Source organism: Lampris incognitus, chromosome 8 (genome assembly GCF_029633865.1).
Source record: "Lampris incognitus isolate fLamInc1 chromosome 8, fLamInc1.hap2, whole genome shotgun sequence".
In the NCBI taxonomy this organism is placed as follows: domain Eukaryota; kingdom Metazoa; phylum Chordata; class Actinopteri; order Lampriformes; family Lampridae; genus Lampris; species Lampris incognitus.
This window is the reverse complement of record NC_079218.1, coordinates 9,263,311-9,328,310: the sequence shown is the minus strand read 5'-3', so window position 1 is coordinate 9,328,310 and position 65,000 is coordinate 9,263,311. Positions and strand designations below refer to the sequence as shown.

Genomic DNA, 65,000 nt, shown 5'->3' with positions numbered 1-65,000 from the left:
GCTATTTCCTTTCTCAGTCATCCGCCAAAGTGTCGGCGCATCACACCCTGCCGCTCACATCGTCCAAATGGGCTCCATCGCCGTGTCAAATATGATTCCCTCCGCTTTACCTCCGTCCTCTCCGGCCTTCTGTCGGGGGGCCCGCCTGGCCCCAGCTGCAGCTGGCACACTCCTCCCAAGTCTGCTCCCACAGACCCATCTCTATCAGTTCCCCAGCAGCAGCGTGCACCACCTGCACCTACACAAACACGTGTCTGTTCACGGAGGTACAAGCATGCTGATATCTCGTAAACGGGACGGGACACGAATATAAAGTGGACGTTCTCAAACACTCAGGAACGGCCTCCCGGGCCTTGACGGACGGCAGTGTGGATACGAAGGGAACATGGGGATTGGAGCCACCATATCGGATAGAAACCGGGAACGATCGTGCAAGAAAGGGGCATGAAGTGACCAGCAGCCCCCGTTTGGGAGGAGTCTGAACGGAGGGCGGAGATGAGTTCTTTGGAGGGGCTGCGGCCCGAGACCATACGCACACATTTTGGGACCGTCCAAATCTATCGGGGAATATTGCCCTTACAGCCACCTTGCTATTTATCAGGCACGTCACCAGAAGACGCAGAAGACAACAAGCAGACCTCGCTTTCGGGAGTCCTCCTCCTTCTGACCGCCAAGAAGAGGATCCCAGTCTCCTGGCTGAGGCCACGGCCTCCACGCTGGCACAACGGAGGGAGGAGGTTCAGGAGGGGTTATTACACGGAAAACACAGCCGCGAGGGCACAATGAAAAACAGACATGGTTTTGACTAAGTGGTCCCCAATGATCTCCCAGTCCCTCAGCTGATGTGAAATAAGAGGTAGTGACCAAGTTCCTCTGGATCTCTGTCCTCCTCATTTAATGTGAACACTATGTCCTTTCTTTCTTATGTACTGTGTATTTATTTACCTGTTGCTCATGTTGCTCATGGACAAATCCCACCACTCCTCCCTGTTTCCTTTTTTCTTTTTTTTTTTTGGAGAATGGGAACCACGTGTGGACGTTGAGAGGATGCTGAAATCCATGGACTGCCTCGTAGGACCTCTACGGGTGTGTGCTGCGTATTGGAGCGCGCGACTGTACCGCATAATTGCACCGGATGAACATCAATTGATAAAAAAAAAGTTTAAAAAAAAAGAAAGAAGAAAGAAACCGCTTCCCTTTTTGGGGCCTCGCTTTTGCCCATTGGCCACTTTATGCTGGCTCACGCGCCACATCTGTTGTGTTTATACCGCCATGTATGCTCCTATGCGTCCTCCCGGCGCGCGCGTTGTGTTGCACTACAATGCAGAACACGCGACGGACGGAGTCTGCATGATTGATGGGGGAGGGGGAGGGGGGGTAAGATGTAAACACCGACACGCGCTGTGTTAAAAGCGCGTGTCGGTGTCGACACGTTCATGCGCCGGCTTTGGAGCGACGGCTATTTCCGTGGCTTGTCAGCGCAACACGTGGGTTCCGTGGCGGCACTTTTATGGCGGCGCGTTGAAAAGTCGAGGGGGGGGGGGCGTCCTAAAACCCGCACGCTGTGCTGAAAGCCACGCAACCTTGACGGGAGCGCGCAGGAGACCGGATGAGAAATACAAGTTTATTAATAAACGGGGCCGCATCCGCTTGCTCTCGCGACCGTGGAAGTGTCTGGTGAAGGCGGACGCGAGTCTGAGATGGATGCTACGCGATACATTGTTGCGGTCGTGCAGGCATCACGCGAGACCGCCAATGATCTCACTACGCTGGCGTAGGTCACCTGGGTAGGGGGGGTATCATGAACGCAACAAAGTAACATTTTTCGAGGCGCTCTATTACTCTACAGCAGTGTTTCTCAACCGGGGGTCCGCGGACCCCTAGTGGTCCGTGGTGTAATTGCAAGGGGTCCGTGAAAATAAAATATCTTTAAAAAAAAGATCCTATGACATTTATAGAAATAGGATTATTTTACTCAAATGTGACTGAGACCTTTATCTACCTAAACTATAAAGGGGAACAGGACTTTTTTCTCTAATTACATCTGTTTCACAAGTGTAATTTATTGTATTTTAATAAGAGATCTCGCTCCCGTTTGCATTGTTAAAAGTTACTGCATAACAATTCTGTTGTTACATATATCTGAAAGTTACTGCATACATATTCTGTTTTGTTACATATATCTGAAAGTTACTGAATACATATTCTGTTTTGTTACATATATCTGAAAGTTACTGAATACATATTCTGTTTTGTCACATATATCTGAAAGTTACTGAATACATATTCTGTTTTGTTACATATATCTGAAAGTTACTGAATACATATTCTGTGTTGTTACATATATCTGAAAGTTACTGAATACATATTCTGTTTTGTTACATATATCTGAAAGTTACTGAATACATATTCTGTTTTGTTACATATATCTGAAAGTTACTGAATACATATTCTGTTTTGTTACATATATCTGAAAGTTACTGAATACATATTCTGTGTTGTTACATATATCTGAAAGTTACTGAATACATATTCTGTTTTGTTACATATATCTGAAAGTTACTGCATAAGAATTCTGTTTTGTTAACTATATCAAAGTTACAACTGAAAGCTCTTATTTTTGCCCCAAAGAGTGAATAAATGCTATAATGCAATTTAAAATGCAGTTTCTACTGTTTCTATCAAATTGCAACCCCCCTCCCCCAAGATCAGGTGGAGGGGTCCTCAGGGTAGATCAAAAATACGCAGGGGGTCCAGGACCCCAAAAAGGTTGAGAACCACTGCTCTACAGAATAGTAGAGGAAGGCATGTCGAGAGGCTGCCATCCAGGAGCTGGTTAATCCCCGTTAAGAGCGTGCTCGCATAGGCGGAAATCTCAGGAAAAATATGACATACCCCCCCTCCCCAATATTTCATTCCCTGCTTACAGCCCTACTTTTGGTGCCCCCCTCAGGAATTGCGCTTGAGAAAATGTTACGTAATTGTCTCCTCCAAAGTTGATATCAGATTTTCGGCCCCTGCGTACTCGTATAACATGCCGAGGCCTCGGTAGCATTTATTACCCTTCTGCCACACACATAACCTTCAGAGGGGCTGACTTTTATAGCGACAGTTTTATAGTACAGGCGGCACGGTGGCCCGGCGGTTTAGCGCTGCTGCCTCACAGCGAGAAGGTCCTGGGTTCGAACCCCCGGGCCGTCCCCTGGTCCTTTCTGTGTGGGAGTTTGCATGCTCTCCCCCGTGTCTGCGGTGGGTTTCCTCTGGTTTCCCCCCCACCATTGAAAAGACGTGTTAGGGTTAATACTCCTGCCTGTGCCCCTGAGCAAGGCAACGGAAATAAGAACCGGAGTTGCTCCCCCGGGCGCTGCACTGCGGCTGCACACTGCTCCCAGCGTAGGACGGGTTAGATGCAGAGAATGAATGTCGTTGTATGTGTGTACAGTGACAAATAATAAAAGTGTGTCTTTTCCAACAACAAGCCACAAGCCTTGGTGATCTCACCAAGCCACAAGCCTTGGTGATCACAAGCCTTGCTGATCTTAAGACCTGAACCTCCTAATTTAATGATGATGAACGAGTCTGATCTTTTGCTTAAGACATATTTCCTGTTTTTCTAATCCCAAACCAGATCCCAGACAGCAAAATTGCTGTGGCCCGGACCCGTCCCACAGCCGACACTTTCATCCGGCCCACATACCACGTGGAATGATGGCTCTTGGGCAGTCCGCTCCTGTTTGCCAGATCTGGGCCAGAACCAAGCCACAGCAATGCCGCATGTGCCACATATTTGCCAAAGGTGGCCCATATTTGTTTTGTGATATTTGGGCCATATTCACCATTTACCACACGGGGCCACTTCAGGGTCACATCCAGATCACATGTTGCCCAGAGCACCGCATCTTTGCCAAAAAAGGCCCACATGTGATTTGGCGTATTTGGGCCATATTTGCTATGATACATGTGGGCCACTTCAGGCTCACATCCGTTCTGTCAGGACCAGAAGAAGGCCAGCAGTGCCGCATCATTGCCTGAAGTGGCCCACATCCAGATGCTGTCTGGGAATGATTAAACTCACGTCTAAATAAATACAATCATTCTAACAAAATAGATTTCCTGCTGAGTCCAAGCCTGAGGTCAGCGGCAGAGTGAAAAGGCAGAGCGTAACTCCCGGTGATGGATTACGGCACCGGGTCCGTCAAGACAGGCTTCCGTGACTCAGTCTTGGCGTGTATGAAGTATGAAATGATGAAATGAAAAAAATGACCCCCCCCCCAAGACCCCAAGATAAATCTGTCAGTTCAGAATGCACCCCTCCCCTCTCCCCACCACCACTGGCACCCCCCCCAACACACACACACACACAAACAGCAATCGGCAAATTTCTTCTGTAATATTAGAAGTGAGTTTTATTAATCACAAACAGAATGGTTCAAGAATTAACAAAAAACACCAGGCCCCACCAGATAGACATTCTACCGAAAGTGGGTTTGGTTCAGAACATCGTGTTCTCAAGACTGCGCACCTCTTACATGACTTCACACCAATCTCCCCCGCCAAAGAAAGCAGACTGTCGACGCTAGAGCCACTGAAATTTTGCCATCTTGGAGTTAAGAGGACATCGGTGTGTTTGGCAGTTGGTATTTGGCATAGCTGCCCCCTCCTCCCCCCCCCCCCCCCAGCGTAGAATACATACTGCAACCTGTCTCTCATTGTTTATTTATGTTTACACTGCAAGGGCAGAACAGTGGAAATGTCAATATAATCTCTCCCACCTCCGCCTTGCTGCCCCTGGCAGGGGGGTAACAGGCGGTATTCGTGGGGGCCAAACGCAGGCAACGCAACTGTGCACGAATTCCCGCTCGTCAGTTCACTTAGATTTGTTAGCCAGCCTCGTTGGTAATGAACACACCCAATAACACCCGAGCAATAACTTAATGGTGCAGCTACTTGACTAGCAAGGGATCAACGCCGACCAATCAGGCAGTCGGTTTCCCTTACATACGGGTCATTCCCAACCACGTGACTTTCTCCGCCGACAGCGAGCAGCGCCGCCATGTTGGACAGCCAGGACCTTAGCGACCGCTGGTTACGCTGGAGCTCTCGCTGTCGATCTGCGTTTACAAGAACCAGATTTTAAGCGAAAAACGTACGGAAATATGTCCTATGCTAGACTTTATCACATTAGCATCGCTGTAAAATAATAACGAGGCAAGAGACGAGCGCCGTACGTTTTCAACTCCTTTCTTTTTAATCTCACTTCTTCGTCGCCCTCAGCCACCGTGCTACACTCAGCAACAATCTACTACTGCGCCCTCTGGTGGCGTGGTGGTATTGCAATGCATGAACAATGAATGAACCGACTACGCAACAAAATACAACCCGGCAGTTGTGATCCACTCTTCGAAAAACAGTTTGCAAAAGAAATGGTTACCAAGTTCTGGCCTGAGCTACGGAAACGGCGCAGAAAATCACCGTTGTAAAATATGGACCCACGATAGCCCCTCTGTGCGCGAATCAGACCTTGACACACCCTGTGTCCACTCTGGACTGTTTAGGACACGTTTCTCGAACAGGGACGGCAACACAGCATCCGGTGGGCCGGAGCCGTTGTCCTCCAACATGGCGGATGGGTTGCCGTCACGTGACACGTGACGTAATACGGGAATAACCCCACGCCATGTCAGTATTTCTAATGGGTTATTCAGCGTAAGCAGTGGTTGCTAAGGTCTGTCTGTCCTCCGACATGGCGGAGCTGTTCGTCGTCAATGAAAAAGTCACGTGATTGAGAATAACCTCCCCCCCACCCCAAGCAGATTTTCAAAATAAAAGTCTCCTCGGCATTTTGCGTCGAAAACAAAAAGCTTTGGGATCCGCGAAGGAAACGTGTGCCTGCAAATGTGTTTACGAGCCAGACTTCATGTGAAGTGGTGTCACGTGGTGTCTTTTGCCTACCAGCGCTATGACAGATTACCAAAAATAATTTTGCACTATATTTAGGCACTAATATATATTTCTATTTTTTTATTACTTTAATGGAAATAAAAACATAACTACACCTTCAAATCTATAACAAAATCTATTTACAAATTTTCAGATATGTACCTAGGGGAAGTGTTGCAATACTCTTTGCTCAACTATTTGTGGTGTCATCATTCCTCTCAAACGCCATAGTCGCAGTTTGGCGAACGCAAAAATATGCAAGCCAGCAATTTGGTGCATTCTCCCCGAAGAGTTACACGGAGATGTATGTACGTTTGAAAATGTTATAGTTGTTGAAAAGCAGATTTTAAAGGCAGAAGGCACTTAAGAGGAATGACATTTGTACACGTGGAAACCATCAGCATCTCTGAACTGGGAAGTAATTTCAAAAGTGTTTTGCAGTTTCTTCTCATTCAATGTATTACTATGTGAGCTTTGTGTTGATAATACACTCATGTGTTATAACACACATGCATTATGGAATATCTCTCATGGCTCCCTTAATGCAATGTGGTACCTTGGGTAAAGGACAGAGCAGTGTTGATAACTTCCTATGCATAAAAAACACTGGGCAGATCGTCTCTACCATGGCTGATCGCTGCAACATTTTACATTACAATGCAAATACACCGGTACATTCACAACACCTGAACACGAGCACGGCACGCTCACTTACTGAATATCGGCTATGTCGCCTGAATCTCACCGACTTAAAAGATTAAGCAACCACTTGTTTTTCGCCCATCTTTTGCCTACTCACATTTAGGAAAAGGATCGAAAAGGGAGCGTAGATGTAGTGTAACCGGTTATTTTCTTGCCCGTTGCGGGATTCGATACGGGGCGTACTGCACCACAAGGTGACGTCACTAACCGCTCGGCTAAAGGGTCAGACCCGTTAGCTGTGTATTCCCGCGCTCCGAAGAGACTTCTGAGGATCTGCACACTTCCGGATCCCACCGCTGCCACCAATGTAAGCGGTTATTTTCTTGCCCGGTGCGGGATTCGATACGGGGTGTGCTGCGCCACAAGCTAGGGACTAATGTGTCTTATTAGTAGTTTACAATAGTGATGGTGGTGTGGGTCAGACTGAAGGTGGCAGTGTTGTAATGGAACACCTCGCCCCTGCTCCTCACAAGTCTACCCAGGGAGCTTAGTTGGCTAACCTTTCTAGTCCGCTCATATCGCATTGATCTAACATGCTGGGGCCCAACGCGTGTCGCCTACGTCACGTGGGTCTCCGTTTCTTTGTTGCCCCCATATTACGTAAGCAATTAGTCCACACGTACAGGGGTATTTTTGAAAACGGGGATTTCCCTCCTCCGTTCTTAAAAAAAAAATCTCGTCCACGTGAGCACTGTTTAAAAACGAAAATCTGTTCAAATGAGACGCTAAAACATGCTACACAACACATGCGCTGGCAAGAGCATGCCAGACCAACAGGGGGCGATATTACCCTAAAGCCACGCTGACCAATCGGAAGCCTAAACAAGAAAAGAAAAACTAACAGCGAGTCAAAAACTCCCGTTTTCGCCGTCTACGCTGAAAATAGGAGTTTCTGCAAAAATCTACACCCTGGAAGGAGTTTTCCAAACAGTCCGTTTTCAGGGACCTAAAACGCAGTTTGTGTGTGGACGAAATGCCAAAACGCGTAGAAAAAGCTACGTTTTCAAAAATACCCGCGTACGTGTAGACGAGGCGTTTTGTCTGGGTGTGTTTCTAAAAGCGATACACTCAACACCTATCGTGAGGGCATCCAGTTCTGCCGTGCTGGGTCCACGACAGCATGTTTTCAGCCCAAATATAAAGGTTCACTTCATCCCTTTAAGCGTTCATTTGCTATTCGTGTCGCTGGTAATTACGCGTGACATAGTCTGCAATCCCATAGAATCGGAGACCCGCGCCTACCAACGTCTGGGGGACTTTTGCCCCTTTTCCACTACATGGTACCGGCTCAACTCGACTGGACTCGACTCGGCTCGTTTTCTATTACCGTACCTCCTCGACGGACCACGGCGTGGATTTTCTTTTTTTTTCCAATTTCAAAAATGTACTGCAGCGAATTCGGGGGACCACGCAACCACAGGAGCTGGGCCGCGGCCGGGAAGCGAACTCGCATCGCCCGCACCGCAGGAGACATCGCTAACCGCTCGACTAAAGGGTCAGATCCGCCAGCCAGCGGCCAGCGTGTCGTCTTATCCAGGCACGTTACAGTACTTTTGCGGTAACTCCGCTTCTGTGTTTAAAAATGCCGGGCGGTATCTTTTTTTCCCCCTTTTTTCCAATTTTCCCCCCACTTTGTATTCGGCCAATTACCCAGCTCCTCTTGAGCCGGCCCGTTCGCTGCTCCACCTCCTCTCCGCCGATCCGGGGGCGCCCCGACCGACCAGCGGAGGCGCCAGTGCAGCGACCAGGACACATACCCACATCCGACTTCCCACCCCGCAGACACGGCCAATTGTGTTTGTAGGGACGCCCGACCAAGCCGGAGGTAACACAGGGATTCGACCCGGCGATCCCGCGTTGGTAGGCGACGGAATAGACCGCTACGCTACCCGGGCGCCATGCCGGGCGGTCTCCAATGCCCGCATTGACGACGCAGTGACGCAAAAAGAAGCCGTGACGCGTTTCTCTGGCCAATCAGAGGCCTGCATTGGTTTTGGTACCCGCTCCGGTTTTTTTGGAAGCTCGACAAAGGCGGTACCGGAAAAGTGGGAAGTTACCAAAAATGCCGGTGTTTTCCACTGATGGAAAACGAAACAAGGGCGAGTCGAGCCGGGCCGGTACCGTGTAGTGGAAAAAGGGGCATAGCGGCTCCAACGGCTACAAGAACGGTCGCTAACAAACGAGGCCGGAAATGACGCCTCCTCCTCCCTCCCTCCATCCTTATCCGTAGTGAAACGAACTGGCGCTATAGCCAATCACGTTGCACCACGGAGGGCGCTTTTTAAAGCGCCGTAAACGGATGCCCATATACGAGGTCCGGCCGGACGGGTGAATCGTGTCCTCATGAAAGACCGAGCTGGTTTTTAACCGATGGAGACGGGAGTTTTCTTTGGCGACCGCGGCTCAGCCGTTCCTATAACGGCACGCGTTGCTGGTACGACGGCGTTTACGAGCGCACCGCTCCTGACGTCATCGGCCCAACCGGAAGGGCCGCCCTGAAGACTCCGGGTCGTTTCCGCGACGGAGGGGGGGCGGGGAGGTTTAACTCTCTTAATTGCCTCCGCCGAGTTTTAGCACCGAGAACCGGGAGGTTATCCTCAGCCGAGCGACGCGTTTGGAAACGGGACTTGTGGGTCCGCGTTGTGACGTTTCAGAGTAAAAAAAAAAAAAGACACGTCGTGGAGTCCAGGGGGGGGGGCCGGAACCCCCGAATCAGGGTTCCGGGCTCGTGCCACCGGGCTGTTGTGGAGCTCGTGTTCAGGCATTTTGAATGGAATTCCTGGAAAATGACGCCTGATCTTTTAAGCCTTGCAAATGGAAAGAGTTTCATATTGCCTCGAACAGGAAGTTTCACATTGTCAACACCTTGCGTATTTCCGAGAGGAAGGAAAAAAACAAAAAAACAAGAATCTGTACCACAAATCTATATACAATCAGTACACTTGTTCACCGCTTTAGACCCCATAGCAGCCAGGAATTGCCGTATTGTATATCACTTAACACTCGTAGGCTTCCGCAAATGGCAAGTTCCTGCAAAACGGAACGTGCATTTTTGGAGCACGACACAAGCAGTCCTCAAAAAAATGTGAGATTCCCGATGCAGAGACGGTTATGGCGTCAAAACGTGTCGCCGCCCCTCGATTTTTTTGGGGCTGAGCTTGACTGAAACATAGTTGCGCAAAAATAACCTGCAGAGATCCAGGCAACATTCCAGTATGCTGTGGGTGTGTTTGTACATGTCTGTTGGGGTCTAGAGGGTTAACTAACAAACCCTGTATTATTATAATGTAATACTGAACGTACTTAGGACAGCAAAAAAAAAAAGAAAGAAAAAAAACCCAAACTCGACAGTATATTCAATATATACAAGATTAACAGCAAGCATAGAAGGACACTTAAAATCAAGAAAACGCAGCACTGATTGTGTACAGTGTTTCACAGCATTTGACTGGCACTCTTCAAATTCTTTCACTAAGACTATCTACAAACATTGACACGGATCTCTCTTGCGACATAAAGTGGATAATCCCAGCAGAGAAATAAAATACGTAAGACGGCTGATCAAGAACCGGACCTTGATGCGCTGACGCGTGCCATTTTTAGAATTTGTCTAGCCTTTCCGTTGTCGTTTGCGAGGTTGCAAATGCTCACGGCTTGATGCGAAGTTGTTAATGTGTTAAATATTCTTATCCACAAACCAAATAAAAAACATGTTAGTATTTTACAAATATTTAAAAAAGTAAACCTTTTATCTATAGGCATTTTTAAAATATATTCCATCAAAAATAGTCTGACAAATTTCAACAGTAGAAAAGAAATGTTTTACAAATGACAAAGGGTTTGAAGCGAAACGTTTACAGTAGAAATCTGTCAGGACAGACTGACTCCAGATTGAGTTGAAAACAGTGAGACATCCTTTTTTTCACCTGGTGGAACGTGTCACGTAAATGTAGTGTTTTAACTTTCGAATACATGCAATTACTGTAAAGTAAGAACGCCATAATTTAACGAAGAAAGTCAGTTAGTGGTGATAAGGTCAACAAATGTATTTCTGTACCCATCTATGAAATAGCTATACATACTGCTGTTCTGTGAAAACTTTCAACCTTTGGCAAACTTGAGATGTTTCATTACAGTCATGCCAAGAGCTCAAGGCACGAACTGTGGCAGCTCACTGGAAACAAACAGCTTGCAGTCCAACATGTCATGCTCTTCGCTCCTTGGAAAAATGTTCCTCTCCCTTTTTAGATGACAAATGATGATTTGTGTCTGAAGTCACCCTGCAGAGAACAATAGAATATCATGAGGGAAAACAGCAGTATTAAGGGCAACCACACATTCCAGACATCTCTTTCTGAAGCTCTGTTATTTTAGATGGTCACAGTGAAAAGCATCAGGCGCCTTTGTTCTAAATCCCAGTGACATGCATTCATGATAGTTTTTGATAATGACACTCAAATTAGTGGTTTGGGATATCGCATAGATATGAAGTTACTACCCCGCTATGCCACACACTTAAAAGGAAGAGTCCTTCCCAGTGTTGTGAGCAAAACCTCTCCCCAAGCCTAAAGATAGAGGACTAAAGTTCAAACCTGTGGTGCCTTCAAGCTATAAAAGGTCTCACAACTCCATGCAAGAAGTTGCATAATAAAAGCTTAGGTGAGAGCTCTCTGGGATTCTGGGGTTACTAGTGCATTTCATAAAACAAGTTGTAAGCATACAAAATCCCCCTTTGTCCCTCTCTATGAAGCAGCTTTCCAATTTTACATCTTGACGACACAGGTTTGAGATTAAATTGTCTGGTTTCTGGCTTTGGAAGAGATTTGCCCTTTTTAACATGTCATTTGTGTAACTAGGAAGAACACAAACTTTAAATTAAGCTGCAATCCCCTCTAATACATGCATTTATGGGTTTTTTTTAGACTTAACAATAATTTTTGCTCAGTGTTTCTATTTACTTACCTCATCTTCTGTCCTGACATAATCCACACCATCTCCTTTAGCTGGGACTTTGTAACTGGAACACAGAGACACGAGTGAGGATTTTTTGGCTGCTGGGTTTACATTTAGCATTACTAAACATCAGGTCCTTGGCAGTAAAACCTGTTTAATCAATGATTTCATCATCAAGCACAATCTCAATTGTACGTTTTTAACTGAAACTTGGTTAGACCAAGACAAAAGTGAAACAGTTCTTATCGAATCAAGCCCCACCAACCTCAGTTTTGTGAGCGAAACCAGAACGCATAAGGAGGCAGAATTGCCATTTTGTTTAATGATTCACTTCAGTGCAAGAAGACATCTTATGGAAATTTTGCTTCTTTTGAAAGTGGCTCTTCAGTTGAATTTCTCTTGAGTTATATTTCTAAATATCTATAGGCCACCTAAATACAATGCAAACTTTTTTGATGACTTAACTGAACTGCTGTCTATAATCTGTATTGACTTTGACGGTGTAGTTATTGTTGGTGATTTAAACATCCATGTTGACAACCCCCACGACAGCTGAACTAAAGAACTGTGTTGTGTTCTTGATAACTATGGACTGACTCCGCACATGATGGAGAACAAAAACAACAAGGGGCACACTCTGGACTTAATTATCTCCAAGGGTCTGAACATTTCTAAGGTTGTGGTGACTGATGTTGCTCTCTCCGATCAGTACTGTGTTTTCTGTGAGAGTACTATCTCCATGCACACAAATGTCCCAACAGGTAATCACAAAACTGCATATCACTGAAAGCATCAGTGAAATATTTATTCAGGCTTTCTCTCCCACACCCGCCCTCTCTTGGGTCTCAGTCAATGAGCTTGTAGGTAATTTCAATTCTAAAATTACGAATGTTGTCGATGTCATTACACATACTAAGGTGAAGGTGGTTTCTGGTAAGAAAATGTCTCCATGGAGATGTGCCACGCTGGTCAGAATAGGAACAGAGAGTGTCGTAAAGCTGAATGCAGATGGTGAAAAACAAATTTTACTGTTCATTATGACAACTATAAAAAGAGACTGCACATTTATAATTTGGAACAGAACTGCAAGGCGGTCCTACTTCTCTGATATCGTTGCCAAAAACAACAATAATGTATGCGCCTTGTTTGCTACTGTCGACAGGCTAACAAACCCTCCTGTGGTAGTAGCCTCTGAATCTTTATCTACCAGGGCCTACAATGAATTTGTCTCCTTCAATGACAAAATTCAGAATATTAAACAGGCAGTCAGTGCCTCCATACTAGGTACAGGGTATGTGTTGTCCCTGTGTCCATCTAAAATCGATTTATATAGCATGACACAATTTGATCCCATCAACCATAAAAACTTGGGAGGCCATTATACAACATCTGAAATCCTCCTCCAGCTGCCTTGATATTCTGCCAAATGGCTTTCTTCAAAAATTTTTCTAATTGCACGGCCTCAGATAGTCTACAACTTTTCAACATGTGTCTTCTCTAAGGTTTCTTGCCACAGGCCTGAAATCTGCAGTCATCAAGCTACTCTTAAAAAAGAATAATGTAGACACTTCACTAATTAACAATTACAGGCCTGTATCAAACCTCCTGTTTCTAAGTAAAATCATTGAAAAAGCCGTTTTCCAGCAGATGAACAACTTCTTGGCACTAAACAACTGTTTTGATGTCTTCCAGTTAGGATTCCGACCACACTACAGCGCTCAGACTGCTCTTGTTAAGGTTTTTAATGACATCCGCTTAAACAGACAGTGGCAGAATCTCAGTCTTGGTATTACTGGATCTCAGTGCTGCATTTGACACAGTCAACCACGACATATTAATAGACCAACTGGAAAACTGGGTGGGACTTTCTGGCACAGCACTAAACTGGCTTGAATCCTACTTAAAGGACAAGGACTACTTTGTGTTTATAGGTAATTACAAATCTGAGTGAGAAAAAAAAAAGACCTATGGAGTTCCCCAAGGCTCCATTCTGGGGCCGCTTATGTTTAACATCTATGTTCCCACTTGTTCCGATTATGGAAAACAACAAAATATGCTACCATAATTATACAGACGACACACAGATTTACATAACCATGTCACCAGGGGACTATAATCCCATACAAGCAATTGGATGTCTCAGAAATTTATTCAGTTAAACAAAGATAAAACTAAAGTAATTGTCTTTGGAGCCAAGAAAGAAAGAATAAAAGTCAGCGCTCCGCTACAATTGATAATGTTAATAAACCAAGCCAGAAATCTTGGTGTAGTCATGGCCTCAGACCTGAATTTAGATAGCCACATTAAGATAATTACAAAGTTAGCCTATCACCTGAAGAATATATCAAGAATTAAAGGATTTATGTCTCAGCAGGATTTAGGAAAACTTGTCCATGCGTTTATTTTTAGTCAACTCGACTACTGTAACGGGGTCTTTACAGGTCTCTAAATAAATCGATCAAACAGCTGCAGCTGATTCAGAACCCTGCTGCTCGGGTCCTTACTAAGACCAAAAAAAGCAGATCGCATTGCTCCAGTTCTGAGGTCTTTACACTGGCTTCCTGTCCATCAAAGAATTGATTTTAAAATACTGCTTTTGGTTTGTAAAGCACTGAATAGTTTAAGGCCAAAATATATTCCTGATCTTGGGCTATGCTATGAACCATCCAGACTGCTCAGATCATCTGGGACAGGTCTGCTTTCTGTCCCCAAAGTCAAAACTAAACATGGAGAGGCAGCTTTCAGATTTTATGCACCACATATCTGGAACAAACTCCCATAAAACTGCAGATCTGCTACAACTCTCAGTTCTTTTAAATCAAGGCTGAAGACCTTCCTGTTTGCTGCTGCCTTTTATTAAATCAAATTTGAAGCTTTTGATTATCATCTTACACTGCACAGTAACTTTTAGTCTTATCTTTTTATTTGCTTTTAAATGTAATTGTATTGCTTTATGTTGCTTTTACATTTTGTCTTAATACCTTTTATGCTTTATATAAAGCAATTTGAATTGCTTTGTTGCTTAAATGTGCTATACAAATAAATTTGCCTTGGTCTAGTTAGCACTGGTAAGAAATCAATAAATGATCAGGCAAGTTGTACTGGCACATTTCTCAGATGTCTTACTTGTTTCCTGTCTGTTTTTGGCTGGCAAAGTAGCCTCGCTTGTATGCACAGCAGATCCCCACTGTTATACATAAGAGCACCACTAACACGACCAGCACTCCCAGTACAATCCCTGCAATGTTAAGGTCATCTGTGGAAAGACAAGCAGAGCAAAATAAAATGGGACGGCTTCACTGGAATTTGGCTCATCTTACAATAAACAATTTCGAGTCATTGTTTCATTTTATCTTCATGAGTAATGAAAGGTTTACATTTTGAAAAGTAGTTTTGCAATGATGAATTATTAACATTAGCAGCTCATTTTCAATGGAAAAGACACTTACAGACTTCCATCTTTTGGGGTCCACACTCTGAATGGCCTGCGTCGTTCTTTGCTCGGCAGTAATATTCTCCAGCATCATCTTTTCTGACCGCACTGAACTTCTGCAACAAAACAAACCAACTTTGATTAATACATCACCCCACACTGCGAAGGTAAGGAGGTGCAGTATTGTGTGGAGCATTAGCACCCCTGATATTTTTTGCCCCCATCCCCCCAAGCCTGCCTCCTAAAAATAAAGTGAAAAATAAATATGCTTAGCCACTTCAGACATTGTTGAATAGCCAACTCTGTTACATTAGATTAGATTGGTTTGTGTCACCAAATGTCAAATAAAATATAATGTGATTTTCTTTGTGACTTTATCAAATATGCGACTTCAACCAAAGCTGTAGGCTACTTATGCTTCCCAGTTTAAGTATATACATAACATTGCCATATTACATTTTTTAACATAAGTTATAAATGAATGAGTGAATAAATAAATAAATTGGACAAGTGGGTGTAGCGTTTTGGTTTGCAGAAAGATTGTCTTTACATAAAAATCCCTCTTTTACTTTCATGATAGTTAAGTTTTGTTTTTAGAAACACTAAAACATATACTTCTAACACACAACTGTGATGTAATTTGTTATCTTTGCATTTTTGTGTGTTTAATTCTGTTCATGAAAATGATTAAACCCAAACTTTCTGGGGGTTTTCCCATCATAGTTATGGCAACTGACATGCCACATGAGCAATAAAACAGTTAACAATATGCACAAAGGATATGGAAAAAATTATGAGCACAGAGAAAAATATACTCACCTCTGTAATATCTTAATATCTTCACTGCTATGATATCGGCTGCTGAAATTATTAACTGGAACTTTATTTTGGGCATTTTTCTGTAGGACAGAATCTGAGGGGCTGAGCTGGCAGCATCAGGGCTTCAATTAGACGTGGACATTTTGGTATACTGTAGTATGTAGTAACTGCCAGGGGGTCAGCAGTGACTGCATGGCCAACATCTTAGAGGCCAGCATGATAGTTGACAGTAAAGCGGCCCCGGGCGGGCCACTGAGTAGAGAGCAAGAGAGAATTGAGGAATGTGCAAACGAGGACAGCAGATTCCCCTCATGGCTCAAGCCCTGTCGCACCATCAACTGTCTCCCCAAAATATCTGCACCCACCCCTGGGCGTCAGGCCACCATCCCCCTACCCCCCTCTTGCCCCGCCCTTGCCATTCAAACATGCCCTTGTCCAAGCACGTGCAAACACCAACATTACTAACCAGCGTTCCCGTGTCTGAGTTGAGCGTGTATGAGGAGTTGAAGAACTTGGGACTGGACTTCGGGTCTTCGGGAATCTCCTCCTTGCTTCGGAACCACTGGTACTGAGATTTGGGGTAGCCCTCCTCCTCCACACAGTGAAGCTCAGCTGACTTCCCAAAAGGCACCGATTTGGGAACGCTGCATTTTGGCACCACTGGCTTTACTGTGATGACACATAACATATGCCGTTAGTCACTTAGCTGAATCCTCACTGAGACGGTTATGTTAAAGAAGCATGTCCGCGTTAAGCTTGGTGCTCAGTAAGCATCCCAGCGTCAAGAAATGATACTGGGGGTTTTTTTTTTCAACGATGCTACTTCGAAAATGTGATCACTTCGTAAAAGAAAAGTAAGAGAAAAAAAGTTAAAAAGCTCTTTGTCCTCTTACGGGCCAGTGGTACCGATGAATACCGAGGACGCCTAGATAGACGGGTACATGTTTTTCGGCCCGTGCCAGACATTGCCACCAAAACACGCGGGCCCTTGCTTTCTTTAGCACTGCGATTTAGAGCAGATGCAGTTTCAGAGGTTTCCCCTTATAGCCCAGAACATGCCTTTGCAGCTGGGCAGGTCTGGTCACAACGCATCCTCGTGTGTATGCCAAAGGGTTGGCGTGACCTACAACATGGTTTCAGCTTACAGCATCCAAAGTGTGATACATCAAGCGGGCCCACTCATGTAATGATATGATAATGACCTGTTGTTTATTCTCATGGTTATTTTTGCATCTGAGGCAACGTGGAACCGTGATTTCCATCAAGATCGCACATAATCTTTTTCCTAGTGAGTAAAGTGACTTCTCCCAGCATCTATATATAATATGAACTGAAAGGGCCAATCATAGCTTCATTAGCAGAGGCTTAGGATATGAGTGGCGCGGCTGTGAGTGGGAGTACCTCGTACGACAAGGCTGATCAAAATCTCATCAAAAGACTTCTGGTCGTTCGGGGCGGTGACCTCACAGCGATAGTCTGCTGTGTCGGACCTCGTGGCATTCGTTATCACTAACGTTGCGGGTTCCCTGATCCTCGCTCTACTCTCCAAATCACCTGCAGGGGTAGAAAGATGTTGGAATTTCAGTTAGCACCATACCAGTACGCTCAATCACACTCTCATTCCAGAAACAGAAACCCGTGCAAAAACGAGCTGCTGTTATCCCCCGTTACCTGAGACCTTCTCGTCAAAGTAGACATAACTGGGTTCCCCGTTCTGTATCTTCTTCCATTCAATTCTGGGCTTGTTCGTGGAGATGGACTCGATCAAACAGGATAATTCGGTTGCTGTCAAGAGAAGAGGGGAGGTTACGGCGGGAAACTGATTTGGGATGGACGCAGTGTCCAAACCGCGCCAATAAATTCTGGTTTTGCTCAAGACATTTTTGTCCACTGGCTCTTACATTCGAATTCGTTGGTCCATGGGGATTGGTCATTTGACTTCAGGATCACCGCTATTACAGTGAAGTAGCCTGCAAAACCAAGAAAAGAGGCAACGGACATGTGAGAATCTCCAGGGCGTGTATTTCATGTTACAGTAATGATCTCATGCTGTATGCGCAATATCAGATGACATTGTCTGGTGCGCTATGCTCGGAGCGACAGCCCTTCGAGACGTTTCTCGACCATTCCCTCATCCAGAACTTCTCACAAACTCGATTAAAAAGGCAACTTAAACATCGCGTTGACGTCAAACCCACTCCTATTGGTCTAGCCCATATCAACACAATCATCACTCGTTAGGACCCGGCATACTTTGGCCTTGCTATATTACCTTCCATTTTTAGTCTTGTTGGTCAAACTGGGGTGTGTGTGTGTGTGTGTGTGTGTGTGTGTGTGTGTGAGTTGAGGGGTGGGGGTGCTGTTTCTAAGCACAGCAGATAATTGTGCAGGGAGGCATGTGCCCTTTTCAGGGCAAGCTCACCATGCCAGTGGCTCAGCCAGCCGGCTGCCTGCCTAGCCCTTTTCTCTCTCTCCCTCTCTATCTCTGTCTCTCTCTCTCTGTCTGTCTCTCTCTCCATGTCCCTCTGACCCCCGCGCTTCTCTCCCTCTCTATCTCTGTCTCTGTCTCTCTCTCTCTCCCTGTCTGTCTCTCTCTCCATGTCCCTCTGACCCCCCGTGCTTCTCTCCCTCTCTTTCAGGGCCTGACGTTGTTGCCCATGTGGGACTAATGGTGCGAGAGACCCCTGGAATGGGGCTGTTGGTCTGCGGCAGAGAGGGATAGGGCCTTGGGAGCGAGGCACTGCTGAATCATCCTGACAGCCCCGTGGTCCACACACAAGCCCACTCAAAGTCACACGCATATGAACGTAACCTGAGCCGTGCGCCCGGCGACTGTTTCCGAGGCACAAATGATGCGCTAACTTATGGATGTAGAGTCACTTGTCCGGACTGTAACGTCACTATGGATCTGCTGAGAGGTTCATCCCCATTCGTGCGGCCTCTCTTTTGCTGCCAGCCCCTCACTCGGACATTCTTCTCTATCAGATTTCGACTATTACTGACCATGCTCTCTGCCAGGTGGCCACTTCCTTGCTCTGCCACTGGCATCTGTCTTAAGGACATATGAGCCACTTGGGGTATGTGTCTTCATATGGTGATTAGTTACCTCAAGGGACCTCAGTGACACATCCCCATACCCCATTGTCACTGTCATGAAATGTTGTGTTCATTCGCAGCTTGACCGACCACCAGAGTGGTGTGCAACTACTGCGAGGCACTAATTCAATATCATCATTTATTGTCTATGGGGCGTCCGGGTGGCGTGGTGGTCTATTCCGTTGCCTACCAACACGAGGATCGCCAGATTGAATCCCCGTGTCGCCTCCGGCTTGGTCGGGCATCCCCACAGACACAATTGGCCGTGTCTGCGGGTGGGAAGCCGGATGTGGGTATGTGTCCTGGTCGCTGCACTAGCGCCTCCTCTGGTTGGTCGTGGCGCCTGTTCGGGGGGGAGGGTAGTGTGATCCTCACACGTGCTACGTCCCCCTGGTGAAACTCCCCACTGTCAGGTGAAAAGAAGCGGCTGGCGACTCCACATGTATGGGAGGAGGCATATGGTAGTCTGCAGCCCTCCCTGGATAGGCAGAGGGGGTGGAGCAGCGACCGGGACGGCTCGGAAGAGTGGGGTAATTGGCTGGATACACTTGGGGAGGGAAAAAATAATAATTTATCGTCTATCAATGGGATGAAATTAAGACACTGTGATGTACAATTTTGTTGTCTAAATTAATGATGCCGGGAATCCATTAACTGAATTGATGTTAATATTCTGAAATATTTGCTGGAGTTGTTGTAAACTAGTTTTTTTTCCTTTTAACATAATATGGTAACATACCTTACAATCAATGTGATGAACCTCAGATGGCTTCTCACACATGGCATTTTTGCATATGCAAACAGATATCGACATTCCCTATACTGTCCAGGGTAATAACATTTTCCATATCGCCCAGCACCCAAGTGCAAACATCCAAAACTGAAACCTCTGACAAAACTTGATAAAACGTGAGCTGCATGTTTGTGAGCCTTGCATCCACCCACGCATGACTACTGGTGGAGGTTGGTACTAGGCAGTGTGCAACAACAACTACTTATCAGCAGTGGTGGTGGTGGTCCCCGCTTTTAGAGGGGGGTTGCTATATCAAGGCTTGCTTTAGTGTTGTCTGAGGACTCGACCAACTGTCATCTGTGCACGCAGAGCCATCTGGGGTCACACGCTAAGACAGACAGGGTAAGCTGATTAGCCGATGGTCTGACTTGAGATAGTTAGACGGCCCTGGCTTGTCTTCACTCATTGTTGGCGGCAACAGCATCACATGTGAGTCACCAGGTCTTATCCTCATTTGACAATGAGGAGCTACCCTCAAGTAGCTCGCTATAAAATTAAACATGTGCTAAGATATATTTTCATTTGGAAACCCCAATTACTCCTTATCGATATGTGAAACTGGACAGAACATTTTACCATTTTTACTTTTCACATTATTTGCACAGCCAGGCTTTGCCCGCAGCTACAATGATCGATTTCTAATGGAAGTAAAGACACCAAGGTTTATGATGACATCAGATATTTCACCGCCGGTAAAGAGGAAAGACGGATGTTAAGGGGCTCAGGATAACCCAAGTTTTAATTGGGATATAATGGCCATCCATCCATTTTCCAAGCCGCTTATCCTAATTAGGGTCAAGGGGATGCTGGAACCCATCCCAGCAGTCATTGGGCGGAAGGTGGGGAGACACCCTGGACAGGACACCAGTCCATCACAGGGCCCAGACACACACACCTAGGGACAATTTATTTAGTAAGGCTGATTCACCTGACCTACATGTCTTTGGACTGTGGGAGGAAACCGGAGCACCCAGAGGAAACCCACGCAGACACGGGCAGAACATGCAAACTCCACACAGAGGACGACCCCCAAGGTTGGACAACCCCGGGGTTTGAACCCAGGACCTTCTTGCTGTGAGGCAACAGCGCTAACCACTGTGCCACCCAGCTCAATTTATTATTAATTGGATAATATATTTAATATATACAATATCCATCCATCCATTGTCTTAACTGCTTATCCTGCTCTGAGGGTCGCGGGGACGCTGGAGCCTATCCCAGCAGTCATTGAGCGGCAGGCGGGGAGACACCCTGGACAGGCCGCCAGGCCATCACAGGGTATATATATAATATATTGGATAATATATGGATAACATAATTAATTATTAATTGGATATAATGGCTATGCCACAGCAAACTACGCACACAACCGTAACAGTATATATTTTTAAGCTTGTTTAGAAATGTTTAACGCTAACATTTGAGGACAAAGATTCCTCTGGGATGTTGAAGCGTTGATATATTTGTTATTGCTAATGTTGGGAGTGATGAAGAAGGACAGGATTAGGAACAAGTTTATCAGAGGGGCAGCTCAGGTTGGACGGTTTGGAGACAAAGCAAGAGAGGCAAGGTGGAGATGGTTTGGACATGTGTGGAGGAGAGATGCTGGGTATATTGGGAGAAGGATGCTGAATATGGAGCTGCCAGGGAAGAGGAGACGAGGAAGGCCAAAGAGGAGGTTTATGGATGTGGTGAGGGAGGACATGCAGGTGGCTGGTGTGACAGAGGAAGATGCAGAGGACAGGAAGAGATGGAAGCGGATGATCCGCTGTGGTGACCCCTAACGAGAGCAGCTGGTGGAGGAGGAGGAAGACGAAGAGGAAGAAGAAGTTATTGTTAATGATAATTGCAACATCCTGTGTTAAGTTCTTGGCACGCTCTCCAGATGTGTTTCATTTCATACTGCACTGGCACATCTGGTTCTCAAGGGAAGTTTAGTTATTCTCAACTGAAAGCGGAACGGAAACTTGACACCCCACACACACAAAAAAAGAAATTAAAAACTAGCATAGAAAGTTGCTGAAGGGGGGGGGGGTTAGAGAGCACTTCCATTTAGCAATGTGCCAGTCAAAATACCACGCAGCCAGCCAAAGCACCTATTCGGATCTCTGTCCTTGCTATCACAGAGCAAGGCAGACAGTGTACTCATGGAAATAATAACTGAGAGAGGAAACGGGTTGTGCCAATTCCCCTGTTTCTGCCCATGCCTCGCAGCTAGGTTTATTCAAGACAACGTCTCTTGTTCACATGGGAAGGAACCCTCTGCATCAAAACAGCAACTGAACGCACCGTACTGTGTTAGCCGGAAAAAATACGTAGGGCCAAGAAACCATCACTCCGACGCACCAGATGCCACGATGAAATAAAATATAATAGAAATACAACGAATCACAGTTTAGTTGATTTAGTTGTCGCTTTGACTACACCACTATAATCGACGTTTAATTCCATCTTTCGTCGGATACGGCTAATGGAGTGATTTGTTCTCCGCCCCACCCTCCTCCTCCTCCTTAATGCAGAGTATTAGTGCAGATTAGGTGCCTAAGTGATCTTGACGTAGAGATAAAAAGCTTGAGAGGTCTACCCTGGAAACAGCTGTCCAGGAAATCACAAAAAAACAAACCTGTACGCTCACAGAATGGTCACCAAAGTTAATTCTTGTCCAGGCCCATAATACCTGAGTCCAAGGACATAGGAAAACTTGACTGGTGACACAATTTATCATCATTTATCCTCCCCCGCGTTGAGATCAGAGACCGGTCACCGCATGTTGCTGTGTAGGTTACAGCTAACTTAGCATCACTGAGTTGTAGAAAGAAAAGAAAGGTGTTTTTGTGCATTGGCATTCTTGTCGTGGAGGCTCAGTGTTGTTGGTCTGAATTAACTGGGCTTCCACATTAAAGGCAAAGCGATCATATTTTATTTTCTGACGGTTATCAAATAGAAATATTCGTATTACCAAGCGGTCTCCCGTCCAAGTTCTATCCAGGCCCGATCCTGCTTAGCTTCCCAGATTGGGTTTTTTTTTTTTTAGGTAACACTTTAGTATGGGGAACGTCGTCACCATTAATTAGGTGCTTATTAGCATGCAAATTAGCAACATATTGGCTCTTAATCGGTCATTATTACGTACTCATTAATGCCTTATTCTGCATGGCCTTATTATACAACCAGTAAGCCATGAACTATGAGTTTTCCCTCTATAACCTCAGAAGTATTGCTTATTAGTAGCACCATCTCAATATGCTTTGCTTAGTATGGCCTTTATAAGGTGGTAGTACCACAAGAAGAGTTATTCTCCCTTACTAACACTTAATGAATTTGGTCTGTTCTTACATAACAACACACAAAACTACAAGTGTTCATAGTGTTAAATTACTGTAAATTAAGTTTTTGTTACTTAGAATATGTTCCCCATACTAAAGTGACATCCTGATCATTACTAATTCACTAGTAATTAAGTTTTTGTTACTTAGAATATGTTCCCCATACTAAAGTGACATCCTGATCATTACTAATTCACTAGTAATTAAGTTTTTTTTATGTTCCCCATACTAAAGTGTTACCGTCTTTTATTATGAAAACATATTTTGGAAAAAAATACATTTTTGATTGCATGTATTGTCTATCATGTCCACATCGTTTCATTTGTTTTACACTTTGTTTCGCTTACACAAGACAGTATCCGTCTCTCTTTACACATAAAATCAGGGTGGTATGGCCATAAGCCCAAAGTAGCGGTTTTGCGTTTCAAGCAATGTGATGTATCAGGAAGTAGTTATTTCAGTCCATCCTTTCACTGTTTTCGTTACTGAAAAACAAGAGACTTTTTTTTTAGCGGTTCCAGTAAACCTGCCTCACAACATTTCTCTGAAAGTAACTTTTTTTTCCTTTCCATCCGGAGAATTATCTAGTCAGACAGTGTTTGTACAACGAGGCTACTGCGAAAGTGACGTTACTTTTGTCTTGTGAAGTTGTTTTCGGCCTCATTAAGTTGATTTATTTTGCTTCTACCTAATTAATTACATGAATTAATTAACTAACTAATCCAAACTAACCCCAAATGCAAATGGCGCAAGTGTTTTTTTGGCTGGTCTGAAAGGACTTCCCGGGTGTCGATGGATCGGATCCGCCTCCGTGATACCAAAACAGCCCATGCGACACCATGTTCTGCCTCTCCAGACAGAACCAGGGCTTTCTGCGGTACGGTCCAGCACAGGGACCGGGGTCTGAAGGGGGTAGAACAACTGCCGAGTGCGTGTGATGGAACAGGTGTTTTCCATCTCTCCTCCAGTCTTTCTGCCGCATCCTTCCCTTAATCACGCTTCAGTTATCTTGTCTGCGTTTTGCATCCCTTTTTTTGTCCTCCTTATCGGCCACTTGCGCCGTTGCCAAGGCGGACGATGACGTCTGTGTTTTAACGGTCGGTAAACACGGGCCCACCACCTAGGCGGGCTCCAACTCGTGCTCTTCCCACGCACACAAACAAGTGGGTTTACACGGCCAGGTCTGTGCGTAAGACGTGTGTGCTATGTGGTTTTATTAGCTCTCGAACCGTGTAGGTGCTCTTTCGCTGACCTACATACGCCATCTATTTCATTTCTCCGATCCCCCGCCACACTCTCGCTCTCTTTTCGTCTTCTTGGCAGGACACAGCTGTGTCAGATCTGGGAATCCGCATCATTCCCCCCCCCCCACCCCCTTAATCTTCCTTGGCCTCCTCGTGATGGGTGCAGGGTTTTCTCTGTAATATCGGTGTGATGCCCCGACAAGGCCGCAGGTTGACCAAAAGTGTGAGAGAGAAGACAACGATATCTGTCGGTGCTTTGCGCTACGGAAAAGATCCCCCCTTTTCTTGTTTTCTGTTGTGCAACCCCCCGAGGGAAATTCAACCAGATTTCCTGCGTTGTTGCTCTGGGAATCCAGGGAGGTGAGGCTGATGTCATAAATAGAACGAGGCTCAATTAACCAACCTGGTGCTTTTCCCCGCGGAGCGGCTCAGCCTCATGTCTGCGTAGGGTATTCCCACGCCTCCTCCGGCTGCTGCCGACATCAAAGTACACGCGGCCCGCCGGCTGTTTTGATAGGCATCAACCGGTTTTCTGTCTCGAAACCTATTTTACATGGTAGGACGCTTGAGCGACAAACAGCTATGCAGCGATTAAACAGCAAAAGCAGCTTTTTTTTTGCGTTTTTTGTCAGCAAACCTCATAAGCGGGCTATTCATTTAACTGCCCGTGAATCGGACGATATTGCGCTTTTTTTGTTTTTACTGCTGTATTGATCCGGTTCCCCGAGGCATAAAGCTTCCCGCTCACTGATGAAGTGGTGCCAACGGAGCAATACATTTTCCTTCCCTGCCCGAGCAGCTACGACCCCACTGGGAGTCTCCGCGTGCTCCGAAGTGCTTCCCTTACGACGCCCACGCCGAACTGGAGTCCATCCCGGCGCCTTCCCAGCAAAACCCACGCTGCGTCCCGCAACTCTCACTTCTCAACACGTGTGCCATGCCAGCGACAACACCTAGGCCGTGTCTGCCACATGCTGTGTTTTTTATAGGGTATAAAAATGGCGATAGGGTAGCGTGTGGGGCGGCACGGTTGGCGCAGTGGTTAGCGCGGTCGCCTCCCAGCAAGAAGGTCCTGGGTTCGAGCCCCGGGGTAGTCCAACCTTGGGGGTCGTCCTCTGTGTGCAGTTTGCATGTTCTCCCCGTGTCTGCGTGGGTTTCCTCCGGGTGCTCCGGTTTCCCTTCACAGTCCCAAAGACATGTAGGTCAGGTGAATAGGCTGTACTACGTTGCCCCGAGGTGTGAATGTGTGTGTCACGGCCCTGTGGTGGCCCGGCGGCCCGTCCAGGGTGTCTCCCCGCCTGCCACCCAATGACTGCTGGGATAGGCTCCAGCATCCCCGCAACCCTGGGAGCAGGATGAGCGGTTTGGATAATGGATGGAATTGGGCAGCATGTCGAAAGTGTTAATGTCAATTTCTTGTTATTATAGCCAACTAAAAAAACCAAAAACAAAACAAAAACAGTGGCGGCATCAACTTGTGCACATTACATATGACATGTTAATACAGGTAAACAAGTGTATCATAAGATAACGGCAAGAATACTTTTGCATGTATATCCACTGCATGTAGCTAATGCTGCATGAATAACTTGGCCTACATACCAGCTGTATTCATCCAGCAGGCAGCCATTGTTATGTACTTTAAAGGTAAGTGCCAATAGCAAACCAAGGTAGGGAGGAACGACGACGCTGAGATGGAATATCAATGTCGTGTTCACAATAATTAAGTGAGAAATGATACCGTTGCTAGCCCAGTAAACAGATTATTGACGGAGACAGGCGTGCGCTATTCATGTTTCGTACTGAACAAGCCAAGCCGGCAGTCCAAATGCAACACCAACAAAAAGTCCTGTCAGGGAAACGCAACTGAGCACACCAGCTCATTATTCTCAAATTAGCCTGCGAGCATTAACATGAGCTGTTCGTTTTCTCCCGTCACCCCAGGCTCCATCGCGCCCTACACCAGGCATATGAGGCCTGCGAAGAACCAGACCCCAATCTGTTCTCCTGCAACCCTGAGAGCATCAAAGGCCTATCTGACACAAAAACTTTATCAATTATTCTCTCTATTCATCTCACACAAAAAAAAGAAACAAAAAGCCTTACTGTCCTCATACCAAAAGTTATCAAAATCAAAAAGAAAACTGTGCAAATTTGCATTGCCAAGCTGTTCATTCCTGGCTCATGATGGCATTGACAGGGTTCCCACACTTCCTTTTCTAAGGACATTGTCGACTGCTTTTGCTTGGATGCATAAACACGACAGCCGTTCCTCGTGGAAGGTCATATTATTCAGTATTAACTATCGGTGGAATTCTCAACAGTCTCTGAATGGACTGTGTAGCTTTTAGCTGCTCACTGAATGTACTGCCAAACTATACGCACTGATGTGACAACTCAGCAGCTACAAATATGGCTAAAAACACACAATATCAGCAAAGAAATGACACTAAATATGAAATCTCAGCGGAAAATAATACTATTTTACGACCTGACTTTACAATTTCCTTGACCTTACTTTTCAAGCTGTTTTCCATGACTAGAAAATGACGATGAATTTCCTGGTTTTTGAGGACGTGTGGGGAATCCTGCACCGAGCATTATTTTAATTCAGTGCTCAAATGACTTCCCACAAAATCAATTGCGTCACTTTTTTCCAACCGAAACTACTCTGAACTCAATCTGGTCGGCCTACTTTTACAACCACAAACCTAATTCTGACAAATAACTTCCTAGATGCAGGCTTGTGTCTTTCCCTAGACTCTAACATGGGGCATGAAGGCACTAAAAAGGGTACAAGTAATTGAGGCCTCATGAAGGGTGAACAGACTTTAAAGTATCATTTGGCTGATTCTGAAAACCATTCCCTGATAACAGTAAAGGCGACGAAATAGGAAGTGAGAGAAGCAAAGTGATTTGAGTTTTTAAAAAAAAAATCTGAATTCAGAATGTCTCGATACATGTTCAGTAATCCGGGGAAGAAAATCAAAGGCTGAACCAGTTCATCTGGACGCAATGTTTATCGACAGATACGTTGCATCACTTGAGATGAAACTCATCTGGTTGAATCAGTTCAGCTGGACACAATGTTTATCGACAGATACGTTGCATCACTTGAGATGAAACTCATCTGGTTGAATCAGTTCAGCTGGACACAATGTTTATCGACAGATACGTATCTGTCGATAAACATTGTATCCAGATGAGCTGATTCCGCCTTCTTTGATCTGAAATCAGAGTTTGATCATACGACAAAGTTCATTTATAATTGTTTCAAGATATGAAACAGAAACATAGTCGAGTACTCCGAAGCAATTATTGATTAACTAACCATCGGGACCTCCATCATTACGGAACTACCCTCCCACGGCCCCTGAGTGTGGTCACATGAGGCCAGTCCTTGAGGAACGCTAGATACAGGCCGAGCCACTCTGAAAGGCCTGTTGCCCTTTACAATTCATGCCGTGTTAAGCGGCTGCCAAGACTCCTGTGGGGATTTCGCTTGCGTATCACTGTAATGGCTTAAAGGAGTTTCTGTTGAAATGTTTCCTCTGAAAGCACACACAACATCTTTAAGGCGTGTAAATGTTTATCTTCTAAGCTAAACTAGGTTACAGTTTTTGGCACCGCACACTTGACCATTAAGACTGTTTCTGGTCACAATGCACAAAGTTCAGCACAAGCCCTGGGCAAGACGGAGCCGAGCTAGAGACAGCGTGCAATCTTTAAAAGTGTTTGACTTTTACAGACAAAAACACCAAAACCGTAAGCTGATAAAGTTTATCTACTGGCTCGCCCACGCTCAAAACTAAGGAGCGGTGTTTCTCAATTTCCTTGTGTTAGCAAATAATGGAGGATTTTTGAAAATGAGAATGTCAGAATGACTTTTTACCATCACCAAGGTTAAAAAAAAAGCCCGAAGTCTCAGTGCCAGCTGAAAAAATAACATTTCCCATTTACCAAACTGTTTTACATAACATACCCAGGAAACTGGAAATTACACAGTTCTTCAATGCAAAACAATGTCGTTCAATCAAGATCCTTAAGAATCAGGACAGTGGTCTGGGTAAGCGTAGTGGTCTATTCCGTTGCCTACCAACACAGGGATCGCCGGTTCGAATCCCCGTGTTACCTCCAGCTTGGTCGGGCGTCCCTACAGACACCATTGGCCATGTCTGCGGGTGGGAAGCCAGATGTGGGTGTGTGTCCTGGTCGCTGCACTAGCGCCTCCTCTGGTTGGTCGGGGCACCTATTCAGGGGGGAGGGGGAACTGGGGGGGGGGGGATAGCGTGATCCTCCCACGCGCTACGTCCCCCTGGCGAAACTCCTCACTGTCAGGTGAAAAGAAGCGGCTGGCAACACCACGTGTATCGGAGGAGGCATGTGGCAGTCTGCAGCCCTCCCCTGGATCGGTGGGGGGGGGGGGGGGGGCAGCGAGCGGGACGGCTCGGAAGAGTGGGGTAATTGACCAAAGTAAAACTGGGGATTAATGGTGGGGGGGGGGGGGGGTCCAAAAAAGAAATAGAAAAAAAGAATCAAGAATCAAGACAGTGTAGTGACCTATTTTAGGCAGGTTAGCCATTCACCATGTCAACCAGAGACTGTCCCTTTAAGACGGTGGGTTCAGGGGTTAGCAGAAGGGGATTGTGGGCAGACGTGGGGTTGAGATGCTTGGTGGTCGTGAGCTCACGTGTGGAGCAGCCCGGGTTTATATTTGTGAACTGTGCACTCCCAAATTTGGTGGAGGAAGAAAACGACCCCACGGCTGTGTGGTCGAAGGAGAAGTGGCCTCGTCTCCTTCCCGTCATCCTGCACACCAGAAACTGTGGGGAGGGAGTTGACCGACAGCAAAAGTACAACAGAAGCAAACTCGTGACTGAACAGTACGGTGCAACAACTTGGCATGAATCAAAAGGACGCAAAAATAGAAAAGAAACCGAACCGTGTGTTTTATTTTTTGCTGTTGCTGTAAAATCCTCACGTCTTGCACGCTTTGCCCCCAGCAGATGCTAATTTCTATTTGATAAAAGTCTATGATGTCAGTCGGGACACAAAGCCTGACAAATTAATTCATAAGAGCATTCCATATTACCATAAGCTTCTTTCTGAGAGACGATTACAGCCAGATCCTAGACAAAGGATTCTCCGCTGCTGCGGTTCCCATAGCGATACCGGTGATATTTCCATAGTAACTAGATTCTCCTACAGCCCCTCGCCATTTTTCTCCTGCCCCCCCCCCACCCGCTGACCAGGACGTCCAAAGCGGATCCCACCTGTTTTCTGTTTTAGCAGTGGGAGAAAGTGTCTGACCTCTTAGGAGTCTTCCAGGAACAGGAAAAAAAAAAAAACCCCAAAAAAAACAACAACCACACAAACACAATTGAAAGGAGGGAGTGGGGGTTTTTTTTAGGCCTGAACTGGCAGGGAGAATGACCCAAGGTTGTATTGTCACAGCTGTGGTCAGCTGACAGTGTCAGACTCCCTTTTTACTTTCCCTCGATGTGTCGGTCAACTCTCATCCGCCACCACTACCATTCTGGTCCAGTCTGACGTGGCAGGGCAACAGATTTGACGGTGTTGCCCGGGCTCTGTGAAATCTCCTCACACGATGGTCTCGGGTTCGGACCGCGGGACGACGGATGACGTCTGACCGCTTTATGGGTTTTCACTGAGTAATCTCCTTGCTTGATCCACTGGGGAAATCGCCAAGCGTTGGACTGGGAAAACTCGGCTCCCCCTGCTCAACAAACAGGCTCACAATCCTACCAAACATGGACTTTTTATTTTGGGTTGGACCGAAATTATCCGATAATAGGATATAATTTACAAGTAGTACTGGGTGGGCAACGTGGAAAATAGTGCTGTCATGATAACTGTAGGGGATTTCACAAAATATCGGTGTGTATATATATAAACATAGGACAGATACCTATATATATGTATATATACATACACACACACACACATATAAACATAGGACAGATACCTAGTATATATATGTGCATGTATACACACATATATACCTATATATACCCACACACACACACACACACACACACACACACATATATATATATATAAACACGGGACAGATACCTATATATGTGTATATATACACACATATATACCTATATATACCCCCCCACACACACACACATATATATATAAACATAGGACAGATACCTATATATATGTATATATACATACACACATATATATAAACATAGGACAGATACCTAGTATATATATATGTGTATGTATACACACATATATACCTATATATACCCACACACACACACACACACACATATAAACATAGGACAGATACCTATATATATGTGTATATACACACACATATATACCTATATATACCTACACACACACACACACACACACACACACACACACATATAAACACGGGACAGATACCTATATATGTGTATATATACACACATATATACCTATATATACCTACACACACAAACACACACACAATCTATATGTATGTATTTATATACACACATATACCTATATATGTATATACACACAAATATACATACATATACACACATGTATATATATATGTATATATCTATATACATATATATGTATATATATGTATATATATGTGTGTATGTAGGTATAGGACATCACATCATGTGATTACATAAGCAAAATTATCATATTTAGGAATCCAACTGAGGTTCATCACACTGAACTGCTTGTTAGTGTAATGTAATGTAATGTAATGTATGACATCCCACCAAAACTGCTTTTCAAATAATACTCAAATACTTCAGACCTCATTTCGTGAGAAATGTTAGGTAATAAATTCTCATCCCAACACAAGAGCTTTTTAAAAACACTGAACTAGTACCCTCTTTACAAACAGAGCTTAGAGCAGAGGAACGATGTACTAACGAGGCAATTAGACATAACGAGCCGGCCGAGGAGTACGGTCAACACACGCCTGTCATATTTGCGGCGAAGTGTAACGCAATATCTGTTTTTCTCTCATGCCTTGATACGGGCGACCACAGGAGTACACACGTCGGCATTCGCCGCATCTGCTCGATGACTAAAAGAGCCACCGGCCGGGGCGGGGGGGGGGGGGGCGGTGGTCTGGCGGCCGGGGCGCAGATCTCACAGACCAAGTCGAAAAGTCCCGGTTTTGGGTCGTGCGAGCACCTTTAAAGTCTCCGAAACGACTAAATATAGAGCGGTAGGAGCAGAGATGAGGCGAGCTCCGCAAAGTAAATAGCCCGGACGCCCCCTCAGCTGCTAAGCAAATGTCAGCACGTTTGATCTCAGAAATGGCAAACTTCAAGCGTATGTAAAACACGCGGCTATATTAAACCTACATCAGTTGATGTATCACATATTGTGCAGCATAGCAACTGTATATTTACCCTGGGCGGAGGGGTTACAAAAAAAAGGTCCGCTCAGTGGGTACCTCGGTTTACGGCTCACAGCAACACAGAGCGACGGTTTGGGTACAGAAGCAGCGGGAACGTGGCTTGTCATGTACTCGGTAAATCAAAAACGACCGTTTCCCATTCGAACGTTCACTCGGGTGGACGTGTTATGAAATCCTCGGTTGCAACGTGCGGCGAGGATTGGGTTGGGCGCCCGAAGGGCGAGACCACTTGGATCTTGGTCCCCTTCGTGCCATCACCTGATAAACGTCATCTAAAAATGCTGTAGATATTAGACACCCATTACCCGTGAGCAAACCTGACGACAGACAGACATCCCTGCTTGGTCGCTCGGCCTCGACCAAACCGGCCCGCCGTGGTTCAGGGGAACGACCGCGGGCCGAGGAACCCAACATAATCTAACTTTAAAATCTGGATCAAGAACTCGTGGAAAACACCTTTTTATGCCAAGCGAAGGCACGCCGATTTGAACACGTAATCCCGATCTTTACGATCCGACCCCAAAACGCAACGCTGGAATACGTTGTCGACTGAAACTCGTTAGGGCCGGGGTCGTTCAGATCCTCTGCCAGCTCTGTATCGAGTCCTCCTCCTCCTCCTCGGATATCTATTCTAAACTGATTTTGCTGTGTGCTGGAAAGGTTAAGCTTTTTTATGCGTGCCACATCGACTCTCGCACACACTAAATTTAATTCTGCCTCGGTGGAAAACGCTGGCTCGTTATCGAGACTTGCTTTATTTGCATTCTATTTTTACAGGTGTGCTTAAATGTGGTTCAGCGTTCCCCCGGAGGCTCTCCTTGCTTATTCATTTATTCAGCATTTCCATACGAGTCCGCCGCAGGCCTCGATCCGGCCACACCGGGGCAGGCCGCGTGCCTTACTGGGGGCGAGCCCTCTGGGCTCGGCAGGGTCAAGAGGCCGCGCCGGGCCGGAGCCAGCGAGGGACTGAACGGGGTAGCGGAGGAGCCGACGGTGTCATGGAACGCCTGGGAACCTGTCGCTTTGCGTCAGCGTTAGCGTCCACATCTGGCCCGCTCTCGCTCTGTCCTCAAGCGAGGTACGACTAACTCACAGCACCGGTCCGTGGAGGAGGAAGAGCGGGGAAGCAGAATTTCCACTCTTCCACCTTACAGGCACACTGTGCCTTTTGTTCTCTTGACACGTTGCCTGGCGCTGCAACGGACCGTCAACTCAGATCCAGGCCCTCCTTTTGAAAACTCCCGTGTGTGGGTTTCGAAAAACCAAAGGAACCTGCGCACACTTCCATGTTCTGCCGCAGGGCCCCGAAAACACTGCGCGAGCCCACCGTTACACAACTCCACCTATTTAAACCCTAACAGCAGCAGCCTAAATCTGACCTCTCTAAATCTTACAGTCGGACATTTACAGCCGTGGAAATACATCAGATCCTGCCAATATTCCCTGTTTCTCATCTATGCAAATCTTCCCGAACAGAAATCCGAAAAGAGAATTAACGGCAAGTGTACGTCAACTCATTTCGTCACCTATTCATTTTTCCGTCTTTCTTTTTTAATTTTTTCCCTCCCCAATTCTATCCAGCCAATTACCCCACTCTTCCGAGCCGTCCCGACCGCTGCCCCACCCCATCTGCCGGTCCGGGGAGGGCTGCACACTACCGCATGCCTCCTCTCCTCCGATACACGTGGAGTCACCAGCCGCTTCTTCTCATCTGACAGCGAGGAGTTTCGCCAGGGGGACGTAGTGCGTGGGATGATCACGCTATACCCCCCCCCAGCCCCCCCGAACAGGTGCCCCGGCCTAGTGCGGCAACCAGGACACGCACCCGCATCCGGCTTCCCACCCGCAGAGACGCTCGACCAAGCTGGAGGCAACACTGGGATTCGAACCATCGATCGGCGTGTCGGTAGGCAACGGAGTAGACCGCCTCGCCACCCGGATGGCCTCACGTATTCGTTTAAGAGTAACTAAGAGTAGCAAAGAGTCCAGAAAACAAAACACAAAACCGCACAAACCTCTCTGGGACGTCTAGCACCAGCAACAAAACCCTGAAGCGACCGAGCGGTTCACCTGGACGCTCTCCTGCTGCCAAAGCAGCGACAAGATCAGAAGCCGAGTTCATGCTCACAGACTGTCAGTGCCACCAACGTGACCTCCAGTTAGCCATCAGCAAGCTAACCTTTCTCTGTCCTGGAAAAAAACACAACCCCCCCCCCCCCCGAAGAGATCAGGTGTCTGAAGCATCCCTACGTGTCCAACTGAGAGGACGGCGTGTACCGTTCTCCCGCCACCCGGCGGAACCGCGAGGTCAAAGAAGGTGAAAGTTGACGTCCGTTTCATAGACGCGGTGCAAACCCAGCAGGGCAGTTGATTCTGAACGGCAATAAAACGGTCGCTCGGGAGGAGCCGGGTAATACCTTACGCTAAGCGAGGTTACCGGGCGTCTTTCGACACACAGACTCGAGTCTTCTCCCGGGCGTTTAGGCGTTAAACTGCCTCGTTGTGACGGGCACCCCCTTCACTGGATTCCAACCCCCTTTTCCGATTGTCGCGTTGCTACACAATCTCAATTCTTCTCATCCGTTTATTTCCGTATCGCCGGCGGGCAGAATCAGCAGCTGTACGGCGCGCAATACGGGAAGCGCTTTTCAGCAATCCCCCCCCCCCTTTTCATTTCTCAAGGCGCTTCTTTTGGTGCAAAGCGGCACAGGCGAACAATTTGTGAACGCGCACAAGTCTTCCCTCCTGCACTTCGCTCAGCGTTACACTTACGATTAGTCACGCTCTCTCTGCAAACGAGGTTTTTTTTTCCCCCTCGCCTTGGTAATCAAGCCATTAGAACGTTACGATATTCTCTGGGGGGTCTCGAGAGACAAAATTACCGTGGCCACTGGTGAAGTCATGTGAACCGCTGAGATGATGAGTGGTACTGTTGTTTTGCGTCACACTGCCGGTTCACATGGTCCTAACCCTCGCACATGCCAATGGGGGGCTTTGTCTGGTGACACTGTTTCAGGCTGTAGGAGTGCATGAATGCTTAATTGAACGGTACAATGGTCGATGGCTATTGTGTCTTAAAAAAAAAAACAACCCCAAAAAACATTCCACATACCGAGTAGGAAAGCGGACGTAAATCCAACCAAAACTAACTTGGGAAAGGTCAGAAGGGTTGGTCTGTATATTTTAGTCTGTATATTCGGACAAAACATCACCGGGCCACACGTTTCTGTTTTCCCCTCCGTGATCTTTTAGAGAGCTATTGAAATTTGTAATTACTGCGTCACCCTCATACCGAGCGAGTCCTGCTTGTGGAAGCTGAAATTAAAGACGTTAACCGCTTGATTCTTCACCGTGATCGCCCATTTTCCTTCAAAGCTTCGTCAATGTGATACCAAGACACAACGCCGTCAATGAAGACAGTACTTTTCTTGTCCGGGTATCATATTTAGATGTAAGAAACGGTAACATTTTTGGTATTAAACTTGTCAATGTCAACGGCAACAGAAAAACCCAAGACAACAGAAGCTAGACAAGCTGTCATGGAGTAAAGCTACAACAGGTGAATAAGGTGAGTTTGAAGCCTCGTTCTCTCATCTTTACACAACAACACCCGGTGGCCCAAAACTTTAACGGAGCTACAATTGGAAACCAGTTCAAGGCTGCAACCTACACCTGCAAGCAAAGCTGGTATGTCCTAAGAAGGTGACGGACACCGTGGTGCGGCCTTCAATTTCACCTCACATCAGTGCAGGTAAGAGATGGCATGGTGGAAAACTGCAGAACGGCGGCCTACATCTTTGAATTTCTCCCCACTAAGGGTGAGAACAGGTTAGCATTCAAAAGCACTATTTATAGTGGCTGTCAGCACTGGCCTGGCCCCCGCAGGCGGCTAATTGGCAAACGTCTCAGGTAAGAAGCAAAGCCGTATCTCTTGTTTCCCTCCACTGGCGACCAGGCGAAGCCTTGGCCATTTTAACTGATGAAATAATTGCCGGCAGATTTTTCTTGCCCACTGCCCAGGTCGCCCCCCTGAGAGAGACGCTGAGTAGTCCTTGTCAAAACAGATCGAGGCATATCGCCAGGAGGGCAAAAAGGCCCCCCCCCCCGGCGCAGCATCTCTGACATGCGAACAATTTGACATACCACACGTGTTGGAGATCCAAGTGAATTGGGGAGCTCTATGGCGTCAGCTTTAAAGCAGATCTAAATCAGCTCATTGCAACAAATTTTTGGCAGCAGTCAAAGTCAAATCCCATGCTTGAAGTGAAGCTGCTACCATGAAAATCTGTGTTAAATCGTGCCACACTCAGTGCCAGAATTAGCTCCTCACCACGCTCTGCACAGATGGCATCAACCGCACTCACTGCAAATGCCTCACATTCTAGTCCAGGCAGACTGACCCCTTCCTTAATCCTAATTAGGAATGCAATTTCCACCCTTGGCTTTTCTGAGTGTAATGTATACAAGTGTCTATGGGTAGTCTGGCTATGGCATTGGCCTGTGGAAAAATAAATATAATGCAGTGAATGAAAGTCCGCTGATCGTGAGGGCATTTCACATTGATAAGCAGAGCTGGGGGGTTTGTAAATGACTATTTCTGGTTTGTCCTAACCTATATCCCCCGGTCAGATAATAATACGTGGCGGTAAATCCCTGGATATTGGCATCCCCCAGCCTGTCACTTCTTCCCCGCACATTAGAATTACCCCACCCAGTAAACCCACGCTCATACAGAGATACTACCTCTTTTCTCAAGCTTTCCATCCACATGCAACAAGCAGGCAATAATTCATAATACAAGGACATCACAACTCCATCTCTCCATCTAGGCTAATCTGGCCGTGGAATATGAACAACAATGCTAACCGTTTGAATCAACCAGTGGCTCATTTGTCTAATGATGCCTCTTTCTGCCGGCACACTGACGGAGAGACGGGGGGAGGATCGGCCACATTAGCATAGCCAGGAGAGATAAGCAGTCATTGTTAGGTGTGTGGCCAGTGAGTATAGCTGACTGTGACGAGCTAAGGCTTGTCTGGCAGCTGAACAATAACACAACAGTGTGGAGCAGAGACATGTTGATTTAGTACACCCAAAGGCCTTAATCTGTCTCACTTCCTGTGTGCGCCAAGGATGCCCGCTCTAGGTTGGAAAATCGCTGAGCTTTAAAGGGCAACATTCATGGCGCTGCCTTTAGGGGCAAACTTTTTAATCAACCCTACACTTTTTTCTTTTTTTCTTTTTTTTTTAACAAATTTTAACAAGCGCAGTTTAAGTTTGCAGAACAGCTCACTGTGACTGAGTAACTCTACCCGACCGAGCCTGACAGCCAACAGGCAAACAGGACAGGGCCTTGAACGTGGCCAGCGAGCGTGCAGCCAGAGACGGTCATGTTGTCAGCCCGGTAGCTGCACAGTTGTGGCACTCGGGAGCAGAATGTATGAGACAGCAGCAGGAAGCTCATAAACTCTTCATAATGGACCCTCCCGGCACCATTCAGCCCAGCCACGGAGACGCTATCGGCCCCTGAAACGGCAGACCTGGGACAAATCCAAGTCTTTACTTCCCCTACTGGCCGGACCGTAGCCCATCTCATTAATTGGCCTTCGTTATCACCCTTAAACAAAAGCCGTCTTGTGAGGGGAAACAAAACACTTCAAAGCGGGTTGAGTCGGTCGAATGCATTACACACATTCCTTCCCTTTTCTGAACACTTTATTGTGTTGACCACATAACGCCAACGGGCCTGTGCCAGTTTTCCCCCCTTTACACTTTCTGACTGGTGAAAGCGCTGATAAGATACACGTCTAAATAAAGACTGAGGCATTTGTACTCAAACAAAATCGCCTTTACATGTCTCCTGGTGAAAGGAAAACCTGGCAGAGCCTGGAAAACACGACGTTACAAAACGCCCGGCCTATACTTATGACTTTAACAACCACTTCATTTCTTCCGAACCAAACCACACGCAACTCCGTTTACAACGTTTCACACGCAGGCACGAAACCCGGGGCCCTACATCCTCGAGCAGCCGTCCCCATCCACCAGCCCGTGTGCTTGTAGTTTATGAGCAATCTCATATGACTGCTGGGAAACGCGCGTACATCATCGCTGTCAGTCACCATTACAACCCCAACCGACTCCAGAAAACAAACGTCTTTACCCACACCTCAATCCAGGAACTATGTGAAGCAGTGTAAAAGGAGAACTCGGGAGAGATCTAGAACGTGTTTAATGAACACGTCAAGCAGAAAGGAGTGAACGGTGACTGTGAAGAGCCCGCGGAAACTGCCCTCAACCAGCGCTGTGGACACGGCGTCGAGGGTCAGACACGCTACCGCCGCTCAAGACTCACACCAGGGGAGGGGTTTCCTTTAAACCGGACCCCGGCCCCACAAACTATAGCAACTGGCCTACATTCTGCGTAATGCTGTGGGAGGCAATTCTGGCCATTTCATTGTTCCTTAGTAAGCACTAATGTGGGGTACAAGCACAGAGTGGAATGTGAGGTCACCGAAAGTGTGTGACTGTATGGGGACAACCGGTCACAGGTGAAATGAGCTTACACAGGCGCGGGTGAGGGCACAAGCGTCGGCTTTGTCAGAGAAGCCCACGCTTCGAACCCACGTCTAAAAACGAACAAAGAAATAGCCCAACAGTGAAACTGTCTTTTAAAAGCCACAATTTTTCTTTTTGTATTTGTACTAAAAAGGAGTACACACTGTGTACGCAATTGTGTAGATCTGTTAATTTCACACGGCCTGATCAATGAACTGATCATTTTACTTTAATAAAGATATCCCAACCATACAAACGTTGCTACACGAAATGCAGAGAAATCAAACGACACAAATGCGGGGCTTTGCACTTTAATAGTTGTTTACTCCGCTCTGACAAAATAATTCAGTGATTTAAAGGGTGGAGGTCCTTGCTTGTACAACCCACATACCAAATTTCTGAGGCTTGCAAATTCCATTTTGCAAGATTCATAACAGGAAATAAATCATGAATGTTGCTTAAACATTTCAATAGAGCTGAATTGCAACACAACCGAACTACTGGGCGTATATATGTAAAAAAAAAAGAAAGAAAGAAAGAAAGAAAGAAGAAAAAGAAAGAAATTGAGACATCAAAGCTTGCAGTTTTCGGACAAGCGTCGCCCCGTGAGCAGCCCCTTCAGACAACAAATGTGCACCAAGGCATACCCTGTACTCAAATAGTTTGCATAGGCCGCCTGAGTCGTTGGGTAGGGAATGCGGCTTGGACAACAGCTGGGGAGGGATGGGGAAACCATCTGAGGCTCGTGCTACCACTGACCTCCCCGCTGGACCCCGACTTCCATCACCTGCTCGAGGAGGAATCCTTCATGTGTTTCCGTGGGAAATGCCAGACAAATGCACCAGACAGCCGACCTGACCAACCGCTCCGCACCGCGCATTCTGTTTCCCGACTGTAACGTGAGCTGCGCCGCCCCATTCATCCAGTCACGCAGGAAGTAAAGGTGTACTGTACGCTGTGACAACGCAACCTGTTGGGCCGGGAAACGGTGGCCGAGCTCCAAAGCGCCTCAGCGGTAAGAGACGGAGCACAGCTGAAAAGGATAGGAGACAAGCGCTCCGTGGCATTCTGCCCAGCGCGGCTGACCTTACATGTGCTCCTCTTTCCCCGAGTGTCCTCCGGTTTTGATACAGTAAAAGCGGGTTTTCTTCAAACGGGCGGATAATCAAGAGTCACGCGTGGAATACATGAAAACGCATTAAACGCCCACCGTTGCAAAGCGTTGCAATCTTTCTCGGGAGCAACGTCGCAGTAAGCAGATTATGCACTTTCCTGGTGTTTACGTGCCAGTGCGAAAGCGGAAACCTGCCCCCCATCTGGACCTCGATCCAGTAGGGAAATAAAAAAAAAAAAACCCAGAGATTTTATTTTACCCAGCAAACAGTGGCGAGCTCATTGCTCTTTCCAGCTGCCTAAATGATACAGATTTTGCTTCTGTACGAGCCGTATAACTGGAGGATGACTCAGCTGTGCGTAGGAAAAAATAACCCTGTTAATGGGCACTGATTACAGCTGAACATTAGTCACAGTGAGTAGAATATTCCGTCAATTAATGGCGAGAGTCACTAGTCTGCCTGTTACCCCAAGTATGGAAGAGCCAGCCTGCAAAGGAATCTCTTAAGCTGCATATAGCTAGCCCACCCCGATAAGTGATGACTACCAATGATTGGCCAACTGCCAGGCCTGATCTGCTTAAATGCATTGCACTCGACGCTGAAGGGAAAACAATATAATGGAGCGGGACTAAGTTGTTTAAGTCCACACGTATATCATGTTTTCGCTCATATCCGGGACCTTTCGGTGGGACGCCGGCGCTTTTTATCCCACTTTTACGGCTGTCATTCTCGGCAGAACTGGGTCTCCTACATAAATACCACACTTGCTAACTAACATTTGCCCCGGAGCCCCAGAATGCCGCCCACAGAATGATCTTGGGGGGTTGATGATGTGAGATAAAGCTGCATGGTTGGTCAGTTCCGCATGAATGACCCTCAGAGGAGAGGGCGGGGAACGGGGGGTGGGGGGGATTCATTACAGTGGGCATCGGCTGGACGGAGGCCGTTTAGAGACACTCGTCAGCCCAGAGATATAGATTCCATCTGAAAGTGTGGTGGAAAGCTCACGAAACCATAACATCATTGTTCTAGCTCAAACCAGATCAAGCCAGAGTGAATGGCTCCGAGCTCTGGGTTCAACTTTTGGGTGGAGAGGGGTGGAGGGTGGAGGAGCCTCTGTATGTTTTCCCACTTGTTCTCCACCCACAAAAGGCACACACACAAACTCTGAAGCCTCCTGAGAGCGCCATAAAATTTACCCCTGCTGTCTAAATGGCTTTTGTTCTTGTGTTTTCTACCGTTCTCCTTTATTTTCTCAATAAATTATTTGTTGGCTCTTTGCTTTTGTGTGCGTTGAATATTTTAGAAGCCACACATCTGCGTTCCCTGTATTCTCAAGTTCGAGAAAATAACTATGAAACATGGCTGGGTCCAAGGTATGAACTGTGCAAGCTGCAGGGCGTAGAAAAGAGTCAAACGCCACATGGCCCGTGCGTAGTCCAGCAGATATCAGATATGAATTTTAACTTAATAAAACCTATCAAAACATCTTCTTCTGGTACGCCGTGGCAACAGCATTCCGCCAAGGTCATTCGGATTTATGCTGTGCACTCAGGCCTGTCAGTTGATCTTACATCTCGATGTGTTTTCATAGTGGAGATGAACAACAGCAGTTATTGTGTCAACCCAAATTGCCCGCAATTAGGCCTATCTTCCCATCAGTATACGCGCGACCTTTCAGCTTACATTTTTTATGCGCCCAGTGCGTGAGGGTACGTCTTAAATTCTGTTCTCATGCCCCCGCTACAGAGCTTTAAGAACGGGACGATCAACTATATCATTGCTATTCCCCCACCTGCAGCAAGAGGAACATTTAAATAAATCGTTTGAGTGGTTTACACCAGACTCAAACCTCTGTGGCAGGAACATGAAGATGCACAATTGGTAGGAGCGTGGAGATACAACTTGATGATTAACCATTGGGAATTATATGAAATTAGTGGAAATGGGGAGGGGAAAAAAAATCCCAAAAGCTTTGTATCCCCCCCCCCCCCAATGATAATGCTCCTGGTAAAGGTACACAGAGTTTGTGGGCTGAAATCTAAAACTTATCGTCACGACATTTTCATCACTACCAGAGACGTCGACTTATAGAGGGAATAAAACCTTCAAGATGGTGTGATCTCTCACACAAACGGGCCTAATTTTCTGATGGTTTCTCTATTCACCATTAACACAATTCCTAGCTTTGGATTTCTCAACCCAACCTACCACCCAACACGATTTCCTTCAAATCTCGGAAAATCCCTTAAAATAATAGTCTCCGATTATTACGTCTTAGCGAGAAACAGTGTTCTTGGTCGGTCCTTCTAACGTTATCTTGAAGGCCCTGATAATAGCTATTGTGTAAATACGTTAATCTGTCGCTGGAGGGAGGATGGTCTAGTGAGAGGAAATGACAGAGGAGATAAGATGGCCACTTTGGTGACATATACCAGTATGTTAATGCTGAATAGCCGACAACTTCGTTTCATTATAACCTTTACAGCATAAGAGCCAGGAAATCCCTTAGCTCAGACGGGGATATGGAGCATTCGCATGATGAGCTGCGATTTTCGCTTCTTTTCCCTTCTCCTCTCCTCTCCACCACTGATCCCTGGATAATATAGGGTGCAATATCTGAAAATATACTATAAGAGAACTCCTCAAGTCATATTTTGTTTTTTTTCCTGTTAGCTCTTTTGCTAAAATCATAAAATACCCTGATCTGTATGCTGGCTGGCCATTTTGAGTGACCAGATACAATGCGACTTCCCGGCAAAACCCACTGAGTCATAATAAAACCCCCCCAAATCCCTTTCTTCTCTTTCCCTCTCTCTCACTCCATAGCCGCCCATGACACAGAGAGGAGAACCACAGACAGGGTGCTTGTTATTGGCTCTCAGACGTTGGCCACCGCATTACAAACTCGCCACCTATGCCTGGCATCCTGACAAATATCTGAGTTACTCACTTACCCAAAGTATGTCCTCACACACGGGGCAACTGGACCGTGTGCTCGTCTCTGGGAGCCTGCCCTGCTCTCTAGCAGGCTTCATAGCGAAGCCTGAAAACCGTGGACCATCCCGAGTACCCATGATCCTTCCTGACAGAATCAGGAAATTCCATTAATGCCCCAAATATCACCCGTTTTAACGCTCATCAAGTATTTATTCGTCTTCCACCCAACAACACTTTTAACTAGTTGGGGCTTTCATACAGCTGATGATGAAGTTTTAATGGATGCAGACCCCTGGAGCACTCTGCTGAACATCTTCATGATCATTCTGAGGTCTACATCTATCCATCTATCCATCTATCTATCTATTCATTATTTAATCATTGCAAGTCATTGGTAAACCCGTGCCAAACAATACCACAGACTTGTACTGCGGCGTGTAATGTGTTCAAAGTTCTAACATTTGTAAAACAGTGCTATCAAGTTCCAGGTAAATCCCAACATCTTTCCCACTAAGCAGCCCAGAAGGGCTAGCCCCAGCACCATATGGCCAGATGGTCCTGTTACAACCGCCAACACTATCTGGCCAGTCAGCTGAATTTACAGCACAGTTCAGCAGGAACCGGCAGGGTTTCCACAGCAGAGGAACCATCAGTCATCATTTCGACGCCTTTTTTTCTTCTTCTTTAATTCACACAAAAAGGCAGTTCCCGTACATCTATCGGCTCCCGGCAGTAAGCGTAACATGGAAGCGGTTGTGTGTTTTGGGTCAGGGAGAAAGAACACGCCGTGTTCAGGAGTGTAATCACTTGCAATCTGTCACTGGTGCTGTACGTAGCGTGAGTGACACATGAATACCGTCTGGATAAGAGACGTTGTCGTATCAAACTCAAGGAAAGACGGAGGCAGTCACAGCAAATCTCAGTGGCATACTTCCACGGACCCAAAACATCTTGATTCCAAATCTGGTTTGAAATTGTGATGCAGTCAGCAGTGAACTACTTTTTCCGAGCAAAGCTTAAGATGGTTTTAAGAATGATTGAGGATGATTTGATGCTGAGCTTTTAGCTCGTCATAAATTGTAAGAACTGAGTGTCCTGCTGAACCAACCGATAAAGCTTTGGACCTGAGTTGTTTGCACAGGAAAAAAAGAAAAAAGAAAAAAAAAACCCACATAAAATCTGAAACATTAGCCCAAGCACCCTAAACACACACACACACACACACACACACACACACACTTTTTATTTATATACATATGAGAGAGAGAGCATGAGAGAGAGACAGATAGAGAGAACAAGAGAGAGAGACAGAGAGACAGAGAGAGAGACAGAGAGAGACAGGAAGAGAGAGCAAGAGAGAGAGACAGAGAGACAGAGAGAGAGACAGAAAGAGAGAGCAAGAGAGAGAGACAGAGAGACAGAGAGAGACAGAAAGAGAGAGCAAGAGAGACAGAGAGAGAGCGAGAGAGACAGATAGGGAGAGCAAGAGAGAGAGACAGAGAGAGAGCGAGAGAGACAGATAGAGAGAGCAAGAGAGAGAGACAGAGAGAGACAGAAAGAGAGCGAGAGAGACAGATAGAGAGAGCAAGAGAGAGAGACAGAGAGAGAGACAGAGAGAGATAGAGTATGTAACAGCCTGCCACAAAGTGAGGGACAATGAGTGACTAAAATCAGTTCATTAATATGTCTGTTAGCTAGTCTGTTTGTGTGTTTGTTTGTTTTTGACTGTCTTATCTTGTTTGTATTGTTTGTTATGACATTAAGTATTTTGTATCATAAGTTATTCATGTTTTGGCAATATGAGAATGCTTGTCATGCTAATAAAGCAAATTTGAATTGAATTGAACTGAACTGAGAGAGACAGAGACAGAGAGAGAGCGAGAGAGAGAGCACCAGTTATTCGTTGCTAATAACATCCATTGGATGGTCACAAATTTCCGTGTAATGTCACGTCTCACCACAGGCACTCTGAAATGCCCCTTTTAAGACTGTGGTCACAAATCTAAGCCCATCGTTCAACGTGTCTCGATGGACCCTCAATAATCCAGGTAAGGAAATACCAGAAAATTAAATCAGTTCATCTGGACACATGCTTTAGCGGGGGAAACGTTCATCACTCATATCACAGACGTTGTGAGTCACAGCTGTCTCAGCTGTGTTGTTCATGCAGGTGGGGATACCTGCAGTCAACGGTTCTCCCAATAAACCTTGTGCCCAGATGAACTGATTCAACTCCCTGGAAGACCCTCGTTTCAAGAGTTAGGCAACTACATGAAGACATTGTGTTGCAAAGGATTTCGCACTGTCATGAAAAAAAGCAATTGCTACTGCTAGCTGCTAACTTTGCTGAATTTTCTGAAATGCAATTTTGTAACAACAAAAAAAAAAAATCAACTGCTACCATGGCATCAGAACGCTTGACGTCATAATACCTAGATTTTTGTCTCCCTTCATGGGGGATGCTAACTCTAACCCATCCAACTTTGCCCCAGTTAGCTTCTCATGTTAACTTTCACAGGTCTGTCAAAAGAATCATTTATTACGGTTGAGTCTACATAGGCCCTGTGATGGCCTGGCAGCCTGTCCAGGGTGTCTCCCCACCTGCTGCCCTATGACTGCTGGGATAGGCTCCAGCATCCCCGCGACCTTGAGAGCAGGATAAGCAGTTTGGATAATGGATGGATGGATGATGAAAAAAAGCCAAATTTGTTTCTTTTCTTTCCAACAGCTAGTTTAAACTCTTGGAAATTAGCTTTTTTAAAGGTAATACAGTTAGCTAGAATGAGGAAATTATTGGTCTAGTTTTGTCTTAAACTAAATGATTTTCACAGTTGAACATTTTAGCCTTGCTTCAGTCATTGATATTCTAGCACTGGTTACATGGCTGAAAATTTGAGTAACTTCGCTCTCGGGCTTTAAAACCAGATGTTGTTTTCTGCAGCAGCTCTATACTTGACACCAGACCCTAAATGTAGCATCAATAAAATGGATGAGCGATGTCGACTGCCCCCTCTTCTAGGTGGAAATTCACTACAAACTGATTCAAGATGGCGCCGCAGATGGCAGCCTCAGTGTGTTGGTGCTCATTGTTTTGTATTGGGTTTTTTTTGCGTAAACTCTTGTGTTTTGCTACAACACCCAGAACTGTTCCCCCAGAGAAGAGCTTATGAACATCAGGGAAACTACTTCTGCGGAGTTATTACCAAACTTTCTCATCCCATATGCAGAATCACAGGACATTTTGGTTGAAGGTGCGCTCACCTTCGTTCATGCAGTGAAACGTCGGAGGAGACGGAAAAGTGCCGGCGAGCTCGGGCATCTCCGCAGATATGGACTACGCACTCCGTTGCCAGGAATATTTCTCTCAGTGCAGTGTGATTTGTTGCACAGTGCGATCACTATGCAACAAACTAGATGAACTTCACTGCACAGAACTCCTGTTCTGGAAGCTTTTTTTCCCCATCAACTGTAAACCGTTCTACTCCCCCCGTGAGTTTGCTCCATTCATTCTGGCTGATGCTTACATTCCACCGCAGGCCAACGTGCAGGAGGCACACCGCATGCTCGCCGACCACATACTGTGCGTGGAGCAGACAAACCCGAACTCATTCGTTATTGTCCATGGCAACTTTAACAAAGGGAATCTCAGCCATGAATTACCTAAATACTGTCAGCTGATTAAATGCCCGGCCAGGGAGGAGAACACTTTAGATCACTGTTACACTACAACCAACAGTGCCTATCACGCAGTCCCCCGCGCTGCACTGGGACACTCTGACCATGTCATGGTCCACCTTATTCCTGTATAAAGGCAAAAATTAAAATTCTCTAAAGCTGTTGTGAGGACATCTAAGAAATGGACCAGTGAAGCTATGGAGGATCTTCGTGCTTGCTTGGACTGTACTGACTGGGATGTTTTCAGGTCTGCCACCAACGTTCTGGATGAGTACACTGAGGCTGTGATGTCTTATATCAGCTTCTGTGAAGACAGCTATGTACCATCACACACCAGGATTAGTTACAAACCCTGGTTTACAGCTAAACTCAGACAGCTTGGGTTAGAAAAGGAAGAAGTGTTTAGGAGTGGGGACAAGGTCCAGTTTAAAGAGTCTAAATAAAGGTTTAGCAAGGTGGTGAGAGATGTTAATTGACTGTACTCAGAGACTTCAACAGTAGTTCCCAGAAAACAACTCAGCCTTGGTCTGAAAGAGCCTCAGACAGATCACCCACTACAAAACGAAAGGCCCCACTCCACAAATGATTTGTTCCAACACCATCCCCCATGACTCCATCCACCAGCTCCTGACCACCAGCTCCTCCTTCCCCACCTCAGCAGGGGCCCGGGCCTCTTTACAACTGCCTGCCTTGAAGACCCCCACCTCCCCTGCCACAAGGATGGCTCTCTTCATCCTGGAAATATACGTTAACCAGCTGTTCAAGAGATAGAAACCCAGCAAAGCTGCTGGACCAGACTCTGTCTCTCCCTCCACCCTGAAGCACTGTGCTGATTAGCTGTCTCTGGTATTCACATTCATTTTTAACACGTCACTGGAGACATGCCATGTACCAGCCTGCTTCAAGACGTCCATCGACCCTGTCCCCAAAAAACAAAGGACCACAGGACTCAATGACTACAGGCCCATCTCCCTGACCTCTGTAGTAATGAGCACCTTGTTCTGTCCCACCTTAAAACTATCACTGACCCACACCTGGACTCCCTGCAGTTAAACTTACAGAGCCAACAGATCTGTGGATGATCGATGTAGTAAACATAACGCTCCACTTCATCTTCCAGCACCTGGACTCTACAAGAACCTACACCAGGAACCTGTTTGTGGATTTCAGCTCCACCTTCAACACCATCATCCTGGATCTGCTGCAGGACAAGCTCTCCCAGCTGCACATGCCTATGTCCACCTGTAGGTGGATCACTGACTTCCTATCTGACAGGATGCAGCATGTGAAGTTGGGGAAACACGTCTCTGAATCCTGGACCATCAGACTGGTTCCCCTCAAGGCTGTGTCCTTTCCACCGCTGCTCTTCTACTTGTATATGAACAGCTGCACCTCCAGTTAGTCAAGCGCCTGAAATTTGCTGATGACACCGCCCTTATTGGGCTCATCTCGGTGGGGATGAGTCTGCCTATAGGTGGCAGATTGACCATCTGGGGTCCTGGTACAGCCAAAGAAACGTGGATCTCAACACTCTAAAAACAGTTGAGATGGTTGTGGACTTCAGAAAGCACCCAACCTCACCCGCCCCCATCACCCTGTGTGGCTTCCTTACCAGTCAACACTGTGGAATCCTTCCGCTTCCTGGGCACCAACATCACCCAGGACCTCAAGTGGGAGCTGAACATAGCTTCCTCACCAAGAAGGCACAGCAGAGGATGTACTTCCTGCGGCAGCTGAAGTACATCCTCAGCTGCCAACCCTTCCCACCCTGGTCATGGGCAAAACACTCCCCTCTGGCAAGAGGTTAAGGTCTATAAAAACCCGAACCTTACGCCACAATATCTTCTTCCCTACAGCAGTAGGCCTTTCTAACAAGCCCCCAGACACCCAGAGATCCTGACATTGCCACCCCCCTTTATCTTCCCTGCTATGTTCTCTGTATATGGACACCCCTCATAAAACTTGCGCTACCCTGTAAATAACTCTTATTCTGTAAATAGCTTTTAAAATTCTAATTTAACTTTTTGTAACTACGACTCCTACCACCCAGTGCTGGGCATCAGGGGCCACCACGTGGTCTCATGTTCAACTCTGAACCGGTGTTGACTGCAATTTATAGCACCTTACTTTCATTTTTATTTTATCTTATTTTGTAAGTATATTTTATTTATTATTCTTTTTAACTTTTATCTTTACCATTTACTGTTAATTTTCCCTCTTGCACCAACATACCAAAACAAATTCCTTGTATGTTCTTGTACTTGGCAATAAATCTGATTCTGATAATAACATCATGGCCAGATGTGGCACTGAGGATGAAACAGATGTTTGGAACAGATTTGAAAGCTCCCTCACAGGTTTCTGGCTTACCGAACATTGGAGATAGTGAGATGATGGCTCAGAGCAAAATTCCAAATAAAGTGAGGGCTGTACAACCCAGTAACGGACTTAGCTTTTAGGGAAGTCAGTATTTTTTTTTTTTTTAAACAGTGAAATTAGGGACAGAATTTAAATAAATATAAAATAAAGAAGTTTCACAATCAAGCTCTCTGCGGTAAATCAAAGTGCCTAAATAAATTGGGTCAATCAATTTATGTAGATCGTGTATTGCCATCATCAAAATTTCATGAACTTACTCAAAATATCAGTTTTATTCAGTGTTTTGTGAAAACACCGAAGGCCTCCAGAAAAAAGGGTCAATTTATCAACTAAGTTTTTCAACTAAAATGGATAATGATAGTATTATACAAGCATACCAGACCAGACGACTGTGTGGCAGTTGGACAAGAGTGAGCTACCTGGGTGCTCGCGTAACGAAGTCTTTTGAGTCCCTTAGATATATTCTGGACTTAAATGGCCATTTGGTGTTGTCAAAGTGACTGAATTAGCAAAACTCTCACTTGGCAATTTTAGCATCAAGTAGCTGCAACTGTATTTCTTGTTGTGGTGTTGGTGAATGGTCAAGAATGCAACTGGGGCATTGGCTGAGCACACAGCATGTTTGGGAAATGGAAACTGAGCAATGGAAACCGATAGCTTGGGCAGTTATAGATCACAGCCCGATGTAGTGGGAGTTTGTAAACCCTAATGCCATGCTTGAATGTATTTGAACAGTAGATGTTGGATGATGCACTTTCTTTCAGCTATGATCAAAAAAAGTCCACTAGTGATACACGGGTTAACCCACACCGGGGTCAGGTGGGTTCGGGTAAGCTTATTACTAAATATCTTGGGTTCGGGCGGGTGGGTCGAAAAGTGACAAAGCAGTGTTCCGAGTAAGTTATAAATAACTTACAGAAACACTGTGTGCAATAAGCAAGGCTGTGTGCATTGCTAGGCCACCTTCTATTCCCATCTCTATGTCTCTCTCTCTCTCTGTCTCTGTCTCTCTGTCTCTCTCTGTCTCTCTGAACACATGCATGCAGCTTTATCATCAATTGGCAATTGTGGTTTTGGTCAATGCATGTGTTTTACAGAGTTGAGGCTTCACCTATGAGTTTTTTCCCTAAGTGGTACCCGTAGCTTTTCTTTACACTGCCAAAATACTTTCTTTTTAAAAAAATTTTTTTGGTCAGAGAGAAAACAGGGTTGTGTGTGTGTGTGTGAGAGAGACAGAGACAGAAAGCGAGAGAGAAAGTTCATGTCTTTACTGAAGAGTTACTTGTTGTGCTGCTATTGAACAATAAAGAACACTGTTTGGAACAATTAGTCTGTTTATTTAGTAGTCTACACCCACATGCTATTAGGTTAAGATACAGAAGACTATGCCTTGCAATCCGCGTATTATGTCGGGCAAAAAGCCCAAAACGGAAATAGTGCAACACTGCTCACTTTGCTCTAGCTAAATTTGGAGGTTTGTGGGTTGGGTAGGGTTCAGGCGGTTAATCAACGCATATTTTAGTGGGCTGGCGGTACGGATTGGCTCTCATGACGGGTCGGGTGGGTGCGGGTATTAAAAAAACCCCGACCCATGTGTCACTAAAATCCACTATATCTTGCAGAGGTTGCATGCTTTCATTTGAAGGAAATGGAAAACTCGAGCCACCACGCTTTGCTGGTTGCCTACTTGAGAGTTCAAACCGGCGTTCCTTTCTTGTTCCCTCCCTTGCTAACAGTAAAACTTTGTTTCCATTCATTTTCACTTTATTTGCCTTGCTTAACATGTAAGATTGTTCGGTATACAAGCTTGGTAAATTCACAATTAAAGATTTCTTGAAATATGGGGGCATCCGGGTGGCGTAACGGTCTCTTCCGTTGCCTACCAACACGGGGATCGCCGGTTTGAATCCCCGTGTTACCTCCGGCTTGGTCGGGCGTCCCTACAGACACAATTGGCCGTGTCTGTGGGTGGGATGCCGGATGTGGGTATGTGCCCTGGTTGCTGCACTAGCGCCTCCTCTGGTCGATCGGGCAGGGCGCCTGTTCAGGGGGGAGGGGGAACTGGGGGGAATAGCGTGACCCTCGCATGTGCTACGTCCCCCTGGTGAAACTCCTCACTATCAGGTGGAAAGAAGCGGCTGGTGACTCCACATGTATGGGAGGAGGCATGTGGTAGTCTGCAGCCCTCCCCGGATCGGCAGAGGGGATGGAGCAGTGACCGGGATGGCTTGGAAAATAGGGTAATTGGCCAAGTACAATTGGGGAGAAAAGGGGGGGGGGGTAAAAAAAAAATCTTGAAATAAGCTCGGTTTCATTAACCTGATTGGGATCTCGAGCTTGCACTTGCTGTCCTGTTTGTTTACTTGGCTCTCAGTTTTAGGCGTCATTGTCTTTAATGCTGAATCATGCACGGCTCCAATTAAAAAGACTGTGCCTCAATGTGACTACCCCGAATTAACTGTGCAATAGTTGGTACTTGAATTCCTCATTGACTCATGCCAGTTCTCAAACTGCTTGGTGTCTGTGTCTTTGCCTGAGTCTTTACAGCTGTTTTCTGGGCATTAATCTGGAGACGGGCTCCGAAGTGAAGACGTGCTCATATGTGTGCCCCCTCCATAGGACACTGGCATGCCATGACGGCATGTCCGTGTGAAGACATTGGGTATCAGGGCTCAAGAGTTCTCCACCCTCTGACTTGAATATAAATAATTACATTTCCTGTTGAATTAGTGGTGCAGTTCTGAATGAGTTTCGTCATGTTTGCCGTTTCCTCTGGCCTGGCTACATAAATGAATAACTGCTCCTCATTTTCACTCTCCATGTCCCGGTATTACAGCGCACTAAAAGGTCCTATTTGACTTTTAATGCATCTATTACGTCAGGTTTTGACTTTTTGTTGCATCTATTCCGGGTAGTCCGGGTAGCGTGACGGTCTATTCCGTTGCCTACCAACACAGGAATCGCCAGTTCGAATCCCCCTGTTACCTCCGGCTTGGTCGGGCGTTCCTACAGACACAACTGGCCCTGTCTGCGGGTGGGAAGCTGGATGTGGGTATGTGTCCTGGTTGCTACACTAGCGCCTCCTCTGGTCGGTCGGTGTGCCTATTCGGGGGGGGGGGGGAACTGGGGGGGAATAGCGTGATCCTTCTGCACACTACGTCCCCCTGTCAGGTGAAAAGAAGCGGCTGGCGACTCCACATGTATGGGAGGAGGCATGCGGTAGTCTGCAGCCCTCCCCGGATCAGCAGAGGGGGTGGAGCAGTGACCAGGCCAGCTCGGAAGACTGGGGTGATTGGCCGGATACAACTGGGGGGAAAAGGGGGGGTGTTGATTTTTCCAGCTGCTGTGTGATGTATCATTTTCAGTGACTGGTTTTATGTGTCCTTTCTTCAAAGATGCTAAATAATGGCTCTTCGTCGATGTGCGTCACCCAACGGTTGACGTGGTCATGTAGGAAATATCACCCGCAAGTCAGAACTGGACCGCGAAGCAAAATTAACATTGAAAATATTGTCTTTTGATTGTCCCAACGCTGAAAATAAAAACGAGTAAGAGCGGTTAAATTGCGATGTCAAATTACAACACTATAGTAATACTCATCCAGTAATTTCACAATACATTACTGGATACTAGTTTACAGTAAACATACAGCAGTGACATTTCAAACTGATACTGTCATTCAAAATACAGTCGTATGCTGTAAATTAACATTAGAAAAAAATAGTCGTTTTTTTTGGGTAAACATTATTGTAAAATTATCATTTTATTTTATTTTTTTGTCCCCCCCTCCCCCCAATTGTATCCGGCCAATTACCCCACTCTTCCGAGCCGTGCCGGTCACTGCTCCACCCTCCTCTGCCGATCCGGGGAGGGCTGCAGACTACCAACGTTATCCTTTTAAATACCTGTAAATTGATGAGGCAGTGATTTATTGTAAAAATCACACTCTTTTTTACACTGCTCGTTTCTTCTCATTCAAACGACTGCAACTGTCAACTCCTGGCAAACTCAAATGTCTCTGCGGTCCGTTATTTATCAGAAATGTCTGTCCGCTCTGTTATTTATCAGCAATGTCTGTCCGCTCTGTTATTTATCAGCAATGTCTGTCCGCTCCGATATTTATCAGAAATGTCTGTCCGGTCCGTTATTCATCAGAAATGCGGCGGCTTTACTTAAAGCTAAAACCAGGCGAGGCCATACTGCTGCTATTTCGTCTCCCCATGGGGACTACCTGTGAGTTTTAAATGTGATCTTAAGATTCATGTATTAATTTGAGAACTCACCCGTGTCTGTCTGATGACGCCTTTTCCATCGGGGGCCCTTAGGCTCTGAAATGACCCAATTTCAGGAATTAGGCTGACCGAAACGCCATCTTTTTAACGTGGGTTTTAAAAACTCACTGTGCAACAGATTTTGTCTTTCTTAATAACTTCTGGGTTTTATTTTGACTCATATGCGATGTGTTATATTTCAACCTGAACACACTCGTGATTCATAGTCAGCATTTGTTGGGGTTTTTTTTTTTTATTACTGTGCACCGTTTCGTTGTTATGAAAAGTTACTACTGGTTACTTTTGATATTGTTTTCCTGCTGATTATTATCATTTGTGGTTGTGCAAAGCAATTCAAAAGAAACTGCATATCAGTCCTGTGTGTGGATTTTCATCTTTTCTAATGGCAGCCTTTATTAGCGCTACATCTGCCTCACCGCGAGCCCGATGCTGCAGACTGAACTGTGACCCTACGTACACCTGAAGTTGTCATACGACTCTGTCCGTCGGTTATTTTTAGACAGTAATTGCCCTTTGTTTACAGGCCGGTAAACAGAGGATGAATCCAGAGCGATTATCTGGTTATGACTCTCAGCATGAGGCCCGGCCCCGAGGCCCCCCCCCCCCCCCGCCCAGAGAGGCAGCTCGGCCACATGCAGTTCATCGCCTCTGCTGCTTCATTAATGAAACCCCCTAATTATTGCGCTAAGCTGACAGCGTTCCAATCTGTGATCAATGGCAGTCTCTTTTGACCTATTGACGTACTCCGTCAGCTCCCAGTGAACACAAGAGGAGGGAGGCCGCGCTAGCCCCCCTCCCCTCCGCCACCCCCCTCTAGGGACCATGTGACAACAGATAAAGATCATCTAACAGGAAACAAACACTACACCAACCTAAACTCAGACAGCCGGTAGAAGGGGGGCATCTTAAAGATTATCCCGCTGATATCCTAAACATTGAATAATAATATGTGGGCAAAACAAACAAGCGATTTAGCCCGCTAGTGAGCAAGAGTGGCATTTCCCAGAAGCTCATTACACGAGACATGATGACAAAGATTTCTCCGTCTAATGGATCTCCCCCCTGTCGTACACGCAGTTAATCTTAAATCTGCCCAGTTTTACAGAGAGCGGCTGGCACCGAGCGTGCTCCTTTTTTTTTTTTTTTCCGTGCAGCCGGCCAAGAGCATTATAATATTTTCATATGGAGATTTTGGCTTGTATGGCCTGCCTGAAGGGTAGGGTCTAGCGTTTGACCAATGATTCTTTCACATGGCAGTGTTATTGACATTTGAAGCATGCACATGCTTGCCATTTCTGGAACATGAGCGCGATACCGTTTGCCTTTGAACCTCAGCATCTGCTACAGCTTACACACAAGAGGGGAAAATGATAAAAGTGGGATAGGGGGCCGCATTCCTTCCCGTGCCAAGCTGAAATGGATTTTCGCTCTCTCTCGAGAGGCATCGTCGAACCCGGCTTCCTTTCCAAACCCCCTTCAGCTCGCAAGACGGCCGGGCTTCCTTTACACGCTCCCCGGTTCTTCTGCTCTGACCCCTCCCGACTCCTCGACGCGGGCCGCTTTGATCTCGGCGCAAAACAGGTGGATGCGATTGTTATTCGTTGCACACGCGATACGGAGGTTTTCATCTCCATGTGTTTCCCGTTCGGGAATGCGGCATTTGCTGCTAACACACACATACTCAGGTTAGGGAGGGACAAGGCAGATATTTCTGGTCAAGTCCCTGACGCTGCTCCAAACACCTCCACCCAGTCCGGCTCAGCTGTTTCGGGTCATTCCACAGTAAGGGCCATGTGCTCCTTTGACTTTATCTCATGGAGAGGCTGTTGCTTAGAGATGATTTACTTTTCTTTCTTTTTTTTAATGTTCATTATGGAAGATTCGTCTCAGTTCTGTTGACACTGTCAATAAAAAAAGGACAATTTAAAAACTATGATTGCACCTATATTACATCTATATAGGTAAGCTTATAAGCACATGACCCAAGTAGCTCCGCGGGTTCTTTGCGACAGACGACGCAGACAGAATAAATAGCCGTAGTACAGAGTTTTTGAATTGTATTATGCCACTGCTACATCTCACACCGGTGTTTTCCAGAGAGAATAACTCAAAAAAAAAAATCATAGCAAATGAGCGAGCGCTGAGCAGGAAGGGACTACTTCCCTATGTCTGCTTTCCCTGTTTCACTCTGCCATTTACCGTCTCTCCAGTAAAATGTCAGATTCTATGTGACTTGCCCACCGGGGCCCAACATGCCATTCAGAGGGGGCTCCGAACATTTGCTCACAAGCTTTGGGTGGGTAGGGAAACATATGACAACATGCACCTCCTGGGGGAGGCACTATCAGCACTTATCCCAGGGGCACGCTGACCCCTGCCATGCGGTCCGGCTACGCCGAACAATGAGAAAACTGCCGTCACTTGGCTTTCGTCAAAACAAATGTTTTAGAGTGTGGGAAACATCGCCCAACACGCGGCACAGCTCCACCCGAGGTGGCCGTCATTCACAGTTGTCTGCAAGGTGCAACGACCTCGAAAGAGTAAAAGCCAAGAGGAGTCTGAAGGACACCGGAGGAGACGGCTTTCGCCCCTTATCTTATCGGTTCACAGATAAAGAGATCTAGGGACCCCAAAGGAATCGAACCAGATGAGAGCCGAGGGGTGAAAGTGAAGACAATGTCAAGTGATGAGAATGTCAGCTGGTCTGGCTTTCAGGAGTAACCAGTTTGGCACCGATCTTGTTGAAAAGGGGCTTTATCTGAAACTGCCAAATGCCAGAGTCTCCCATTCAAGTCATACAGAGCAAGATTTTAATTTTCTTTTTGATTTGAATCCACACATCTCTCATCCACTGATGTGAATAAATATTCAAAGCAGGCAAGATAAATACATTTAAGCAGAAAAGCGCTGGGACACGAGGCACGTTCACAGACACGTGCCATTTTCGAACACCCTCAATAGATATCGTTTGCTGGGATCGCTGCATAGTTTGCTGAGGACTGTTGAGTGTCGGCCAAGTATTTTGGGAGACAGGGTGTCAAACAAAAACAAAAATGACTCAGCCGGCCTTACTCCCGAGATTATGACCGCTGAAATTTAGGGAGTTGGGTGACAGGTCTCCTGATTTCTGCATGTGCAAAGATGTTCTCCGATCACCTTTGACAAAACGTACTTGGGCAGTCATACGGTTTATCCAATCAGGTTTATGTCAGAAATAGGGTGAGGGTTTGCGGTAACCATATGAAACGGTGATCTGAGAACACCCTTCTCTTGCAGCAATCCCAACATGCAGTGGGAGGCCATAAATTGTCGACGCTATTTCAATAGGGACCATTCAGTAACGCTCGCCGATCAAGTCGTGTGATTCAGGACGACCACAATATCACACACAACGGCTTTAATTAATCTGGTTTTCACATTCATTTATTTTCCTAACTTAACATCAGCAAGTACATGTGCATTTGTGGGCCTTATTTCAAGTATCTGAAGATAAACCAAAGACGCCTTATGTGTCATGATGTCCACAGGTGTTTCTAATGACTCAAAGTAATGATCTCAACGTTTATATTAGCTCAGTGCTAATCCATTTTGAGCAACATCCAAGGCACACATATCCTGGCTGCGCTCTTGGCAAGAGGTTCCTGGCAGATGTTTTCCCTAAGCGTGTACCATTTTTTTTTTAAAAGTGAAACGATCCAGGTACAGCCATCTGAGGAAGATGTCCAAGTATTCCATTAGCTCCGCATGGAAAGTCTGCGGTGAGGACATGTACGTAAAGATAACAATTGCCCGCCTGTGTTTCCTCCGTCTCAAAACACCTGGGCTGATGTACGCAGCTATCTTTAACCATGGCGCGTTGAGCTGTGGTCTGCAACGTATATTATGGGGCTGTACGCTCACGGAAAAAGCAAAATAAAGAGCAGAGACAGAAAGTCCGGTCGTCCCCTTGTCTCCCAGTTGCTGGCCAAGCTTTTTCACAAGAAACCAGGGGCATTCAATTGGCATTCAGTACCTATTAGCAGTGGTGGATCTAGAGATTTTTCCCTGGGGTGGCAAGACTGTGTCCCAGAGGTGGCAGCTGCCACCCCTTGCCACCCTGTAGATCCGCACCTGTGAGGGGGAGGGGGGTTCTAAATCGGCGACTTCTGTTTGAGATGAGTTTGGTGCGGGTCTCATTGACCTTCACCATGCATGTACATAAAATATACTTTAAAAACATATTATCTGATTTATAAATGGGGTGGCAACAGGGGTGGCAAGACTGTGTCCCAGAGGTGGCAGCTGCCACCCCTTGCCACCCTGTAGATCCGCCCCTGCCTATTAGTAATTAGTGATTTGTCAGTTACTGTCAGTAACTCGTAGCCAACTTTACTCGATTCAGATCAGGTTGTGCAACACGGGCGGCTTAACTGCAGTCTAGCCAGATTTGGCTGCGCTCTAAAAACAGGGGAGATGCTGGCTGGGAGCCAGTCAACAACACAGCTCAATCCTGGCCCAGACAAGACAAAAGACATTCTTAAATCTTAGTGAGCTCCATTTTCTCAACTCCGTCCAAAAGCGGCGTCCCCGTTACCTTCCGCAGATTTACTTCAGAGTACAGCCCATAAAGAACAGTGACTGTGAAAACGCACCACTAATTGGAAAGAGAGGCCCACAACGTTAGCTCCCAAGTATATTGAGTGAGAAAATGTTTAAGACACCGGCAGCAGATTTCGGACCAACTCCAACACCGCTGTCCCTCATTAAACCAAAAAAAAGAAAATAAGCCGTTCCACACAGTCGAAAGATCACAAGAGGCTTTTAGTCGTCTGACGTCTGTGCTTCCCTTTGTTCCGTACGCCCGGCCACTTCACTTTACTTTAAATGGGCTTTCTGAGTAGAACCGACTGGGGGGGGCAACCAACTTCTCACACGCCACGGTGCACAGACAGCATCCCGGTGCAGCATGCCTACTGCGTGTGTTTAGCATTCAGAAGGTAAATCGTCTGGCAGCTTTGCAAAATGCTGTTTGTGCAACGTTTCAGGCGACGTGCTCGGCAGTTTGCATGTATAGAAGGGGGAAAAAGACCACATGTGCAGGCCAAAAAATCCCCTTTTGTAGATGATTTTTCCAAATTAATATATACGTATATGCTTATGAAGTTTCTCATCTGGATGGCAAAGAACGTGTGTGTGTAGGGGGGGTCATACTGTAGGCTACACTGCACACATATATATGTTTTTTAATCTGTTGGAGAATCCGAGAGATAAAACGCAGTCGTGATGTCCCCCTGCACAATGAAACAAAACTGGACCTGGACGTCAGGAAACTACCCTGCAGCCCTGCAGCCCTCTGCTTTCTGCACCAGCAAATCTTGCAGTACTGTTGCCATGACGAGGAGTAACCAACAGCGGGTCGCGGTGTATCTGCGCTCAGAGGGAAAACAGAAATCGGTGTCTGGGCCCGGAGAGAGGGGACGGGTGGTGGGAAGCGTGCGGAGGCCGGGGAGGGGGCGCAGCGGCGCCGCCGCCGCCGCGGTGTCCACGCTGGCTCCTCCCGCGGACGGTCTTCGTCCTCCCGGTCGGGAGTGTGGGGGGGGGGGGGGAGGAGGAGGAGGGGTGTGTGTGGGGGGACCGTTATCTCGCATCACCCGTTAACAGCGCAGCCCAACGTGGCCGCCCGCGGTTCAAAGCGAACGGCACCACCACGTGTAAGACAACGTAAAAAAAAACCATAAAATTTTAAAAAACCAAAAGTTGAACTTCGGGAACTTTTGTGCCTGAAACTTTGAGGAGGGAGGGAGGAGGGGGGAGAGAGAGAGAGAGAGAGAGAGGAAGTCGAGTCGCACGCCTCCGAGAAGAGCGAACCGACCCGCACTTTCAACGCGCCTCTACGCGAGCGTTGAACGGGCGGCTCACGCGGCCGGTCTCGCGCAACACGTCTCGGGCGCGCGTGCCGCGTTTAACGTAAAACAGGTGAAAAGTGTCGCCGCCCCGGTAGTTTGTTTTTGCGACTCCTTAACTACGGCGGGTGAGGATCGGCCGTCCCGACCTTCTTTTCTTTTCTCTTCTTTTTTTTCGCGATGGATCTTGCGAAACAATAGCGCGAGCCCAAACTACGGCTTTTTTTTTGGGGCTCGCGCGCGCGGCCGCCGAATGAGCGACGTTGACGGTAAAAACCGCCACGGCGACTTTTCCCTTCCGCCGTCGGAGCGGCCGAAACAGCCGCTGACCGGCGACTCCACCGCGGCGCCGCGCCGCCTCGTCTCCCCGCCGAGTTGACTTGTGTGAGGGGATTTACTTCGGCGAGCGGAATCGAAACGCACCACTTCGCTACTTCAGCGGCTCCCCGCCGAAGAGCCGAAGACGGGAGGAGGAAAGAGACACACACACACACGCACACTTCTCGTTATGTGGACTTACAGTGAGTTGAGAGCAGAGTCAGAAGGCAAGCCAGACGTGTTATCGCCATCTTGGAGTCGATGCACTGTTCTGTTTGGCCGTACATGCGCAAAGTAGCCTAAAGAGCTTTGGAGTGGATGGAGAGGAGGAGGAGGAGGGGGGGGGGGCGCTGGATGGGTCGAGCGATGGAGAGAGAGAGAGAGAGAGAGAGCGGGGGGGGGGGCTGGATGGGTAGAGCGATGGAGAGGGAGAGGAGGGGGGAGGATCTATTATGTCAGGTTTCCATGGCTACCGAAAGCATCATTCATACAGTCGACAACACTTTATAGTTGACGAGATGTGGGAGGCTTTACAAGTACGGCCTTAGGTAGCCAGCTCTGCGAGCTCAGAGGGGAAACTGACCGGCCTTCTGGTCTTGTCGAGTTCCAGCGTGGAACCTAAACAAACACATTTAAACCCACTTTCCCCCCCCCCCCGTTTGAAGTTGAATATGGAATTACAAATCATTTCAATAAATGCTTCTGTCATCTTTCATCGGTGCCACGTGTTCATGTTCTATTTGCCTATTTGACAATTCAACAGAAATGTAAGAGAAAAAAAAAGCCATGGCAAAGATCAGCAAGGGACCTACGGATGAATGAGACATTTCGCTTACCTGTCTTTAAATCGTGTGTCTCAAAATGGGATGTCACTCCTCTAACCCAGTACTCAGCATAACCACTCCTGAACTTCCCTGTCTTTCTCTGGTCACATGCCAACTATCGATGCAACTACGACTTTAGTAACTCCTTTTTTTTTTTTTTGGATCGTCTGGCATAACTTGTACACCTGTTGCATTCATCGGGTACAACAAATGTTTCGCACTAAAAGGACACAACATTTCCCAAAAGGGTTACAGGGAGTAGACATAAACACGAACAAGCTACCCAGTACACACAAGTCAATATTCAGTTTCCATCAATACAAGCAAGATCTGTATTGTGTTGATGTATTGTTGTCTGCCTGTTCTCTATCTATCTATCTATCTATCTATCTATCTATCTATCTATCTATCTATCTATCTATCTATCTATCTATCTATCTATCTATCTATCTATGTCTGTCTGTCTAGCCATCTATCTAGCCATCTATCTATCTAGCCATCTATCTATCTATCTATCTATCTATCTATCTATCTATCTATCTATCTATCTATCTATCTATCTATCTGTCTGTCTGTCTGTCTGTCTGTCTGTCTGTCTGTCTGTCTGTCTGTCTGTCTGTCTGTCTGTCTGTCTGTCTGTCTATCTATCTATCTGTCTGTCTAGCCATCATTCATCTATCTATCTATCTATCTATCTATCTATCTATCTATCTATCTATCTATCTATCTATCTATCATCTATCTATCTATCTATCTATCTATCTATCTATCTATCTATCTATCTATCTATCTATCTATCTATCTATCTATCTGTCTGTCTGTCTGTCTGTCTGTCTGTCTGTCTATCTATCTATCTATCTATCTATCTATCTATCTATCTATCTGTCCGTCTGTCTATCTATCTGTCTGTCTAGCCATCATCTATCTATCTATCTATCTATCTATCTATCTATCCGTCCGTCCGTCCGTCCGTCCGTCCGTCCGTCCGTCCGTCTGTCTATCTATCTGTCTATCTGTCTGGGTCACAGAATTCACAAGACATTTGATAAGTTTTACGAATATTGGGCATACACGGTTTACATAGACACTTGCATTCATGATACCTGTATGGCCAGCTTATTATGCATGCATAGTGGCTCTTCCCTCCTTAAGTAATTACCACTAAATATAGAACAGTGTGTGTGTCTGTGGGCATGCCTGTGCACTGTGTTACATAAGCAATATAGATGTGTAAGTCAGGCGAGCTTCTAATTTGAATCAGGTGTAGTTGTTGTAGCTACATTACTGCCCCTGGGCGCTGTGCTAGCATAGCTCCTTGTGATGGTAACACAATGCTACAGTATTATCTGGCTCGCAACAGCAACTGTCTCTTTTGTTGCAAGGATGCACTTTTTTCCCCCTACGACGACAAAACGTGAACATGCTGGAGATGTATTAAAACGAGACCATTCAGAATGGGAATAACTGCATTTGAGCGACAAGTGGCTGATTGGTAACGAGTGGGTATTTTTTATTTCTATTTTTTGAAACACGGTTTTCCAATATATTACACGTACCTCCAAGCCGATTTCGAATTACTTTACGAATGAGACGACTTCATCAAATATTCTGACAATGTGTAATTTATTGGAGATGCTGTGCTATCCCACACGTCACAACGTAGGCTACTTACCACCAGTACGCTGAGTGATGTGTGCACACTACCTTCTGGTAGTGTGAAACTTTACGTAGCTTTTAAAGACACTTTGACTGAATTAGAGTTCAGACAACAATGTTTTTTTAAGTTCTATGTTCCATGCCAGCATGGTGGCACAGTGGTTAACACAGTCACCTCAACAGCAAGAAGGTCCTGGGTTCGAGCCCCGGGGTAGTCCAACCTTGGAGGTCATCCTGGGTCGTCCTCTGTGTCCCGGGGTAGTCCAACCTTGGAGGTCATCCCGGGTCGTCCTCTGTGTCCCGGGGTAGTCCAACCTTGGAGGTCATCCCGGGTCGTCCTCTGTGTCCCGGGGTAGTCCAACCTTGGAGGTCATCCCGGGTCGTCCTGTGTGTCCCGGGGTAGTCCAACCTTGGAGGTCATCCCGGGTCGTCCTCTGTGTGCAGTATGCATGTTCTCCCTGTGTCTGTGTAAAAGTCAAAGTATATCTTTATAGTCCCTTACAGGGACATCAGTTTGCAGCCAGTATATACAAAACTCTCACACAAAAACAAAACATACAAACACCAAGGCATAACTGACACATCACTGATGGACAGCAAAAAAAACAACAGGACACAGCGGGCAAGGAGAACCAAAGGAGTTCAAATACGCAGACCATGGAAACTACCGACCTGCAGACAACAGAAGAACACTATCTACTATTTAACAACTGAATGGCAGTGGGGACAAAGGAGGCCTCGTGTCTCTTAGTCCTAATACAGGGCATCCTCAACCCACGACCTGAGGGTAACAGCTCAAACTCTGGCCGAAGGGGGGGGGGTGACCTTGGCACTCCAGAAGGGAAATAGCCTTTCTGAACACCTTCCTGTTATAAAGGTCAGTAAGCTGAGCTAGACGTCTCCCTGACATCTTACTAGCCCATCTGATGGGTCTATCAAGCCTTGCGTGGGTTTCCTCCAGGGGGCTCCGGTTTCCTCCCACAGTCCAAAGACATGTAGGTCAGGTGACTCGGCCGTACTAAATTGTCCCTTGGTGTGAATGTGTGTGTGTATGTGTGTGTGTATGTACGTCGGCTCTGTGATGGCCTGGCGGCCTGTCCAGGGTGTCTCCCCACCCACCGGCCACCCAATGACTGCTGGGATAGGCTCCAGGTTCCCTGATTGGGATAAGCAGCTTGGATAATGGATGGATGGATAATGGATGGATGGATAATGGATAGATGTTCATGCCTCTTTGACACGGTGACCGGCATGGTGCTCGGTGTAACGCTAACAGTAATAGTTACCTATCATTGTACCTAACCATCCCCCGACCATGCAATTTTATCTATAAGGATATTCTGGCTGTTTTTCTGAATCCTTTTTGCTCTTAGGTGCCCCAGGAACCTGGTGGAAGTTACTGTCTACGGTCACAGGAAGTGTTGAACCGCTCTCCCCGAAGTCCAAATGAAATTACAAAAGGGTAAAATGCGGTCCCGGCCCTCCACGTAACTAAATGCCAACTGTTTTCAAACCCACACGGCTCTTTCCCATTACTGAGTTTGAAATGATTATGGATGACGTTAAGGTAATCTGAATAAGGGTCTGTCCCTGCTTTGTTTGGTCAGAATGCGTTTAGCCTGCCCCTGCTGATGTGATATTGGATTACAGCCTTACGGGCGCCCGACCGTCGTGATTCACATTACGCTCACGCTCAGCAGCGTTTTCTCTGCTTTTGCGTTTGTCATGAGGCCGCTTTCAGGCTTCCCTTGAAAATAATGCAGGATTATTTTTACAGGAGACTGGTTTAGGAAATGGTTACTGAAAAACATACCGACAAACACACTTCATCCATCCATGATCCAAACTGCTTATCCTGCTCTCAGGGTCGTGGGGATGCCGGAGCCTATCCCAGCAGCCATTGGGGCGGCAGGCGGGCGGGGAGACACCCTGGATAGGCCGCCAGGCCATCACAGGTACACAATAACAATAGCACATTGCAATGCGAACTTCCTCAGTCATTGCAGTGCAAACAAGATGTCTTCAAAGACGACTTAAGCCAGGGCGTCCGGGTAGCATAGCAGTCTATGTCGTTGCCTACCAACAGGGATCGCCTGTTCGAATCCCCGTGTTACCTCCGGCTTGGTCGGGCATCCCTACAGAGACAATAGGCCGTGTCTGCGGGTGGGAAGCCGGATATGGGTATGTGTCCTGGTCGCTGTACTAGCGCCTCCTCTGGTCGGCCGGGGTGCCTGTTCAGGGGGAACTGGGGGGGATTAGCGTGGTCAACCCACGCACTACGTCCCCCTGGTAAAACGCCTCACTGTCCGGTTGAAAAGAAGCGGCTGGCGACTCCACATGTACGGGAGGAGGCATGCGCTAGTCTGCAGCCCTCCCCGGATCGGCAGAGGCGGTGGAGCAGCGCCCGGGACGGCTCAGAAAATAGGGTAAATTGGCCAAGTACAATTAGGGAGAAAAGGGGGGGGGGGATAACTTTAGACCAAAAAAAAAAAAAAGAAAGAAAAAAGTTTGGTTATGCTAAAATGGCTGCTGTCAGATACTGGCATCACCACCGGCAGGACACACGGTCAGAGAAGGTATTTTGTCCAAAACTGTCCCCCTTCTGACAAACACAAACTGCAATAAAAATGAATAAAATGACAGGAACTGTGCAGTAGAACAGATCACTATTATCACGGACCTTCCACCATGCAAATCCTTATTTTATGCACGTGTTAGCCATGTTAGGCCGGGATGACCATAAAATCGAGTCATAAAGAGACAATAATATATATATATATATATATATATATCTACTCATATTTTCGTCATGTGTGTGTGTGTGGTGTTAGTGTGTGTGTGTGTGTTAGTTTGTGTAGATAGCGGGACTGGAAACTAAAGCATTTGTGATCCTAATTCTTTTTGGAGGTGGTAGGTATTGTCTCAGAGAGTAAGGGAAAAATCCCAGAAAATTAAAATTATGCATAATTACGCATAAATATGCAAAATATGCATTTTTCTAAAAATGGCTAAAAACCACTTTTCTCGGCATTTCAGATGATTCTGAGCATCTTTGATTTTTTTCACCTATATTAAAAAAAAATTCTGGGACTTAGAAATGTTTTGGCATTACGTAAAATATGCATTTTTGCAAAAATGCACTTATGATCCTAATTTTTTTGGAGGTGGTAGGTATTGTTCCAGAGAGGACCAGAAAAATAGCAGAAAATTAAAATAATTATAATAATTATGCAAATATGCATTTTCTAAAAATGGCTAAAAACCACTTTTCTCGGCATTTTGAGAAGATTCTGAGCATTTGGGGGGAGGGAGTTGGAGTGGGGGGGGTTTAGGGGCAGGGGGAAGGCGGTTAGCTGGCAGGATGAAGAGGAGGGAGATTTAGACGGGTGGATAACCAAACCGCTACATTGTAGCGGGGCTCTTCTAGTATATATATAAAAGTTAATTTCCAGACCAGGAGCAATATGAGATTCCAGTGTGCAAGACTGGTAGCCGTTCTGTCTGTCATTCAGGAAATGACCTAATTATACGTTCTCTCTCAACTATTTGCACACATTTTTGTGCATCAAAATGACTCTGCGTCTCTTGATGAAGAGCACAGCGTCCATATTTACAGTAAAGTTATTGATTTTTATGAT

The 65,000-nt window shown here is 46.3% G+C and overlaps 1 protein-coding gene across 1 annotated transcript; it reads right to left on the bottom strand.

Annotated features, from left to right (window-relative positions):
• Nucleotides 1-9,300: 9,300 nt before the first annotated feature.
• Nucleotides 9,301-59,192, bottom strand: jam3b (junctional adhesion molecule 3b). Its single transcript, XM_056284774.1, has 9 exons — nt 59,085-59,192; nt 17,749-17,817; nt 17,519-17,632; nt 17,249-17,401; nt 16,314-16,516; nt 15,045-15,144; nt 14,722-14,851; nt 11,605-11,659; nt 9,301-10,922 (listed from the first exon to the last, which is right to left on the bottom strand). Exons 1-9 carry the CDS (start codon nt 59,167-59,169, stop codon nt 10,887-10,889), a joined length of 945 nt encoding a protein of 314 aa, XP_056140749.1. The 5' UTR covers nt 59,170-59,192; the 3' UTR covers nt 9,301-10,886.
• Nucleotides 59,193-65,000: the final 5,808 nt, after the last annotated feature.

Coding starts and splice junctions, on each gene's coding strand:
- jam3b (XM_056284774.1), bottom strand. CDS start 59,169: ATGTACGGCCAAACAGAACAGTGCATCGACTCCAAGATGGCGATAACA. Junction 17,402..17,518: donor CTTTGACGAGAAGGTCTCAG/GTAACGGGGGAT, acceptor CTACCCCTGCAG/GTGATTTGGAGAGTAGAGCG. Junction 11,660..14,721: donor CAAAAACAGACAGGAAACAA/GTAAGACATCTG, acceptor TCTGTGTTCCAG/TTACAAAGTCCCAGCTAAAG.